Below are 72,089 nucleotides of genomic sequence, written 5' to 3'. Positions count from 1 at the left end.
TTCGTCGAGACAAAGTGAAGACGGTGAGAAAGGTACGACCTAAACCATTCAAGGACAGTGCCTTGAAGGTTGAGGTGGGAGGACAAGCGGTGGAGTAGGATAGCGTGGTCGACCGTATCGAATGCTGCCGATAGGTCGAGGAGGACGAGGAGACAGAGGGAGCCCTGGTCACAGATGGTCAGGATATCATTGGTGACCTTGACCAGGGCAGTTTCTGTGCTATGGGCAGCACGGAAACCTGACTGAAGGGGTTCGAAAAGTGAATGGGTGGAAAGGAAAGAGCGCAGTTGGGAGGCGACAACTCTTTCCAAGACCTTGGAGAGAAAGGGGAGGTTGGAGATGGGCCGGTAGCTTGATAGCTGCGACGCATCAAGGGAGGGNTTTTTCAGGGTGGGCGTGATGATGGCAGTTTTTAATGGAATGGGGACATTCTCCCATCACAGCATCCGACTGCTTTTTAAATGAGTCCAGTGTCTGGCCTCAACCATAGGCGTGGAGTCCAGTTATATAGTGATTAAGGCACTCGCCTCACAAACAAGAGGACCCGGGTTCGATTCCCGGGCCAGGTAAAACCTTTAGGCAAGTTTCCTTACTCCTTGCGCCTCTGTTTACTTAGCAGTAATTAGGAATTGTTAGTGAACTGGCAGATCACTTTCTGGGAGGGATAATGTGAAAAAAAATGTGGTCACTCAATCCACGACTGTTTGTGGGACACTGCTGTGTGTAATTGCCTGCCACATTTTGATGACAAAATATACAATTAATTCACTTTATGATATATTTTGTGTTTCGCTTTGAGACCTATCAATGATGTGATAAGGCGTTATATCAAATGCAAGCATTATTATTATAGATGGGTGTAAATCAACTTGGTAAATTGGTCAGAGGATTAAAACTATCTCTTACTTCAATAGTGTCCTCAGCGTCAGGATCTTCTGCAAGAATCCGGTAGACCAGTTCCATGGGAGCGAAGTCTTCTGGAATAGTTATTGAAACCCCTGGAGCAAACATCAAATTAGAAACATCTAGTATACATGAGCCCCTCGTCCCCCTCGCCTGTCCCCGTGGACAAAATTATTTACACTGATAAAGATTTTTCAGGGAACAATTTCAGTTCAGATGTAATAATAATAAATAATCCTTACATCGGCCACAAGATATACAGTCAATTCACTTTACAGTGTTTTCTCAAAGACCTGATAAGGCGCTATGTGAAATGCAAGGATTATTATTATTATCTAATTTCAAATCGGGGGGGGAGGGGTAACATCTCAAAACGCTTCACAGGATTTACTCTAAAGTGTAGTAGTTGTCTAATTTGTAGGCACCTCGGCAGCCTAATTGTGCACAGCAATTTCCCTCAGATAGCCAACAGGTGAATGACCAGTTGTATCTGCGGTTTGTTGGCCAGGACATTGGGGAAATCCCTTCTCTTTTTGAATAATGATACGTTGTTAATATCTACCTGCACAGGCAGGGAGGACCTCGGTTTAATGTTTTATCCAAAGGACAGCATCTCCAACACTGTAGTATTTCCCCCCCAGCACTGTACTGGAGTGTCAGCTTGTGAGATGAAAGTCTTGACATGGGCCTTGAACCCACAAACAACTGTCTCAGAGGCGAGAGTGCTACCAATAGACACCTTCATGTATACCATAATGCAATGTTGCAATTTTCTCCCATCGAGTATTCCCTCTGAATACATACTGCAACTACATTAAGTGCAGTTCGACAGTTCTAGGTGAAATTTCTGTTTCATATAAGTTATTAAGAGTCTACTTTTTCAAGCTGACTTTTGTATGGCCTTTGGGTACCCCTACCCAGTGTGTGTGCATACATGTGTGAGGAGAGATCACTGTCACATTAGTTATAATGTCATAACTAAGTTATAGTAACTGAAAAAGACACAGGACTTTTAGAAAAAAACATTTTGAAACCTAACAACTCGAGCCAACCTTTTCTGCATGGGCTGAGGCTGGAGTTGATAACGTGAATATTGGAAACAGCTATAAGGTTGCATTCAAACTGTCAATTTGAAATACGTTGTGGTCGATTAAAAGCAGCAAGTGAAACAGATCATTTGATGAAATCTGCTACTGCGGAAATGCAAACATATTAAATTAGACCCATAATAAGGAAACGCTTGGTGCATTCTGCCAATTTGCTGAAAAAACTACTGTTTCCAGTTCTGAATTTGATTCCTGATTCAAAACACACAATTGAAGAGCAACTCACCCCGTGTAAAGGCCCTGTCACAGTTTGGCGGTTCATCAATATTGTCTACAGACACAGTCAGTGTGTAAGTCGTTATGTGTGCGAGATTCTTGTCAGATGCCAGAATGGGTAGCACGTAGCTCTTCAGTTGATCAGGATCATCATAATCCAAAGATTTGGCTAGTTTTATATCACCAGAAACTGAATGTGAAACATAAATTATGTAACAAGAAGGTTATCACGCAACCATTAAAAATAATAATAATCCTTGCATTTGATATAGCGCCTTATGACTTCATCGAGACTTCTCAAAGCACTGCACAATATATACTGTACTATATGGTGTTTTGACTGTGCATTTTGTGGGTGAAAAGCAGCAGCCAGTTTGCGCACAGCAATGCCCCACAAACAGCCATGGAGTGAGTGATTGTTGGCCAGGACACCGGGAGAAACTCCTTTCTCTTTTCAAATAGTGCCATAGGACCACTTAACGTCCACCTGAACAGGGGGCAGGTGGGCCCTCAGTTTAATGTCTCATCCAAAGTAATATTATTTATATAACGTATTATTTAATGTTACATATTATAACTCAACACAGTAATCCTACATACATTCTACTTTGAAAACTCAGGCTTGGCTACCGCTTGCTAGATCCCAACCTCTCTGAATTCTTATTGAGTCTTTACGCCTGTCAGGGTCATAGACTATTGCCCTTGGCCATTCATCTGCGTTTTTCATTTTACAAAGAATGTACAAAGCTGAAATAGGCCACGCGGTCTAACCAGTCCATGACGATGTTTATACTCCACACAATTTCATTCATTCCTTACTCTTTCTATCTCTTACTCTGTCCTTCTATTCCCCTCTCTCTCAGAAGGTCTAGCTTCCTTGTGAATACATCTCCACTCTCTGATTCAACCACCACTTCAGGCAGCGAGTTCCACAATCTCACAATCCTCCTGATTTTTTGAAAACATAGCCATTCAGGATGAAAGTACAGTGTGGACTGAAATGTGTCTAACACTATTCCTTATTAGGGACCGAGTAACTGGAAGCACTATATCTGTTGTCCACCGGTAATTTACTCTGGAAATAGATTACACCAAAGCGGAGTTCCAGCAGTTCAGCAATGACGTGGTGCAGAAAAGATTTTGGGGATATTCCGGCCAGGCCTTCCTACCCCCACATCCTACGCCGAGCCCCGCTGCGCAGCCTGTCTGTACCATAGGAGAGAGCAACCTCCCTACTCACCAGCTGCAACCTTGGCAACGGCAATGTGGAACAGTGAGCGAGCAAAGGTATTCACTGAGCTGGAGTCTGACCCCTTCTCCCGTCATTCCCTTCATTCCATTTTTCCAACGGTTAGCCTCTTGTATGAAATACGAGAAATACTCCACTGGCTTCCCATCACACAGAAGAAATACAGGGCTCCCCCAGTTGATTACACGTATAAAAATTAATAATAATTTGGTCACTAAATCCACGACTATTTGTGGGACACTGTGTGCAAAATTGGTTGCCGTGTTTCACCTACAAAATATACAGTCACTACACTTTACAGTATATCCTGTGAAGCACTTTGAGACATCTCGAAGATGTGATAAGGTGCTATATCAAATGCAAGGATTATTATCATTATCATTATTATCATTATTATTATTATTAATATTATTATTATTATTATTATGTGGTGACTGGAAAGAATTCCCATCTGCGAATTGGATTCCCTATTAAGAAATCTTGCTGGAAATTGTCAGTTTAGACCTCCAATGTAGATTAATTTAGGCTTGTGGACCACAAGCAGAAAAGTACATTGTAAGGAACTCCACTCAACAGTTAGAACTGGAAACCTTTAAGCAAAGCAGGACTTTCTGCACCTCATAGCAGTTCACGGTGACTAATGTGTGCCCATTCGTGTAACTAATGTGTAACCTTGCATTTATTCTGTGCCTGTTTCTAGCTAAATCCCATTTTCTTTCCCTTGTCATCATGTTGTATCTTTGCGAAAGAGATATGGGCTGTAACAATTCTGTTTACTCCACTCTCTGTTGATTCATCATCTGTGTGCAATTATTACTCAACTCTTGTGCGTAGCAAACGTGAAACGAATGAGCCTTGCGTTTCCTGCACACTGTGCATAGGGTTTACATTGTAAACCACAAGCATTACATTAAAAACACTTTGATATGCTTAGCTGGTAACAATTGAACCTTGGCCAAAAGTTGTATAAGTGGGACTTTTCCCTTGTGGTTACTTTCCCATAAACATATATAAAGTCCTTGCCTCTGAATGGACTGGAATTGCACAATACAAAAGTATATTTTCTCAATTTGGAACAACAGCAACAACAGAATTACATTTGCATAGCTCCTTTCACGTCGGGAGGACGTCCCAAGGTGCTGGACAATCAGTGCTTCGGACCCAATCTAGGGGTCAGGATTGGGGAGGGTGGAAGGCAATTGGGGGAAGCAGGGTGAATGAAAGCATGGTCGAAGAGGAGGGTCTTGAAGTGGGTCTTGATGGAAGCAAGGGAGGGGGAGCCTGCTGACCAGAAGGAGCAGGCAGGATGGTAGGGGGTTAGGAGGTTTCAGATAGAGGGGGGAGCAAGGCCATGGAGGGCTTTGAAGGTGAGGACCAGGATCTTGAACTATATCCCCTGTGTGATTTGAAGCCAGTGGAGTCAGGCGAGGATAGAGTGATAGGGTCACAGAGCTGAGTGCGGAATAGGACATGGGCTGCAGAGTTCTGGATGATCTGTAGCCTGTGGAGGGAGGAGGTGGGGAGGCCAACAAGCAATGAGTTTGTATTGTCAAGCTTGGATGTTATGAATCGTGTATGAGGGTCTCAGCGGCTGGTGGTGTAAGACAGTGGTGGAGACGAGTGATGTTGTGGAGGTGGAGGAAGGCAGAGTGGGTCATGGCACGGATGTGGGGTAGAAAGGATAGTTGAGGGTCAAATAAGACGCCAAGGTACCGGACTGGCTTAGCAAGGTGAAGTCAAGCAACAGACAAGGTTTGGCATGGGAATTGGCAATGTTATTAGTCACTCAATTCATGCAGCGTTTCACCCACAAAATATACAGTAAATTCACTTCATAAAGTAAGTTCACCTTACAGTATATTTTGTGAAGCTCTTTCAGACATGATAAGGCACTGTATCAAATGCAAGAATTATAACTATTATTACAACAACTTGCATTTATATAGCGCCCCTCATGCAGAGTAGCGTCATTCATAATGCTGGACAGTGAAGGGTTTGCACCCAAACTGAAGACTGGATTCAAGAAGGGAGGAGGACAAGGAGGAGTGGAGGTGGGAAGATCTTGAGATGGAGCTTGAAGTGCTCCAGGATGCTACTCCACGTAAAGGGCACTATATAACTGCAAGTTGTTGCTGTTATTGTTAAAGGAGAAAAGGGAGGGGGCGAGGCATAGGGGCTCCTGGATGGAGTTCCAGAGCACAGCAATATCCCACAAACAGCCAATGAATTGAGTTTTTTTGAGGGGAGGGGATTGTTGTCCAGGACACCAGGAGAAACTCCCATCTCTTTTCCAATAGTACAATGGAATCTTTAACGTCCACTTGATCAGGCAGAAAGCATGGTTTATTGGCAAATGCCTGTGTTATGGGAGCACAGGAGAAGGAAGCCATCTGGGAGCACAGAGAGTACTCGAGCATCACAAAGGACGGGCAGGCATTGCTCTGAAGCGCAAATGTACTGTCAGCTACCTGCTTATTAGAGAAGAATGAACAGTGCTTGAGGAAGATCAAGTTTTCCAGTGATGGTGCTGTGCACTTCCAGCAACAGTGAAGTTATTACGCTCAGCTTCTTTGCCAATAGGACAACCACAGGGGAGATTGCAAGACTCAACCAGTTTGTTTTTTGATACTGCACAGAGAGGTTAGCTTTCAAAAGATACCCACGTATACAATCTGAGCAGGAGATGATATCATATAATCACACACATAGGGAATCATCGATTGCATCACTGTGGACATTTGGGTATCCACAACAAACCCAATGACATGTCTCAACAACAAGGAGCCTTACTCAATCAACGTCATGTGGCTTGCAAGAATTGAAGAAGAATTAAGTGTCTTCATATGATTCATTTACCCAAGTGGACAAGTATCACACATCTGTTCAAAACAGAGGGTAGGAAGGACATCTGACACCTGGGGAATAAAGGCTCTGACATTCCATTGCTTAATGATACAGCTGAGAAATCTCGGGACACCAAACACAATTGGTGACAACCAGCCACATGGGCACAAGAGCCTCATGGAGGAAAACTTTGGAATCAGAAACCAATAAAAAGGAAAAACAACAGTCAAAATAATATAATCCTTGCATTTGAAATAACGTGTATAGATTACTGCGTTATTGAGACGTCTCAAGGGCGTGATGTGGCGCCTAATGCAAATAGGTGGCCATACCAAATGCAAGGATTATTGTTATTATTAGCTTAAAACCCATAACACATATTGCAAAGTGTAGTGGCCCTGTATTTTCTAGATGAACACAGCAGTCAATTTGCACACAGCAATGTCCCTCAAAGAGTCATGAAGCAAATGACTCATTGTTACCTGAGGCAAGGACAGCGGGGGAATCTCCCTTATCTTTTCGAACTGGTTGAATGGAGCCAAACTTGAATGGAGTTTCGCCCACAAAATACACTGTCAATCCACTTTATAATATAGTCTGTGAAGCACGTTGAGACGTCTCAACGATGTGATAAGGTAGTATATCATATGCAAAGATCATTAACTGCTTGGTACCAATAGAGAAGCATCCGAGACTAAAATTTCAGTGGCATCAGCATCCAACTCTTACTTAATGGCCCAGCCAAGGTGACCATACACCATAGCCAATAACTGAAGATGGAAAAGGTTGCCAAGTTCCACACCCGCATCCCCCACCACCGCTCGTCTGCCAAGCCCCTCATACTGGTGCTAAATGCTTCAAATCGATCATTGTCATGTTCGAAAGATTTCAAATCATAGCTAAGTTAATGCATTTAGAAAATATATGTATGCAGGGTTTATTAACAGTTTTAATAAAAATAAGCAATAATAAGAATCCTTCCATTTGATATGGGATTTTACGGTAAGGTGTGGTGACTTTGTATTTGTAGGCGAATGCGACAGCCAATTTGTGCAGTGCTACAAACAGCAGTGAAGTAAACGATCAATTTTATCTAAGGGATTTTTGGCATTGGGAGAAATTCCCTTCTCATTTTGAATAGCATCATGGAATCTCCAATGCCCACCTTATCAGGCAGATGAAACCTCAGTCGAACGTCTCATCTGAAGAATGGCACCTCCGACAATACAGCACTCCCCCAGCACTAAATCACTAATAAATGGAGGAGGTCAAAGCAGTTGTTAATCTCTTTCTGGAGGGATCCAAATGAGAGAATGAATTAACTATAATAATAATCCTTGCATTTGATATAGCCCCTTACCATGCCATTGAGATGTCTCCAACGCTTCACAGAATATTCAGTGAAGTGAATTGCCTGTATATTTTGTGGGCAAATTCTAAAAATGTTAAAATCATTCAACGCAATCGCAGCCAAGCAGCAGTTTTAAGACCAGATGTTCCCCCAAAAAGCTGTTTCTTTTCCTTCTATCTTTATTACCTGTCACATTGTAACAAAAAACATTGTAACTCTCCACACCACAAGAAACCAGAACACAAAGTAAGTTTTTTTTGTAAGGTTATAGAACAATAAAACTTTACAGCCGGAGCAATGAGAAGCATTAACGTATAGAAACTCCTGATAACTTGACCCTGACTTAATTTGGGTCACTCAATCCACGACTGTTTATGGGACATCGGCTGCCACATTTCGCCCATAAAATATACAGTCAATTCACTTTACAGTATGTTCTGTGAAGTGCTTTGAGATGTCTCGAAGACGTGATGAGGCGCAATATCAAATGCAAGTTTTTTTTATTATTATAATCATTAAGAAATATCCCTGCTAAATTTATTTGTGTATTTATACATATGCCTAACTCACCACGTTGGATAACTCATCACTGAGCCCTTTTCACTTAGAGTGCTGGGTTATCCTGGAATTTACTGCACAACAGACTGAACCCCAAAGTTATGTATCACCAACAAACATGTAATAGATACTGTGAGCTATGAGGTCACATTGCTGCAGTTGTTCCAGTCAATAATTAACAACATTCGAGGTTAGCATTGTATTTAACAAAGCTAATCGTGAAGCACTGCATTTTAGTTCTGTTTCCTGTGGTGATACAATAATGAGTGGCATTTAGCCACTCGGCCTCCAACCTCTGGAACTCCCGGCCATTTCAATCCCTCCACCTTGTCCCCTCTTTGCCTGTCTTCAACTCACACCTGAAAGCTTTGGTCCATGCCTACAGTCATCTCCCCTTTCTCCCTCAGTTCAGCATCGCACTTTGCCACTGTTCAGCGCTCTGAGATACTACCTCATCTCACTGAGGCCGCTATATAAGTACAAGTTGTTATAGTTTATATAAATTTAAGGTTTGAGCATTTCACAGAGTTCTCTGTGGATGGCTGCGGCAGCCAGTTTGTTCACAGGATTGTCTGCAAACAGCCTTGAAGTGAAAGATGAATTGTCTTTTTACCTGTGTTTTTTTTTGCCCAGGATGTTCCGATCAGTCTTGAGAAAAGACAACTAAGAGGGGACCTTATAGAGGTGTGGAACATTTTAAACAGGATTGAAAAAGTAAACCCAGATTAATAAGTCAGCATGCACCAAAACAATAGAATAAAACAACATAGGTTTACATTTGTAAAAGGTGATTTCAGAGGAGATAATTGTCTTTATCGCCAGAGTCAGTAATGTCTGGAACTGGTTGCCAGGATGAGGCCAGAACACTGGATTCATTTAAAAAGCAGCTTGATGCTGGCGGGATAATAGGCCTGGCATTCTGGAAGGATAAGATAATATGGACAAAAGGGCATTTTCATCCGAACCAATCTTGTGATTTTGTGAACATCTGTCAGAAGTATAGGTTTATGAACTCTGCCAGTTCTGAATCAATGGAATCATTACTTACCTTGATCCAAGTTAAATGCCTCCTGTGGTTTAGCCAATGTATAATTGACAACATCATTGTTATCTCTGTCAATGGCATGCACTTTGGCAATGATATTGTTAACAAGCTCGTTTTCAGAAACATGGACAGTGTCTTTTTCCAATTTCCTATCGAAAAAGGAAAATTATTTTACTCACGTGTTGTGCTACAGGATTATGGATACAATTGATTTCCGCAATGCCCCAGATTTAAGAGAAACAACAAGAACCCCTGACATCAATGAGGTAACGCTTTTGAAAAGAAAATTGACATGATTATAAAGTAAGGCAAGAAAGTGTAATAGTGATAATACTCCTTGCATTTAATATAATGCTTTTCACGCTCTTCACAGAATTTACTGGAAATCGTAGGGATTGTGTTTTGTAGTCGAACACCACAGAGCCGTAGCAAGTAACCAATTTTATTTGAGGGATTGTTGGCCAGGACACACGAGAAAACTCCCTTCTCGTATTAACTCATTCCATGGGATCTTTAAAGTTCACCTGAACTGGCGGAGAGCACTTCAGCTTAATGTGCCATCTGGAGGATGGCACCTCCAGCAGTGCAGTGCTCCCCACTACTGCAGCTGAGTGTCTGCCTCAACTTAATTCAAATCAACAGCTGGCTAACACTTAATATAAATCAATGGCTATTTTTTACTACTTATGTGTGTAAATTTAACTATTGGGTGAAATATGTGGCTTTCCAAAGCAGATTCTTTGTGAAGAATAATATAACAATCCTTGGCATTTGATGTAATAATAATAATAATTCTTGCATTTGATATAGCGCCTTATCACATCTTCGAGACGTCTCAAAGCGCTACACAGAATATATTGTAAAGTGATTTGACTGTATATTTAGTGGACAGAACATGTAGTGCTTTATCAGAGCTTTGAAACCTCTCACAGTAAATCCTGTGAAGTGCAGTGACTATGTATTTCGTAATCACGCACAGCAAAGTCCCACAAATAATGTCCCAAATCATTCATAGGAAGCGAATGACCAGTTTTATATCTCCACCCTTTTTTGAAAATCTTTTGCTAACAGTTATGACGTTTACAGAGCCATATTTACAAGCCATCAAGGGAAGGTCCAAAGGCAAGAATCTCTGCACTATTTGTGGGTTTCACTGAATGGAGTACAGATTAAGATGGTAGAAAGGTCTCCGGCTTCTTTCTTACTCAAACACTGGAGCTTCGTCATTCAAATCTCTGATATTGACAGTCAGAACGCCTTGACAGAATAGCTTTTCTTTATCTTCAACTTTAATTGTAAGTCTGCACACCTTAATAGACAGAGAACAGATATTCGTTAGCCAGCCCAAGCAGCTTAAGGTGATCTAGGGATGAAAAATGTGATGTGTGAAATGATCACACCGCCAAAAATTCCATACAAAGCAAGTTAGTAGCAAATAACATCTCCTGCCCCCCACCCACCAGCCCACCCTCTCCCACTCCAACCCAGCTTCACTGTCATTGTCTGTCCAGAAGTTGTCACTATTGTTGTATTATTGAATGACCATCGAGCTCACACATCACAGTTTTAACCTTAAATTGACTCATTCAGCTGAGGACAATACGATCATCAGTTATTCCCCCGGTGTTGTTCCTAATCAAATATTTATAATCACATTACTTTCATCTGACACGGCTTTTGTCTGCTCTTATCATGTCAAAATGTCTCAAAGTCCTTCACGTGATTTTAAATCCCGGGCACTGACAGGTTGGGCTGAATGGCTTGTTTCGTTACTGCATAGTCTACAATCAATGGGAACTCTCTGTAATTTGTAGAGAATCTTCATCTTGCCAATTACAGCCAAATGATCTGGTCGCTCTGTTGTAAACTGAACATAAATAATTATTACCGCTTATAAATTGCAATTTAAAAACATTAAGTCAGTTCAAATGAATATGAATCACTCCCACCCTCGCTCGCCTCCACTGGCTCCCCATCCCCCAGAGGATTGATTTCAAGATCCTCATCCTCACCTACAAGGCCATTCACGGCCTTGCTCCCTCCTACCTCTCCAACCTACTATCCCCCTACCTACCTGCCCGTACCCTCCGTTCCTCTGGCTCCGGTCTGCTCCACGTCCCCCGCCCCAACCGCCCTACCATCGGTGGTCGGGCCTTCAGCCTCTCAGCCCCCAGGCTCTGGAACTCCATCCCCCAGTGCCTTCGCCTTGCTTCCTCCCTTTCCTCCTTCAAGGCCGGTCTCAAAACCTTTCTCTTTGACCGTGCCTTCAGCTCCCCTCTCGACTCTCTTCCCCTCCTCGCTCCCTCCCTTCCCTCCCCTCACCCTGACCATTTCCCCCTCCTCGCTCCCTCCCTTCCCTCCCCTCACCCTGACCATTTCCCCCCTGCTCGGGTCATGACCCAACTGTGCAGCGCCTTGGGACGTCCTCCTGACGTGAAAGGCGTTTTATAAATGGAATCTTGTTGTTGTTGTTGTTGTTGAATTATGGGTGGATGTTTACATGATATCCTGCATCAAAGTCCACTGAAGAAACAGGGTAGATATCACCATTCACAGAGTCAATGTGGAATAAATTCCCACTAGCATTTGGGGCTGTTTCCTCTTTTATGATGTTGAACTGGATGAGACAAAGAGAGTGACATTAATGTTAGAATACTGCTGTGATCCAGTAACCAAAAGGCAGAACATCAAAAGAGGAATAGCAGGAATGGAATAGAAAAAGCAAAATCAGAAGTAGTGAACAAAATAATAATAATAATCCTTGTATTTAATATAGTGCCTTATCACGTCATTGAGATATCTCAAAGCGCTTCATAGAATATATATTGTAAAGTGGATTGACTGTGTATTTTTGGGGCGAAACGTGGCAGCCAATTGCCAAGTGTCCCACAAACAGTCAGATGATCAATTATTAGTTTTATTCAATTGAAAGGAATATTACCCAAGAAAAACAATCTGTCAATCGACCAACAACTGGGTTCCTACTCACTGCTTGGTAAACAGAGGCATGTGAAGTAAAGAAATTAGCCTAAAGGTTCGCTCCCCCCGGGAATCGAACCTGGGTCCTCTCGCTTGTGAGGCGAGTGCGTAAACTACTATTCTACAGGAATTCACCAAATGTAATTACAAAATGTAATTTAAAAAAAGAATCAAAAACTAAAATTAGATGAATTTCAACATTGCCAAGGAATTACAATTTTTTTGCGAGGGTCAGCTGGGTGTCTGACACATGTGGAAACCCGTCACCGTGCTTAAGAGGATCCAAACCAAGCTGAGAATTCCATACATCCCACATGGAAATCCTAGAGATAGATTGTTGGAGTGGAATGCACGCTCTCTCCTTGGAGCAACGCATCCTGCTTACCTAATTCTGGAAAGTATTAGACGCAGGTTGGCAAAAGCCAAGGCTTGGGGACCCCAGAGTGTGCGCTGGGCACTAGTCTAACCAGCTAAAACTGCCTAGTTTGCCATTGATATTACTGTCCTGCAAGCTTTCCCGTTGCTTGTCCAGCAAGGACTACCTTACCCATTAGGGCTTTGGTTTGTAGGGTTAACAGGAGCTGAGTAGGGTGACTCCCTGACCCCAGTGATTGGTTTGCCCTTCCAGGTCTTGCCGATCAGCCAGGCTTGCCATGCTGTCCGTCAGTAGTCCTTGAAGGGGCAGGCCAGTCATTCTGGACATGAATTCTTACCACTCAGCTTCTGCTAAACCTGCTCACTGAAACCTTAACGAATAGGGTGGTCCTAAATAGGCAAGCAGAAAATATTTGTATTGTGTTGTATTGCATTGTAAATCATATAGGAGTTTAATGCCGCAAAAGCATTGGAAGAAATATGGTAATATCTGTCCGACAACCCTTTGTGCCTCCTGATGCATTTTCTGACAATTATAGAATACAGAGTATGGACAATACAATAGAATGTACATTTAGAAAGGGCCTTTCACGTTAGAAGAACATCTTAAAGCACTTCACACTACTGACTGGTCGTCTAAGCTGGGAAGTAGGAGGTGAAGAGGATGGGGAGCTGAAAGATGGGGAGGTGAGACAAAATGCTACGTAGTGAACTCCATCTATCAGGGTTGGACTAATTGTTGCAGCTGTATAGAACTGCTCGTTCCATGTATGAGGACAGAATACTGAATTCATTACTTTTTTGGCATGCTCTCCTCAGAGACCTAACTCTAGTTATAAATCTTTGATATCAGAGATAAGTCTTGAACAAGTTTTATATTGAACCAAAAAGAAAAATAATTACTGCCTCTGCTGTCTGGATCACTTGCATTAATAGTGTAGAAATCTGCTAACATGGTAATATTCTCATTAATATTTACAGGGTCTGAAAAGAAAATTAAGAATATGAATAAATAGATACGACACACACCTACAGATGCAGAATTTTCTTCTACCCAGCTAGCAAATAGATTATCTTTAAGATGACTCACTTATACCTCCATTTGCAAATGTGGATCCCTGAGTCCCTTTAGGATTTATTCAGTAAGAACATCACAAGAAAACACCAACAGTTGCATAACATGTTTGCTGTAACCTTTATATCCTTTGTAATATATCAGCCAATAATGGTACAACTAAGTGTGGTCCTGTAGCTCAGTGGTTAGAGCACTTCCTCGCAAGTGAAAGGACAGGAGTTCGAATCTCGGCAGGGCAAAATTTTGGGCAAATTTCCTTACTCGACACGCCTCTGTCTCCCTAGCAGTAAGTAGCAACACAATTGTTAGGCAATTAGCAGATCGCTTTTCCGGAGGTAATAATAAATAAAATAAAAAAAATTTGGTTACTCAATGCATGATTGTTTGTGGGACACTGCTGTGCGCAATTTTCTGCCACATTTCGCTCACAAAATATAGTCTTTACAGTAAATCGCTTGTGAAATGTCTGGACAACATGATAAGGCACTATACCAAATACAAGGATCATAAATTCAATTGATTTAGCAATGTAGCCCAGCATCTTGTTTGCATTGACTGGTTTTGTTTGATGCCTGTCCAAATGATACAGTTTGATACTTTCTGGTAATGTTGTAAAGGAATATTTGAACACGGGTAATAAATCACAGACACCTACAGTCAGAAAAGCGTCTTCACCCTCTGGATCTGTGGCAGAAACCTGGTAGATGGCTTGCAGAATATCATGATTCTCGCTGATATTCACTGAGGCTGCAATTACATTAGAAGAGACAAGCAAAGGAAATTGTTCAACTGGTAGAGAAATTCTGATGTGAAAATTGTGAAATTGTTTTTTTTCCCCCCCCTTGAGGGTATAGTGTGACCTATCTGCTGGTGGTAGGTCCACACATGGCTGCCACTTTGGCCTTATGTCATCCCATGGTAAGACATGTATGACAGGTATTGCCACACCAGAGAGTAATGTCAAAAATTATGCATGGGAAGAATGTGTAAGCACCTGAACTCCTCTGCCAGAGATTTTAAGGCCCGGTTCTCCCAGCGCAATCCATGCATTTTTGTTACGATTCAACAATTCGGTGTGATATGAATTCTTATTACAAAGCCTTAATTACGTGTTCCTGTTAAAAACACAGGGTCAGATATGGATTTTGCTTGATCCATAAAGTATACAATCAATTTGCTTTACTGTATATTCTGTGAAGTGCTTTGAGACATCTCGAAGACGTGATAAGGCATTATATTAAATGCAAGGATTATAATTTTTATTGAAGCCCACAGACATACAATGTGGGTATTTTTGAAGTAAATTGCAATATCAGATCAACTGATCTATTAATTGAGACAAAATGCTATGTAGTGAACTCCATCTATTAGGGTTGGACTAAACTATTGCAGCTGTATAGAACTGCTTGTTCCATGTATGAGGACAGAAGACTGAATTCATTACTTTTTTGGCATGCTCTCCTCAGAGACCTAACTCTAGTTATAAATCTTTGCTTCTTAAATCCTCTAAAATGAAGGGATGAAATGAAATTAGAAAAATGTATACGTCAATCAGCTTCTCAGATAGATGGGTTTGTACAATGGATGTGATGTTTCATTATTTATAATAATAATAGTTCTAATAATCATTACATTTGATATTGCTTTCCTCCTTTCAGTCCTTTCATATCCAGAAGATGTCTCATCAAGTGCTTCACAGTATATACTTTTTGTTTTGGTCAGCCAGGTGACTGACACATGTGGAAACCCATCACCATGTTTAACTGGAAAGTGTAGTGACTGTGCAATCTGTAGGCGAACTCAGCAGCCAATTTTCACACAACAATGTCCCACATTCATCCACAAGGTGAGTGACTGATTTTATTTAGAGTAAATAACAACAACAACAACAAGATTGCATTTATAGAGCGCCTTTCACGTCGGGAGGACGTCCCAAGGCACTGGACAGTTGGGTCGGGACCTGAGCAGGGGGAAATGGTCAGGGTGAGGGGAGGGAAGGGAACGAGCGAGGAGGGGGTAGAGAGTTGAGAGGGGAGCTGAAGGCACGGTTGAAGAGAAAGGTCTTAAGACCGGCCTTGAAGGAGGAAAGGGAGGAGAAACGCACTTCACTTTTTGAATAGTGCTAAGGAATCTTTGACGTCCACCTGAACAGGCAGATGGGACCTCAATTTAATATTGTGTCCGAAGGACAGAATGCTTAAGATTTACTTTGAGCTTCTCAAAGACATCTCAAAGACATGATAAAGCGCTATAACAAACATAAGGATTATTATTATTAATACCACATAGATAGGGAGACTTTCCACCTGAGTCCAGATTTACTCTGTTCATTTAACATTTTAAAGTATGGAATTTGGCAAATATAGCCTGATTTTGGAGCCAGTTTTCTGTTACTTTTAAGAATGATGGCAAGGGATCAAAATTTATGATTGAGTTGAATTACCAGTGTCTTGCAGTGCATTTTATATTCATACTCTACGGGACTTCCACTGTTTACTCTGGGCAATTGAAATTCATACCAGGTTTGTATTCATAGAAAGTCAACAGTACAGTATAAATAAGTTAGGTTTCTGTCCTGATAATGACTGAATGGTAACCAAGTATAATAATAATATTTTTTGTGTATTTTGTGGGCGAAACGCAGCAGCCAATTGCACACAGCATTGTCTCACAAACAGTCATAGATTGAGTGAATAATTTTTTTTTGAAGGGAATGATGCCCCCAGAAAAGCGACCCACCAATCGATTAACAACATGGTTCCTACTGACTGCGAGGTAAACAGAGACATGTCGAGTAAGGAAACTTGCCCAATATTTTGCCCTGCCAGGAATCAAACCCAGGTCTCTGACTTGTGAGGCGAGTGCTCTAACCACTGAGCTACAGGATTCCAGACCTCTAGTATTTGAGTCAGACAAGTCAAGCTTCAGTAGGTGACACTCCGGTGCTGTACTGGGAAAGTGCTGCATTGCCAGAATTGCCATCACAAAATCATAAGATTAGTTCAGATGAAAAAGGCCCTTCGGCCAATCTGACCTTTCCCTTCTAGAATATCCACACTACTTCCCTCTCAGCACACCATCAAGCTGCTTTTTAAACACATCCAGTGTCCTGCCATCAACTACCCTTGCCGGTAACCTGTTTTTAATCATTAATTACTCTTAAGGTAACGAAAACATGGTAACGTCTGTTCTGAAATTGCCCTTTGCCACCCTAAACTAACATCTTCTTATTCTCATCTTTGGATGGATCACCACCCTACTACAGGGTCCTCATGTCTCACTCATTCCTCGTCAGTGGATCAGCCAACACTGTGTCAGGGTTCTCTAACTCCAATCAGTTACAAAATTATCAACCAGCAATGTAGATTTCATTCACAAAATGTATGATAATGAGCTTTCCTCGTTCAAAGGAAATTTTCAGCTTAATTTTGCAATTAAAGCATTTTAATGATGAACATAATAATAATCCTTGCACTGTTTATCTTGTCAAAATGTCTCAAAGTGCTTCACAGGTAATGACTATGTATTTTGTGGGGAAACACAGCAAATAATTTGCGCACAGCAATATCCCATGAAATAAATGGCCAAGCTTATGTTGAAGATTGTGGGTAAGATTAAAATCTCTTTTCAAATAGCCTTGTTATTAACCTTTAACGTTCACTGAACAAGCAGATGGATGCTAATTGTAACATCGCATGCAAAGGGCAGCAACTCTGTGCAACAATGCAGTGTAACCCCAGTACGGCACTGGAGTGTCAGCCTAAACTCTAAATGCCTTTTTGGTGTGGGTCTTACAACCATCTGAGCTGGATATGTGAGTATTACTTGTGTATCAGAATGGCTCAGTTGGTATTACTCTCATCTCTGAGTCTAAAAATTGTGGGTTCAAGCTTCATGTTTGAACTCACTCCAATGCAGTGCCAGGGTGCGATGCATTGATGGAAGTATCATCCTTCGAAATCGAGATCCCATCTGCCTGTTCAGGTGGACTTTAAAGATCCCATGGTACTCTTTGAAAAGAGAAGGGAATTTCTCCCAATGTCTTGGCCAACATTCCCCCAAATAATATTGATCATTCACTTCACGGCTGTTTGTGGGACAATGTTAGGTGCAAAATTGTCTGCCACGTTCGCCCACAAAACAAAATCACTTCACTTTACAGTATATCCTGTGAAGTGCTTTGGGATGTCCCCTTGAAGTGAAAGGGGCTACATCAAACATAACAAATAATATTATTATTATTATCAAGACAAGCTGTTTTAAAAAATCACAACTCACTTGTTGATTCAAGGTTATTGCAGGTAGGAGGTTCATTTACGTTTTTAATGGTGACATCCAGTTGTTGGTTGCTTTCATAACTGTTTTGTGTTACCCTTACTCGAAGTTGATAAAATTTAGGATCGGCACTCTCAAAGTTAAAAACTTTTGTTGTCGTTATTACTCCATTCCCTAAAATGAAAAGACAGATATTAATAACATTTATCTGGACAAAGTATCTTGAGCAAACTGTAGGATAAGTTTCATTCCACATATACACCCACAAGTTCACCTATAAATATGCAGTTGATAATCTTTACAGTAAGTTCTGTGAAGCGCTTTGAGATGTCTTCCCAAAATTAAAGGTGCTGTATCAAATGCAAAGATTATATCAATATTCAGCAAATTGATTGGTGACTTACCAGTATTGATAGTAAATCCATTAACTTCATTAACCAAAGAGTACATGTAAAGATAGGATGTATTAATAGTATTATCCGTTGCTGTAGCTACTGTAGTCCCACTAGGTTGGTTTTCAAGCAATGTCACTTTGCTGTTATCAAACATCAACATGCCTGCGATTTCTTGTAAACCTTGAAAAGGAAAAGAGAAGTTAGCAAAGAACAAAATAGAACATAAATTCCATTGAAATATGATGTCCTCAAGTGAAACTCACCCAGGCAAACAACTAGGGCCAGGAGAAACATTATGTTAAACTGCTCTGAGAACATACTGAAATATCAGTGACAGAGAGCGAGCTTTTGGATACTGTGCCATGTAATAATCTGTGATACCATCTGCAAGACAGTAACTGTACCAAGACGTTGTTACAACAATTGGTTGTTATGGCGCCTAGTGCTGTTTTCTGTTTGTTCAAGGTGTGTTCAGGGAGCTCCTGTTAGTTATCAAAGGTTGCATGACACAGTTAGCTTTAATTTCTGTAGCTAAAGAAGCAATTAGGTCAACTTTAATGATACGTTCAATATTTATCACATTGGATGGACCCCATTGTACCAGAGGCAGATTCCTCAACACTATTCTCAATGGCGGCATGTGTGAAGCCAGGCCTATGCTAATGGACTTCCTCATAATGGCAACTGAAAGCCCTGCTTCGTCTTCGTAAACCCATGGTTTACCCTTTCCATCTCTCTGATGGCCTCTCTATAAATCAGCAATCAGAATTGCACGCATTACTTCAAATGTAACCTGACCAACATCAGATTAATTTAACATCACTTCTTTGCTTTCGGATTCAATGTACTGTTGGAATATAACAATATAAGGTATTTATAATGGAATATTATTCAGGATTATTTTCTGCGAATATGTATAAAATGTATGATTTTATGTTACATGTTGATGGTCATGGGATAGGATACATCTGATTTTCTCTGTTTCTTAAGCAATAACAGAATAGCTTTGGAAAAGGGCAGGAGGTCACCACTTATCAGTAGATAACAACAAGCCCACAGAGGTAATGGTCCAAGGTACCGGTCGACACAGAATCGCAGCTTAAGCAATAAATCTCTAGATTCTGACAGGGCAAAACAACCGAAGGCAACCCTCAAGAATAGCGAACTAAGGAGCAAGTTGTTTAAACTGAAGGACTTTGGTACCATCCTGGGATACTGATACGAAATAACCACTTACTTAAAAGAAATGTACTAAAAATCCTACATAACAAAATAACGATCCCACATAACAAAATAAAGAGCACCAGATACAGCCCTAAACCGATCAATCATTTTGGCTTAGACTGGACAAAGGGAAGAACTCGTGGAGACTCAAGTCAGAATGGCACCGAGCCAAATGATTGACTAACCTGAGTATGTGACAGTATCAGAAATGGGTAGAGCGGCCCTAGGAAAAGAACACTTGGAAAAAGGGTATAACTAGCCCACCTCCAGGTGAGAATAGTAGAAGTGAGAAGAGCAGGACGACTCAAGAGGGAGATAGTCAGCCCGGGAGCAGAGACCATGACTTTGTGAATATATCACTAAGCTGCTCGGGCTCAAGAGAGGGAAAACAAAGAACTGCTGCTGCTGACTCCTTTCAACGAGTAGTATGAGTATTTCTTAACTGCATGTAACCAATGTGTTTTTATATAATATAATCAAGTATAATCGTTCTACTTTGATATAATCATTGTATTCTCGTATTGCTTATTGGATCATTTACTTTTCTTTGTATTGTATGATTGATATTACCTGTTGGTTATCGAAATAAAGCATTCAAAGGTGTGTCACGCCATATTTGGTATTTGTCGAGTCTTTTGATCGAACCCGGGATTCTTTTTTTCTCAACAGTATCTACATGTAAAACCCAGAATCTTTAGATTACAAATACTCACTCAGTACACTTCACAGTAAAATCCTGCAAAGCCCTTTGAGACGTGAAAAGGGCCTATATCAAATATAAGGATTCTTATTATAGTCTGGAATCTACTTGCAGCAATGGTTTCCATTAGGACAACTATAAAACTATTTCATCCTGAATAATCAAGGGTATGCTCTGACCCTATAAAAACACAGTCGACTACAATTGAAAATTCCTCGATGGTATAGAATCCTGTAGCATACTGGTTAGCGCATTCACCTCACAAGCGAGAGGACTCGGGTTAGATTCCCAGGCAGGGCGAAACCTTACGCAAATTTCCTTACTTCATGCCCCTCTGTTTACCTAGCAGTAAGTAGGGACCCATTGTTAGTCAATTGGCAGATCTCTTCCCGGGGGTAATAATCCTCCAAAAAAATTATAATAGTTTGAACACTCAATCCACGACTGTTTGTGGGACACCCTGTGCCCAATTGGTTGCTGCGTTTTGCCCACAAAATACACAGTCAATTCATTTTACAATATATCCTATAAAGCGATGTGAGATGTCTCAACGATATGATAAGGTGCTATATCAAATGCAAGGATTATCATTAATATTATTATTAACTTTGTTTTACAAAAATATTCAGTCCCTTGTAAAAGTTCCACCTGCATCTAAATTTACTTTATTTTCTTAGCAATTCAGATGTCCAGATGTTCAGATTAATGGTACTTTATATCTTTGGAATTTAGAGAGAAAAGGTGGTGAGGCCAGGAGGGGTTGAATTCATATAAAAAACAGCTTGATGCTGTAGTGGAAGGACAGTAAGGGGGCATTCTGGAAGGATGATATCAAATGGACAGAAGGGCCTTTCTCACCTGATCCTCTCTTGTGATTTTGTAAACTGTTTTACCCGGAGCAATAATAATGATAATGCCTGCATTTGGTAAAATGCTTTATCACATTGTTGAGTCATCTCAAAGCGCTTCATATGATACACTGTAAAGTGGATCGACTGTGCATTTTGTGGGTGAAATGTGGCAGCCAGTTGCTCACAACAACGTCCTAGCAAACAGGCATGTAGTGAGTGACCAATATAATCCAACAATACAACACCCCCCGCAGCACTGCATTGGAGTGTCAGATTAGACTATGTCTTCGACCCACAACCTTCAGACTCAGAAGTAAGAGTGCGCCTACTGAGTCAGGATGACACTAAAAATGCTGCACTTAAGACTATTATTGGGTAGCTGTTGCACAGCTAAGGGCTCCTTGTACCTTGTCTCTTTCACATTTTCTTTAATTCTTACATAACCTTTTAGTTAGCCTTGAAAGGAAAATAGCATATTTAGTTGCTATAAACAGAACTGTTACAACTTCCTAGCTGTGTACTCTATTTGTTATTTTTAAATATGTTAGGACTTTGAGCTTATAGTCAAAGGCAGATACTGCAATGCAGTGCTGGGTTGCACAACATTGTCAAAGGTGTCATCCTTCAACAACAACAACACATTAGATTTATGCTCACTGAGTCAGATTGCCAGTCTGGTGATATATTCAGGGGAGTGTTGTGCTGTGAGACAACACCTCGCAAAACTAGCCGCACTCATTACCCAAAGAAACCTTCAAGTGAAGTCCTCTAGCTTAGTAGTTATAGTACCTGCATCACAAGTGAGAGGACCTGGGTTTGATTCACAGAAGGGCAAACACTGGGGAAGTTTCCTTACTCCACACGCCTCTGTTTACCTAGCAATAAGTAGGAACTTAGTTGTTAGTCGATTGGTGGATCAATTTTCCGAGGGTAATACTCCCTTCCAAAAATAATAATAATAATTTGGTCACTCAATCAACAACAACATCAACTTGCACTTATATAACGCTCTCCAGTGTCTCAGAGCGCTTAACAATGGTGAAGCCCACGGCCGAGCCAGGGTGAGGGGGAAGGTGACTGTAGGCGCGGTCAAAAAGGAAGGTCTTCAGGTGTGACCTGAGGATGGAGAAGGAAGGGTGAGGTGAAGGGGTTGAGGGAGGGAGGACACGGAGGTGGCCGGCCCCAGTAGAGCGGAGGCAGCAGGTACTGCTGTGGGGAGAGAGGAGGTTAGAGAGATAGGGGGGTGCCAAGATATGGAGGGATTTAAACACTAAAGTGAAGATCTTGAAGTCGATCCGCTCTGTGACAGGGAGCCAGTGGAGGTTGGCAAGGACTGGGGCAATCGGGGTATGAAATTTGGTGTGGGTGAGAATGCGGCCGTGGAGTTTTGAATGAGCTGGATTTTGTGAATAGTGGAGGAGGGGAGATCAGCGAGGAGGGCGTTAGATTAGTCCATGACTGTTTGTGAGACACTGCTGTGTGTAATTGGCTGCCGCGTTTCACCCACAAACTATACAATCAATTCACTTTACAGTATATTCTGTGAAGTGCTCTGAGACATCTTGAAGACGTGATAAGGCATTATATTAAATGCAAGGATTATCTTTTTTATTGAAGTCCACAGACATACAATGTGGGTATTTTTGAAGTAAATTGCAATATCAGATCAACTGATCTATTAATTGAGGCAAAATGCTATGTAGTGAACTCCATCTATTAGGGTTGGACTAAACTATTGCAGCTGTATAGAACTGCTTGTTCCATGTATGAGGACAGAAGACTGAATTCATTACTTTTTTGGCATGCTCTCCTCAGAGACCTAACTCTGGATTTAAATCTTTGCTTCATAAATCCTCTAAAATGAAGGATGAAATGAAATTTGAAAAATGTATACGTCAATCAGCTTCTCAGATAGATGGGTTTGTACAATGGATGTGATGTTTCATTAGTTATAATAATAATAATAATAATAGTTCTAATAATCATTACATTTGATATTGCTTTCCTCCTTTCAGTCCTTTCATATCCAGAAGATGTCACATCAAGTGCTTCACAGTATATACTTTTTGTTTTGGTCAGCCAGGTGACTGACACATGTGGAAGCCCATCACCATGTTTAACTGGAAAGTGTAGTGACTGTGTAATCTGTAGGCGAACTCAGCAGCCAATTTTCACACAACAATGTCCGACATTCATCCACAAAGTGAATGATTGATTCTATTTAAAGTAAATAACACCAGGAGAAACGCACTTCACTTTTTGAATAGTGCTAAGGAATCTTTGACGTCCACCTGAACAGGCAGACGGAAGGAACCTCAATTTAATATTGTGTCCGAAGGCCAGAATGCTTAAGATTTACTTTGAGCTTCTCATCCTTTTCTACCCAAAAGAAAGAAGAATAATCATTTGTTTAACTAATGCATGAGGCAAAGGGGAAAACAGATTGATGACTGGAGTTATGAGAAAAGGGTAAGAATGCTCATACTGATGAAGACAAAACTCAGGAGAGATCTCGTTGAAGTATTCAAGATCCTAAGGACAAAGGTTGAAATTGATTGATGTCAGGAGTTAGACATCTAAGTTAGAAAGACAGGCAAGGAATGTTTGCACTGGAGAAGAGAAAGCTCAGGAGAGATCTTATTAAAGTATTTCAAAATCTTAAGGAGTATAAATATATAGACACTGTAAATCGAACACCAGTATAATAATATGTTCAACAGAGTTACAAACTCTATAACAAGAGATTCATACTCCAGGACCATGCTGTAAATTGTCACAGGTTAAAAAAATCGGTGTATATATTGTACAGGTCTTCTTACTGAGTGGTTAACATAGCACCACACTAATTAGTGTTAATAAGTTCATGAGAGGTTCATCCTCTTCATCCTAATAAGTTAATCTTAATAAGTTCATCCTCAATCCTCTTCATCCCACTTGGTCTCATCCTTCCTCGATACCCAATCTCTATTGCCATCCTATGCCTTGTAGCATCAGGCTACTTCTTAAAGAAAATAGCTTCAACCCTTTTTTCTGGTAACTTGTTTAGTAGACAACTAAACTCTGTAAAATAAATATATCCTGGTGTGTTTTGGCCTAAACTTTCTCTTCACAAATCGAAACCTGTATCTTCTTGATCTGCTGTCTTGTAGAACTGAAAAAAGTATGTTTTGCTTTTGTTGTTCTAGTGTCTTGGTGCACCCTAAAGTATTGTTCTGGTTTACTTTTTCAATACTCCAGATGTCGCTTGACTAGAGCGATGAGGTTTAACATGATGTCTGCTTGATCTAGTATGGTAATATGACCAAGCATCTTCTGTCTTAGACTGTCTCAGAGTGTCTTAGTTGTCTTAGAGTGATGCATCCATCTGCCTTTTCCTATATTTCTCTTTGTATTGTGTCATTCAAGTGTACACTAAAATATTACAGCAACATTTTCTATTCAGAAAAAACAAAAATTGCAAAAGGTGAGTGCATTAAAGGAATTTATAGTTTTTTTTCACAAGTATTACAAAAAAGGTTAACCCCAAAACATGGAGACATTTCAAAATAATATATGAGAGTCAACGGACTCCATATTCATTGGGTCATAAGGTATCACAATTGTGATTGCTTTTTACTCGATCACACCAGCACAAAGTAGATGGAATGATTCTTACACTAGCTGGCATTTTTTCTGATAATAAAAGTTCATAGTTAATTTTATGTGTCAATATGGACCAATTTGAAAAATGGTTATTAACACATTTGTTGAATTGTTAAAAGTTGTTTTGAAGTGGTATAAGTGATATCAAACTACCAAATGAAGGACAAAGGCAGTGAACGATCGTATCTGTTTTTTCATCAGTAACACACTTATCACCTTCCATCATCCTGGCAGTTGAATACACTTGTCATGTCTCAAACTATATACGGTGTCCCAAGATATTATTTTCTATCTAATTTGCTTTTGTAAGAATCATCACTTTCTGCTTCCACCTTTTCCCCAGCGAGCCTACTCGCTGACTGAAACAGTGTGTCAAATTTATTTAGACTTACCCCCATTCAATCGCAGGCCATGCCCTCTGGTTCTTCTGTTCTGGACAAGACAAAACATCTTATCATGGTCTACATTATCAGGTCCCTTTAGAATCTTAAAAAATGCAATCATATCGCCTCTCAACCTTCCCTTTCCCGGCGTTTCTACAACAGCATAAGACACTGCCAGAAAAGAATCGTCCTCGATGTGAACTCTGTTTCAGCATTGAAGTGAATGTCTTCAGTTACCCACTTCAATAAAATCCCATTGTTCTTTCGAAGTCAAAAATCAATAAGGATTAATCATAGGTCAGAAAAGGACGACAAGTCCCAGTGGAATGTTCTAATCTTGTTTTTCAGGAACAGACAATGAGTCATGTTCTGATCTAAAGTCAGATCCCCTCATCATAAATCATAGTGTGGTGGTCCTATCACGCAACATACTTTACAGATGAAGTAGGATGAGGCATCACTAATTGCGAGATTAATTGCTGTATTTTCACTGAAGTCAATTCAAACTGCATTTTTTTTAAGCGCCGTTATCATTGAGAAAAACGTAACATCTGTGACTTTTTTAAACCATTACTGACATTGAAGTTTGATAACTATCAACAAAATTTATGACAATAACAAGTCTAGATTGGCACATTTCTACTTTGTTCTAAACTAAGAGAAAATCTAGGTGAGGGACAAAGTTCACAGTACAGGACACCACCAATGTTAAATGAAAAGCTCGAGAAAAAGATATATAAATAAGTAAATAAATAAATAAATCGTGAGTGACATTAAATTTCAGTTTTAAATGTCAGTAAAATGAAATTTAAACACTAGAGTCAGGATCTTGAAGTCTGTGACAGGGAGCGAGTGGAGTTTGGCAAGGACTGGGGCAATCATGGTATGAAGTTTGGTGCAGGTGAGAATGTGGGTGGCGGAGTTTTGAATGAGCTGAATTTTGTGAATAGTGGCGGAGGGGAGATCGGTGAAGAGGGTGTTAGAGTAGTCCAGCCGAGAGGTGCAAAGCAATGGACAAGAGTTTCAGCAGCTTTTGGGATGAGGTATTGTTGGAGATGGGCAATGTGGTGGAGGTGGAAGAAAGCGGTGCTGGTCAGAGACCGGATGTGGGGGAGGAAGGATATCTGGGGATCAAACTTAATGCCTGAGCTGCATCAGTTTTGATAATAAGTTATTGTCTCAAGAGAGCAGTAGATAATTTTGAAAAAATTGATGAAAGTCAATTAAAAAGACATATTTTGGAATCTCTTTATCTTTCCAGTAAATAGGAGTCCAGCAATTTGTAAAAACTGAAACCAGCGAAAAGATTAATTCGAATTTTTTGTTTTGAGTATTTCTGCTCCACCACATTATTAAAAACCCCCTCCTTTTTCTCCTGTTGTGTAAACAAAAATACTCTAAAGCTGAAGATTGCCTCACAACTTTACATCTGCAACTATTAAAAAAAACATGTGTTTCATTCAGTCACGCACTGAGAGAAATGTGCAGACCAGCCAACAAAGTAAATGAGAGACAGTCTTTAAAACGGAAACATGTGTCGCAGAAATCTCTACAAGGTTTTGTCATTTGTTGAGTAATTGCAGATTGGTCTTCTATAAAAAATATGATTTTCATAACCTTTAAAAATGGCCCACAACTCATTTGGAAATGCCAGCATTGCATTACTAAAGATGGGATCCTGTGAATGTAATGTTAAACCAAGGTCTTCAAATGAAATGTTAAACTGAGGGACTTCAGTTTAACATTTCGTCTGTTCAATCAGTCTATGTGGATGTTAAAGATCCCATAATGATATTCAAAAAGAGAAAGGAGCTTCTCCCCGGTGTCCTGGTCAACAACCACAGCAAAATTACATTTATATATAGCACTTTTCATGTCAGAAGGACATCCCAACGCACTGGACAGTTATGGTTTGCACCTGAGCTGGGGTTTGGAATCAGGAAGGTTGAACGATAGAAGAGAGTAAGAGTTCCGGGATGCTACCCCGCGTGAAAGGTACAATATAAATTCAAGTTGTTGTTGTTGAGGTGGAATAGTGGCCAAAAGCACAAAGCGAAAAGTCTTGAGATGGGTCTTGAAAGAGGCAAGGTGTGTGGGGGGCGTGGGATTTTGGAGCTCCAGGGGTTGGGGACAGAAAAGTTGAAGGCCTGAATGCCAATGGTGGGGCAAGCAAGGCAGGGAACATGAAGCAGGCCATTCCCTTGGATAAAATTAATCATTCACTTCATGGCTGTTTGTGGGACAACTGTGCACAAATTGCCTTCCGCATTTGCGAACAAATACACGGTCATTATACTTACTGTTTAGCGTTTTGAGGTGGACCAATGTGATACGTAAATGAAACTTAAGAATTATTATTATTTTTAATACTTTATTAATAAGGCGATGGATTTAACAGAACATTCACTGATCATTACCAAATATTACGAGAACTGCCTATGACATGTACATAACCCTATTATGAGTAACATTTCAGAGACTTGCTCACATACCAAAACTACTGGTATGGGGATTACTCTGCTCCATGTGCATTAATAATGATAATAATAATAATCTTTGCATTTGATATTGTGCTTTTCACGTCTTCTAGACGTCTTAAAGCACTTCACAGAATATGCTGTAAAGTGAATTGACCACATATTTGTGGGTGAAACACAGCAGCCAACTGCGCACAGCAGTGTCCCACAAACAGCCGTGGATAGAAAATGACCAACTTATTATTATTGTTTTGTTTTGGAGGAATTATTATTAGGCGTGTGGAGTAAGGAAACTTGGCCAAAGTTTTGCTCTACCTTGAATTGAACCCAGGTGTTTCGCTTGCAAGGCGACTGCTCTAACCACTGAGCTACAGGACTCCACGAGACAATTAATTTAGTGCCCGGTGTTAACCATTACTCTGAATTTCTGCTAATTTTCATTAAAATTTTAAAATTAAGATCTAACTTGCAATGTTTCTTAATTAAGAAATGTTATTTCACAGGTAAAATTGTCAGAAAACTTTGCAAATTTTGTTCTATGTATAGTCATTCACATGCAAATAGAACTAATTTCTGGCAGTGAGATACCAGGAACCTTATAATGATAAACCATGAATTGATATAACACCTTACCACATTAAAATGTTTCAAAGTGCTTCACAATTAGGAAATAACATTATGGAATATAGTTCCACCTTCCTGGTGATTGCATACACATACATAGTTTGGGACGTATGTGTATGTGACCGCCAGGAAGGTGGAAGGCGAACTAGATGAACCTTAGTCTTTTTTCATCCAGCATTTCTTATCTTTTTTTGTTCTTACAATAAAGTGTAGCAACTGTTTGTAGATGAATGCAGCAGTCAATTTCTACAGCACAGCAGTGTCCCGGAAACAGCTGTGAAGTAAATGATCAATTTTATCAAAAGGATTATCCAGGCCACCAGGAGAAATTCCCTTCTGTTTTTATTAGCGCCACCTGACCATGCAAATGGGACTTTGATTTAATGTCTCATTTCAAAGAACAAGAACTCAGCCGAGCATTGTATTGTTAGCTTGGATGATCAGATCAAATTCCACAAGCGGGGCTTGAACGCACAACCTTGTGGCTCAGAGGCATTACTATAAACACATGAAATTACAAACGGGCTTCTAATCTAAGCTCATCTGCACTTTATAAGTTTTAGAGTTTAATGAATGGTTTTATATAATGCTTTCTTATGTCGTAGTTATCATAGAAATCAGAAGGAGCAACTGAATCCTAGAGTCCTGAGGCATATTGGTTAGAGAACTCACCTTGGAAGAGAGAAGATTCCTGGGCAGGGCGAAGCATTATGCAAGTTTCCTTACTCCACATGCCTCTGTTTACCTAGCAGTAAGCAGCAACCCAGTTGTTAGTCAATAATCCCTTCAAAAAATGATAATAATTTGATCACTCAATCCACGACTGTTTGTGGCACACTGCTGCACGCAATTGGCTACCACATTTCACCCACAAAATATAGTCAATTCACTTCACAGTATATTCTGTGAAGCACTTTGAGACGTCTCAAAGACATGATAATGTGCTGTATCAAATGCAAGGACTATTAGAAGTAGAAGTTTTATTAGAAGAAATTATGGAATTTCAAAACAATACATTCCCTGTGGCCTCCTCATCAACAGAAAGCTATGCACAAATGAAATGGCAGAAATGCTATTACTATAAACACATGGATTTGCGAACAGACTTCTAATCTAAACTCATCTGCATTTTATAAGATTTAGAGTTTAATGAACAAATCTCTAATTTACTTCATGGTGTCTTTCTGGTGAGACATTAAACCAAGATCCCGTGCGTGCCTTTTCAAGTGGACCTTAAAGATGCCACGGCACTATTTGAAAAGAGAAGTCCTGGATGACAATCCAAGGACATGATAGAGTGACATATAACAATAATTTCATCGCTCAATCCATGACTGTCTGAGGGACATTGCTGTGCGCAATTGGCTGCCACGTTTCTCCCACAAATATACAGTCAATTCACTTTATATCTAGTGAAGCATTTTAAGATGTCTCGACAACCTGATGAGGCGAGATACGAAATGTAAGGATTATTCTATTATTATTGATCACTGAACAATAACAGCTAACATTTACATATCGCCCTGCAGTAGGATAACGTTTTGAAGTGCTTCATGGTGACACTGAGCAAGAGAGAGGCAGGAGATGAAAGTGACCATAAGATTGATCGAAGAGATTTATTTTAAAGTTGGATTTAAAGATAGAAAGAGAGGAGCTGAAATGTAGTGGAAAATGGAAGGAGTTCCAGAGGTTAGAGGTGTAGAAATTGATGGCTTGGCTGCCCACGATAACACAGGGAGGCTAGGGGGTGGGCGGGGGACAGAGAGGCTAGGGGGTGGGCGGGGGGGCAGCAAGCCTGAGTTAGCAGAGCAGAGAGGGTGAGTGGAGGAGTAGAGTAAGAGGAAGATTGAAAGGATAAGGAAGTTTCAGAGAGTAGATAGATTTGTAGGTGAAAGGGGGCTTGTAAAAGCGTTAGTGTATCATGCCATGGAAACACTTCATTATGGATACTTTTATTACAAGTTGGAAGTTCTCGTATTAAAGCCCTTGAATATCAGCCCCTTGTTTCAAAGATGGCCAGATAGTTTACTGTGGATTTGAGGTACTCATAACTCTTAGATTGTTGCACAATGTTAAACATAACCTCATCCTTTAAGCATAAAAGACTATGAATGAAACCTAATAAAAGTCCTGACAAATGTTTCTGCAAAATTCTATGAAGCTCTTGAAAGTCGCTGATGGATTATGCTTTTGGATGAGATGTTAAAGCAGGGGTCCTGTTTTAGCGGGACTTGAAAAAAGGAGAGAGGGGGCAAGGCAGAGGGATTGAGGGAGAGTGTTCCAGAGTTTTGTGGCGTAGTGGCTGAAAGCGCAATTCATTCACCTCACGGCTGTTTGCAGGAAACTTGCTTTGTCTAAAAGTAACCGGCACTCAAAAACAGTCACGTCACTTGACAGTAATTACTGAAAACCTCTTTTGAGCTGGTTTGAAGTGGCAAAGGTATGTCAGTTCTTCCTTAATTGTTTGCCAACAAATGAAACCAACTAATCTTGACTTCACCGGGAAAAAAAGAGGACATGAGAATACAGCACATGCGATTGTTGTTTTAATGCTGCAGACTTAAAAAATATTTTTTTATTAAAGTGGCATTACAGATAGTCTTGGCAATGAGATAATAAATGCTAAACCACTACAATATGAACCACTGATACAATATCTCCACAGACAATTAGTCCCAGAGCAAACACTGTAGGAAATATTTGAGAAATATTATCTTAGAAAAAAAATCAATAAGTGAATTACAACAGCCAAAAGCCAGGGTAAGGATAACAATTAACACCTAATAACTCAGTCGCTTACAAATTGTGGCAGAATCTGTATAACAAGATCTTTTTGTTCTGCTGTAGAGAACCAGTCATGCACTACGCCAGCTATCTGGCTTGTAGACATATTTTGCTTTGCTGTACAAATGCACTCAGTTGTGTTCCTTGGTAGGGATGTCTTGAGTAAGATGTCTTGATACCATTCACACAATTGAAGTGTACGTTGCAGTTCTGAATATGATTTAAATGTATTCATCTCATTTCATCCTCGACTCTCTTTCAGCTTTCACATTGGAAAGATGCCTCAGGTGCCAGAGCCAGCTGTGTAAAGTCCTTTGAGACAATCTCCCACTGTGAAAGGTACTTTATAAATGTAAACTATAAATTGTCTAAATTGTATTTTTGGAATCGCAGCTGCCGACCAGAGTTTTCAGCTTGAGTTATGCTGAATTGTAGTTTTACATAAGTGGCTGGTGGAGGGTTTTCAGAAAATAAGTACATTTCCCTTCTGGCTTTTATTCCCTGGGCTGAATATGTGCGTACCCGATTCAGCAACAACATACACAGTTATATGATGTCTTTCACTTTGGGAGTAAGTTTCAAAGTGCTTCACACAACTGGCTGGGAATCCAAGCAGGGGTGAAGAGTGGGGGAAGGGAAACGTGGCCCAAAGCACGTTCAAAGAGAATAAAAAATACTAATAATAATCCTTGAATTTCATGTAGTGCTTTTCATATCAAGAGGATGCCTCAAAATGCTTCATGGGATACACTGTAAAGTATAGTGACTGTGTATTTTGTGGGCAAATGCGGCAGCCAATTTCCACACCGCAATGTCCCACAAACAACGATGAAGTAAATGACCAATTCCATTTGAGGGGGTGTTAGCTAGGACACCTGGAGAAACTCCCTGCTCTTTTCGAATAGTGCCATGGGATCTTTAACATCCACCTGAACAGGCAGATGGAAACTCGAATTAATGTCTCATCCAAAGTACAGCGCTTCCAACATGTTGCACAACCCCCAGCACTGCACTACAGTGTCAGTCCAGACCATGAGTTCAAAGTCCTGAAGTGGGGCTTGAACCCACAACCTTCTGACTCAGAGGTGAGCGTGCTACCAACTGAGCCGCACTGACCAAAATGCCAAGCAAATAATAATGGAAAAAGCATTGCTTCGGCAATTTACAAAAAAGTTGCATGAATAATAAACATCTCAATATTTGTTTAATGGCTAACAGAAAGACTCTCAAGAGTTTTGAAGTACTCTTTAAATCTTGTCTATTATGTGGTTTGGTGCATCCAGCCCACTGTCCAGAAAGCTTACAATAATCTTAACAAGGTCTATAGATGTGCAACAGCTGTTTGATTTGGTTCCAGGTTGGCATTTGTAACTGGTCATTTGGATTTGTAACCTATGTATTAGTGCCAGCAAACTTGCTGATTTTTGTTCTGTGTTCACATGTTTTTTTATCTACTCTAATGGTAATGTCTCAGTAAACTATGTTTTGCAGAAAAATGCTAGGATCTAAACCTTTCATTGCTGTAAACAAGAACTAGAAAAAAAGAGATTCAACCTTAAAAGTAACTTCAATTATTTTCTAAATTGTCCCCACTCTGTATTGTTACATCTATAAAGTAAATCAAGATCCCAGTGGAATGTCTACCCACATGTGTAAATTTTACTAAATCTTTAGATTATCCAAGTTTGTTTGCATGAATACAACAACAACAAAATTACATTTATAGAGTGCCTTTCACGTCGTGAGGACGTCCCAAAGCGCTGTACAGTCAGATGTCGGGGCCCGAGCATAGGGGAGGGGTGGTGTAGGGGTGAGGGAAGGCAGAGAGGTGGGAGGGAGACCAAAGGCACGATTGAAGAGAAGGGTCTTGAGACCGGCCTTGAAGGAGGCAAGGGAGGCGAAGGGACCGTGGGATGGAGATCCAAAGTGTGGGGGCAGAGAGGCTGAAAGCCCGGCCACCAATGGTAGGGCAGGTCGGGCGGGAGACATGGAGCAGACCGGAGCCCACTGAACTGAGGGAGCAGGCAGGTTGGTCGGGAGTCAGCAGGTCAGAGAGGTAGGAGGGGGCAAGGCCATGGATGGCCTTAAAGGTGAGGACGAGGATCTTGAATACATAACAATTTGCACAACCAGGTCAACAACCAGGTTCCTACTTACTGCTAGGTAAACAGAGACATGTAGTGTAAGGAACTTGCCTAAGGTGTTGTCCCGCCCGGGATCAAACCTGGGTCTTCTCACTTGCAAGGCGAGTGCTCTAACCAATACTCTACAGGACTCTACAAATCAATGTAATTTCAGGGTTGGTTCAATGGTAACAAGATTCAGAATGAGCAGTCTTAAAACATCAAGCTAATAACAACTTTTTTTTAATCTCATGTATTGATCAATGTTATCAATTAAGTACACAAAAATAATCTCCAATAGTTCCACAACATTCAGGTTTAAATGACAAATACATATTAACATTGTATAAAAATCCTTCCCGTGAGGAAAGTTAAGTCTCTTCCGCTCAGCAGAAGGTACTAAATGTAAAGGAAATACTTATGGAATTTGCAACTGTCTAACGCACCACTGTCAGACTTATGTACAAAACTCTACAAAATTAAAGTTTTATATGGATATTCTATTCTCAAAAGTAAAAACAGTATTGCTAGGCATAGTTTCTTACTTGTAAATGTTAGTGCAAAGAACACTGTAAACAGCCACTTTATTTCCATAACACCCCCACACTACAGTTTTAATAAAGGAAAACTCGAGCCCATCTTGATTACATTTTAGCAGTTATCCAAACAAAATTCCACAGGCGTGGGTTGTGAACCATGTGGAGGTTAGTAACCCTTCATTCACCCCATTGTGGGTAAGTCAACTGGTATGCTTTAACCTGTGGTTTTACAACACCGCAAAAGACAGAGGCTCCAAAAGAGTTTCAAAATTATTATAAATTTATATCTGAAAGATGAAACTGGAAAATGGACCTTTAACATGTCTCCAGTGCTGCATTCATCCTACTCAGGGCAAAATTTGTTTCTACTGACTGCAACTCTACCATAAACTCTAACATAAGCACATTTGGAAAGTTTACAGACAGCATTAACTCTTTGAAGTAGTGAGCTTGAACTGTAAAGCACATCATTGGTTTCCATCAACCACCCCCACCCCCTACCGCCTTCACCAACAATATAACAATAGTGGACCATTTTGTATCTAATTCATTGACAGAATGCCATCTGAGTATGAAAGGTAATAATTTAAATGAAATAATGAATGCAGCAAAGGAAAAACATACATAGAGTTACAACAATCTGGAAAGCATCTTGTGTCTATGCAGTTTGCGCTGCTGACTGGAATATTGAAGATATAGAAAGAGGGTCTAATGCAGCTTTTTTTTTAAGGGTTTTAAATTATCAATAACTGAAGGAATTGTATTGCAATTGAGGACCCACCAGTCTCAGTTACAAACCCCTGGGGAATTCCATGTGTGCTGCAAACACTACTTTCCATCTTGTGGATAACATCCATTTTTACTTTACTTTCCATCTTGCGCACACAAGGATACAGTAACAATGACAATTCAAAGCATGTGGCTGTAATTTTTCTTGGGTCCCAATTTCTGAGAGTATAATAAAATGTTTCCATTTCAACTTGCAAATTTCATTGCACTCTTTGTATAAGTTTCTTTAGTAGAAACCAGTTTAAGGGCGAAACGTTGGGCAAGTTTCCTTACTCCACATGCCTCTGTTTAACCAACAGTAAATAGGTACCAGGTTTTTAGTCGATTGGCGGATCGCTTTTCTGGGGTTAATAATCCCTTCAAAAAATCAATAAATACAAATAATAATTTGCTCACTCAATCCACGACTGTCTGTGGGATACTGCTGTGCTCAATTGGCTGCCACGTTTCACCAACACAAAATATGCAGTCAATTCACTTTACAGTATATTCTGTGGAGCGCGTTGAGATGTCTCGAAGACGTGATAAGATGCTATATCAAATACAAGTGTTATTGTTATATAAGTATGGCAGGAATTGTAGGATGAAGGGAAATTCATAAACTCAAAATGGTTTTCTTCACATGGTAAAGCAGTTTTATTTGTTCCAGGCAAAGATGCCTCAAACTACTTCTAGCATTATCACATTAAGCTAATGTTCTGCAAATGACCATTCCTATATCATGATAGCTTGGTACTGCTCCTGTCATGAATTAGATTGTCATCCACATTGGCAACTGTGCTTTGATTAATAACACGATTACAGCTTCTACAAGCAATATTAGGTTCTTTTGAAATGCAGATTTCAGATAAACAAGTTGATAAATGATTTTTTAAAAAAGCACAAGTAAACAAGCTCATTTGATTTTTATAAAATGATAAACGCCCACAAATTGAAATGTGTGCACCTCCAGCCAAACATGCACTGAATTTGTGAAAGAATGGAGATCATTAAAAAGGATTTGCATTTCACAATGCCTGATCATACAGGGACTTCTCAAAGCAATTTACAGGTGATAACTGAATTGTAGCAGCTGATCTGTAGCAGCCATTTGTATACAGTAGGCTCCCACATCAGCCCAGAGGTGAATTGATATCAAGACTTATTCATTAGGCCACCTTCTCTTTTTAAATGGTCTCAAGAACTCTTCAATTCTACTGGAAGTGGGACAACAGGGACCTTGTTTCACCTACACATGGAAATGTCCCCATGTCTGAAATGGACTGTGTAGGTTTTCCCCAAAGGGACGTGCTCTGCTTACCTAATTCTGGAGAGTGTTAGGGGAAGGTTGGCAAGAGCTAACAAAGCACATGGTTCCCAGAGTGTATTGGGGTAATTGCCTGAGATGAAACCACGATGATTGCCAGTCATAGCTTCACAAGATCAGTTCGAATGAAGAAGGCCCTTCAACCCATTTCATCTCATCCATCCAGAATATCAATCCTACTATCTGCCCAATCACAGTTTTTAAATGAGGCCAATATCCTGGCTTCAAACACCTTTCCCGACAACCTGTTCCAGTCATTAGTTACTCTCTGGATAGCTGTGCTGAAATTGTCCTTTGCAACTTTAAACATATGTCTTCTTGTTCTACTCTGATTGGTGCAATGACTGGTCTGCCTCTCCAAGTCCTCCTGATAAGCTAGGCTAGCTAGTCTGTCATCAGCAATGTCTTCGGAGTACTGCAGACCTGCCTGGCTCAGGTATTGTGACCGAGATTGCCACAGAGCATCAACTCAATTCTGATATTGCATTGCCAGAGAAATCACCTGAAGAGTCCGTTTAGCCTCAAGAAAACCCTCTGCCACCCTTCTCCCTACACCCGAAAATGAGGATAGTTATTCGAGTTGTTAGTTGCTCAATGGACTTCTTTGAGATGGAGATCAATTCTCACATGAGTCTATTTTTTTCTAAAATGACAACAATTTCCACATTTGCTAAACCAGAAGAATGGAAGATGCATGCTGAAGTGAAGATGCAGTGCTTATTGTACCCTGAAGAGCTCCAGAAGGGTCTAAGTTTCACAAAGTAATCAGTGCTTATTGTACCCTGCATGTGAAAGAAAACAGGAACTGTGATTGGCACAAGGTCAGGCACTTGATTGGATATTTGATAACTTCTAATCTCCGTCCAGCTCAGGAGAGAACCAGGGAATGGAAACCAGGAAGAAAGCACAACACGATAAGTTCAAACTGAGCGAAGAAATGCTCATTTAAAAGAAACAGCGGCTCTCGAGTGCACCGTATTTATACAAAAATAATATATATTTTAATGTTATATAAAGTTGATAGTTATTACACACAACATAAAAGGGCTAATGACCTGAAATGCCAATCAGTCTTAGTGTTTAAGACCGTTTTGTCTTAGAATCCCCCAGATCTGGAGAAAAATCTTGAATTCAATCTCTGACGCTAAGAATTATGGAAAACTGGCTTCCAAATTAAGACTGAATTGAAGAATTTTCCATGTTTCCATGTGAACTGGGATTTTAAGACAGAATTGTCTCACAAGCTAAGACTAAATGGAATTTAAGGGCCCAAAATGGTTAGTCAGAGAGCTCCAGTAGAGTCTAAGTTTCACAAAGTAATCAGTGCTTATTCTACCCTGCAGGTGAAAGAAAACAGGAACTGTGATTGGCACAAGGTCAGGCACTTGGAAAAAAAACAGCTCTTAATGAGAAATGGTGAATTCTATCATTCTTCAGGCATTATTGATTCAGTCAGTAATAGAAAAAGCTAATAAGACAGAATGGATTGCCTGTGAACCATTCGCTGTGCAACCATCCACAGAGCACCAGTCACTGCACTGTAAAAGAGCCACACTCTGCAGTATGTGGGTTGCTAGAGAAGGTAGTGGGATGTTCACAGTCGGCATTCAGACAGCTTACGCATCAACAAAAACAAATTACATTTGTGTAGCGCCAGGTGAGGGGACATCCCTGTACAGGCAGAGCCACGGATGACTGGGGCAGCGATCTGTACAAGTGTTTTCCTGGTTTTTACCAGGTTGTAAAGAGGAGTCTTAACAGGCAAAGGCCACGCATTGCACATTGGGAGTGGCTCTTGCATATTGAACAGCAAAGGACAAGGCAGAAGCCGGGGTGAAGGTAGGGTTGTCACAGCTACTGCAATGAAACAGACTCTGAAGGTCGTGGGAACCGATGCCAGCTTCTTTTCAGTCACATTTGTTCAGCGCCCTTTCTTTGCTCGTTTTTGTTAATTTCAACCTTAGATGAACCCATTGTTGACAATTGCCCGCATCCTTTTGCCTATTTATGGCCAAAAAAAGTTACTCCCCTCACACCAACCACTTTCTTTATCCTTCCCCATTTCCGTTGGCCAGCAGGGCCCTGTGTTTCTTCAGGTTTGTCCTGTCCTCTTTCTCTCCCGTTAGCTCTGTTAATCGGCAGCCTTTATCCCAGGAAACAGTGTCTGGCTGGTATAGGTGATACCCCCTCCCTGAGCAACTCAAGACTGAACAGGGAACTTCCCTTTCAAAGTGGACCCTGCCCTTTCAGTCAATCAATCACAGCTTTTACCCACGTCAACCCATTAGAGCAAAGCAGCAAAGGATTCTAGTTGTATCTGGGGCTGTCCTGTAAATGGCTAAACTCACTTTATTGAGGTTTGTACCAATGTCAATGTAATAAAGTTGGCAAGTGGATAGAAAACTGTCCACGTGCCAACAATGTGAAAATCAATGGAATTAAGTGCTCTGAGATGCTATCCTGCACGAAGGGCCCTGTACAAATTGTTGTTGTTGTTGTTGATGAAAATCTAGTTGAGGCCTGGGTTATGATCACAGGTTTGGTATTGCATTATCGGTGAGTACACTTTAAATTCACCTAGAACTGGCTGCGGAAAAGTGTTGACAGGGTTAAAAAGAATGCTCACTGGTTCCGTTAGACAAGTGGTAGCTGAATAGAGGTGGTTTATTATGGATAATCGGTTGTGACTGCTCGAGGGTGGTTGCTTTAACAGGTTTGACTGGATTTCACTCCACAGTGTAAAGAGCATGAATTCATAGAGTTACATGGAGTGATATGGCACAGAAATAGGCCACTTAGACTAACTAGTTGGTGCTGATGTTTAAAACTCCACACAAGCTCCCACCCCTCCTATTCCCCTCCCCTACACCCATCTATTCACTACACCAGCAGCCGAAAGGCAGCATAGAGCATTGTATCTGAATCGACCCTGACAATGCAAATGCAGCTTCAGAATTTAAAGATAGTCCTTGACCACATGGAACAATTTCAAAGAGGGCACCAACAAGATTTCTGTTCATTAGAAACAAGGAGGCCACGGTTCCAGTGTTTCAATCATCGGTGATATGAAAGCTGAATATAACAGGAACCAAACTTCCAAATGGGATTGATGTACGTTTGAAGCAAGTTATGAAAGAGCTCTTCTTACATTTCTCTGCACATATTCTCTTTTCAAGTGTCTTCTGGAAAGCTCATACCCACAAAAACAAAGGTGCAATTAAAACTCAGGAAAAGAAATCGCCTGACAGATAGACAAAGTGATTTGCAATAAAATATTTACAGCAGCATATTATTTTCAACTGATAAATTATTTGCAGTGGCGATGCTGGGGTTTTCTGAAAGCACGCGTTATCTGTCTGTGCTATTGTGTCTTCTGTATGTTTTAAAGACTTTCTGTATCCACCCAATGTAGTAAGACACCCTCACAAAAATCCCAGGGTGTTTGGGCTTGGCACATCCTCGACCAGGTACGATGACTCCTTGTAATATTTCCAAGTAATGCAGATTACAGACCAGAGGACCCCCATAATCTCTCTATAAAACAAAGAGACATAGAATTACAGAGAATGATATTCAGCCTGATCAGTCTGTGCCTGTGTTTATATTACACCCCAGTCTCCACCCCCACCTATTCCCCTCTACCTGTCCTCTCACATAAGCATCAAGTTTGCTTGACAGTCCATAACTGATGCCTGGTACCAATCACAATGGCACCAATGCACTGGTTTCATCGGTTACTGAAGCAAAGCTAGGACCTCCCCAAACCAATATCCCAATACCAACATCTGCTTGCTGGGTCTGCATTGCTGGGACTTCAAGTCACCCACTATACCAAATGTAAGGACTATTATTATTGTCAACCTGCAACTAATACTTTCTGCAATTAGGTAAGCAGGATGTGTTCCTCCAGGGAGAGAGTGCGCAATCCATTCCAACAATCAATCTCTGGGATTTCCACGTGCAGGTGGGATGTATGGAAATCTCGGCTTGGTTTGGACACTCTTAGAACAAGATTTCATTTATAGAGCTCCTTTCACGTCGGGAGGACGTCCCAACGCGCTTAATAATAATAATAATCCTTGCATTTGATATAGCGCTTTTCACGTCGGGAGGACGTCCCAAAGCGCTTCACAGAACACACTGTAAAGTGAATTGACTGTATATTTATGGGCGAACGCGGCAGCCAATTGCGCACAGCAATGTCCCACAAACAGTCGTAGATTGAAAATGACCAATTTATTATTGTTTTTGGTTTTGGAGGGATTATTATTTGGCATGTGGGGTAAGGAAACTTGCCCAGGATTTCGCCCTCTGCCTGGAATTGAACTCAGGTCTCTCACTTGCAAAGCGAGTGCTCTAACCACTGAGCTACAGGACTCCACTAAGCATGGTGATGGGTTTCCACATGTGTAAGATACCCGGCTGACCCCCAAAATTGACTACTAATAATAAATATCACAATGCTGATCGTGATGTAGCGACGAGGCAATAATTAACATGGATGATAATTAACACGTCATGGGTCTTGTTCCAAACCCCACCCATCCCATTGTTTTACAACACACGCAAACATCTTGAATCTCTCCTCTCCTGAAATCCTTTCCTCTTACCTCACAGGTTCCCACAGTCCCACTGTCATCTCCGGCACAGATTTCCGAGTCACCAATTTGAATTTTTCCTTTGTGGTATTGGTTGCATTTTTTATTCCCAATGATGGGAATCTGAGCGACTTTCAGTTGCCCTTCATAGCCAGTACCTAACAGGAGTTAAAGAAAAATATCTTTTTAAAAAATTAAATAATAACAAAAACAATTAGCACTTATATAACACCCTCCATGCAGGGTAGCGTCTTAGAGCGCTTAAGAGTGGTGGAGCCTGACTCTGAGCCGGTGGGGAGCTGGTGAGGAGAGGTGGAGGTGACCGTAAGCAAGGTTTTCAGGCGGAACTTGAAAAAGGCGAAGAGTGGGGGCAAGGCGGAGGGATTGAGGGAAAGTGTTCCACAGTTTCGGGACATAGTGGCTAAAAGCACGACCTCCAATGGTGGGGAGGAGGGTGCGAGAGACGAGCAGGAGGCCGGAGCCAGTCGAGCGGAGGCACCGGGAGGTGGATTGGGGAGTGAGGAGGTCGGAGAGCTAGGAGGTGCCAGAGAGTGAAGGGATTTGAACACGAGTGTGAGGATCTTGAAGTGGATCCTTTCGATAATAATGATCCTTGCAGTTTTGAAGTACAATGCAATGACGGGAGCAATATAATTCACATGGTTTTCATAGGACACTAATTTATCAATTGAGAAGGAAAGCAAAGCAGAAGAAATGGAAAAGGGGTGGGGGGTAAATCTTATAATAGATGGACAATAAAACCACTGACTTCTCAACTAGGATTATTACCATTATAATGTCCCTTCCCCCCAAGAAGCCGGGTATCTATTCAGATAATACTCTAACCTCCCCTGAAAAGCCAATCAATTTGGTCACTCAATCCATAACTGTTAGTGGGACACTGCTGTGCACAATTGGCTGCTGCATTTCACCCACAAAATATCAAAAGCAGATCTTCGCTATGTTAACTGGATAATAGTAATCATCCTTGCCTTTGATATAGCAGCTTATTATGTCTTTGAGATGTCTCAAAGCGCTTCACAGAATTGACTGCATATTTTGTGGGTGAAATGCAGCAGCCAATAGCGCACAGCAGTGTCCCACAAACAGTTATGGATTGAGTGACCAAGTTCATTGGATTTTCAGGGTAGGTCAGAGTATTATCTGAATAGATACCCGGCTTCTTCCTATTAAATAGCCAGTTTTGCACACTGCAAAAAAGGCCAACTTCTAGATTTATAGCAAAAATCAAGAAATATTCAATCAAGAAAAAATGAAAACACACTTCCGATTGAACATGTTTGTCTAGACTAGTACAAATGTTCAGATGGGTGGTGGTGAGCTGGGCGATTCTTGATGGTGAGGAGGGGTGGAGGCCCGTGGGCCACAGCTTGGTCACCATTGCTTTAAGTAGTAATGCTGATAGAAATATACAGTATCTTTATCTGAAAGTCATTAGTTACCCTTAGTCTCGCCCCATCCAGAAATATTGCAGTGGACACCTTCATGAACTATACATTCAGACCGAGGCAATGTGATTAGGTTGACATATTCAGTTATCTTTACTGATCTGGGAGAAAAAACAATGTGTTGAAATTCAAGCTAGGAATTGTCAGGAAAGACCATTTTCATTTCCATTAAATACCTTCACGCTCCCCCACCCCCCCATCTTCCTTCACTAACGCACACATCAGTACATTCAGTTGCCAAATCAAAGGCATGAAATTAATATAAGATCAATAATTATCCTGTGTGCAAAATGGCTGCACAGTTAATTACAAGGTCACTATACTTAATTCAATTCAATTAAATCCAGTGAAACGTTTTGAAACATCTCAACGACATGAAAAGGTGACATATCACACGCAAGGATTATTATAATATCCAAATATGAGATATTCTTTATGTTACATCTTCTATTTTCTTCTCCCTCATGTATGCGTTAAGTTTCCTTTTAAATAAGTTGAGCCTTTGCGCTTCAACCACAGCTTCCAGCAGTGAGTTCCCTACTCTCACTACCCTCTGTGTGAAGAAGTTCCTCTTAATCTCCCTATTATATTTTATTATTACCACCGGCTACCCTATATTTATGCCCTCTAATTTTGGACTCAACAGCAAATGGAAATATCCTGCTAACATTCACGTTATCAAATCCTTTCAGAATTTTAAAACCTCTGTCAGGTCCCCATAACATTGTCTCAATTTTAGAGAGAATGGTTGCAACTTGTGCAATCTTTCTTGATAACTGAATCCACTCATCCCTGGTAACATCCTTGGCTGCCACGTTTCAACCAACAAAATACACAGTCAAACCATTTTACAGTATATTCCGTGAAGCGCTTTGAGACGTCTCGATGACGTGATAAGGCGCTATATCAAACGCAAGGATTATTAATATTATTATTATTATAACAACAAACCTGGACAACTTGAGCAGCACCAGGTTGGATCCTTCTGGTCCACAAATGAGCTGAGAGATCGTGGCTATTTGTTTGTGGGCTTCTTCGCTCTTGTCTTCTTTGTAAATGCCCATCACAGCTTCATAGCCCCTCAGGTCTGGTGTACTAAACATAAGAACACATGTGCATCACTCAGACTGACTCTCCCAATAGTTGAACATTATGACAAAGAGCATTCACAGAACACCATCGGCCTGTCCTTTCTCCCTACCTTCTGGTACTCTTACTAGACCAGTATTTACCTACTTCTCACTTAAACAGTCCCACCAAGGCTCAACACTGTGAGTTGTTGCGAGGCTAATGGTAGCTGTTTGCCAGAGTGAGAAGCAGCATCTCCAGGTTTATTCACGGGATACTGGCAATCTATTTAAGTGGAAACTTGATGCATACATAAGGGAGGAGGGAATAGAAGGCTATTTGAGGTGGGAGTAGGAGGGGTGGTGTTCACATGGAGTATAAACACTGGCAAGTATCAGTGGGCCGAATAGCATGTTTCCAGGCTGTATCATTCCATGTAAATGAAACTTCATTTTTTTTTCAAAATAACCTGCTGGTTTCAAAGATTTATTTCTGTTGAAACTGAAAGTTCTACCTTCTTCCACCAATAGTTCTGTTTCCAAATCACCACCAGTGCCCTCAGACACAACCTCCAGGGGGCGACATGCACCATCTCTGAAATTTCCCTGCAGCACAGCTTCTGCTCCATACTCGGACACAACTTACTTTGGGGAAGGCGTAGAGCGGCATTTAAGCCTTTGTGTGAGCCCACTTTAAGGCCCTGGCTGTCCGTGCTCTACCAACTACAACCACTGCATCCCAACTGGACCTTCCACTTCCAGTGATTCAATGCAATTCAACAAATAATAATAATCTGGTTACCTAATCCACGACTGTTTGTGGGACACTGCTGTTTGTAATTGGCTGCCACGTTTTGCCAACAAAATATACAGTCAATTCACTTTACAGTATATTCTGTGAAGCGCATTGAGATTTCTAGAAGATGTGATAAGGCGCTGTATCAAATGCAAGGATTATTATTATTATATCGAGTCTGGAAATCAAGTCACTCTGCAGTCAAGAGGAGAGACAATATACCATGTAGAAAAGCAGTGCTTGGCTGTGAGAACCCATTCCGCTTTGATCAATGATCCTCCACAGAAATGAATATCCCTAAGAGGAAGAGGAAAGGGTTTCTGATTAAGTGCTCGTCGATGGATGATCGCATCACATGCCCAACACAATTATAAAATACATATTAAAAAATACGGATTCACACACCCATTCATTCTACATTCATCTTCTCCAGAATCCTGTCAAATTGAGAGTTTAGAAGGTATAATGCTGAGATCTCCAGCTACTCTGAATCCGCAATCTTCCGACGTAGAGGTTGATAATGCTACCAACTGAACGCACTTAACTTACATACCTAATGGGATTCCTTATCATTAACTTGTATTTATTAAGAATCTCACTAAGAAAAATTGTAAATTAGCCGGACTTTGAATTGTGTAGGAATTAGAACAGCTTACTTGTGTCGCAAACTGACCATCCAACTGAACGTTTTGACTTTTGCTGGTAATCCGCCTATTATTCTGGTCAATGGGGTAATTGAACACGGTTTGGCATTATCTAAGGAGGAAGAAGAAATAGCTTGATTTGAAATGTATTCTTTACTCAGTGGTGATAGTTCTCCCCCCACCCTCCCCTTCCACCTATCCTGGTGGAAAAGCTTGCCAATAGTCACTCTCTCGCACACAATCTCACAATGTGATAGCTGCAGACCAGAACTTATGATTAACAACTCAACAACAACTTGTCTTTACGATGTGCCTTTCAAATATGTTCAGTGACATGAAGCGATCTAGTTTATAACTATTGCAATTTCAATCCCAGTGTGGAGTTTGAAGAATTGAAGCTTCAAGTTAACGAAAATTGTAAGCTCCAATGTTGTAGTGTCGATAGAGCTGCTGCTTATAATCCAGGGGCTCACTGATTCAAATCCCGCTCTGTGCTGAGTTTGCCAGGGCTGCATGGGGAGGTTCTTCTACTAGTGTGTGGCAGCCGGGTGAGGAGAGGTGTTTGAAATCTGGGGGTTGCTTTTTGTCAGTAAGTTTACCTACCTCTGCAGTGCATGTAAATAATAGAATTTCTCACTTACAATACTGCTGAGGTCTTTAACTTTACCACTTGGGGTGGGTAATTCCACCCAGGTCTAGACTGGAGCTATTATCTTAGCATTTCAGAGCGTGCAGAAACTGATCAATCCTTAAACGCAGTCTTGATTGTGAAGCTGCTTTATCGGCAGCTTCTCTGGAGAACTACACAAAAACAGCTCCAATATAAGAGTTGAATTTAAGAATTTGACAAATTGTAAGGTTTGACTCGGAATTTCCCCTCCTCTGTCCCTCATTCCCTGGATTGGTTTCCCTACGATTGAGAATTCCGACTACAATGTAGGGTTGTAGGATAGAGGATAAGCAGGCCTTAGAAGGAGTCTAAACCCCAACATGGACTAGCTGGACCAAATGGTCTGTTTTTGTGCTGTAAAATTTTATGCAAATAGGTGTAATATTTCACAAAAGCTTAACACAATATCACAATGAGGACAAGCATACCTGATGAATTCTGAGGTCCGTTGGAACCTGAATAAAAAGAACATTAGATTAGAACATAACACAGAAAAATATTACTTGAAAGATTCGACTGCAAGATTTATGGTTTACATTTTCAAAGGATTTTGAGGAACCAAATTAAGCTAACGGGGTTCAATTTACAGCAATTTATAACTGAAGAGTTGTGAGCAGGAATCTAGCTATTAGCCAGAAATGCTTTCTTTGCATTGGATATACAGTGATATCCTGCAAACAGCCATGAAGTGAATGACCAATTTTATTTGGGGGCGAATGGTGACCAGGACACCAGGAGAAACTCCTTTCTCTTTTCGAATAGTGCCATAGCATCTTTAACGTCCACCAGACGGAACCTCGGTTTAACGGTACCTCCAATGACACAGTGCTCCCCAAGCAGCGTATTGGAGTATTAACCTAGATTGTGAGTTCAAAGTTCTGACATTGGTCTTGAACCCACAACCTTCTCACTCAGAGGAGAGAGTGGTGTTAGCTTGTCTCAGTTGGTACCAAACAGTTGGAATTCCTGAGTCTAGTTCTGGCGCATCAAAACAGGGTTCCTACTAGTCAGTGTGAGGCAATCCTAGTTTCTGCCAGGAATCCACTGTCTCATAGTGCTTCACAGAATATACTGCACAGAAGTGTCCCACAGACAGCAGTGGATTGAGTAACCAAATTATTTTTTTGAAAAGGGATTATTACCCCAGGAAAAGCGATCCGCCAATCAACTAACAACCAAGTTGCTACTTACTGCAAGGTGAATATGTGGAATAAGGAAACTTGTCTCAAGTTTCTCCCTGCCTGGGAATCAAAACAGATCCTCTTGCTTGCGAACCGAGTGCTCTAACCAACACGCTACAGGACTCCTAATATAAAGGATTCTTGCTATGAATCACCTCAAATTAGAACCCAATGCCCTGTCACACGCACTCGACTCCTGACAAGATTCAATGTATTCTTCATCTTGTGAGCCACTTTATAGAAACTTTCATTCTGACGACAAAGGGCTGTGTAAATCCAACTGTCCGCATGTGCACACACTCTCAACGCTCCGTTGTAAACAAACCAGGTTGCATCTCACCAGTTGAATTGAAATAAAATTATTGAAACGCCGGATCAAATTCAAAAGGGCTTTTACAGTGCCAAAAGTTCTAAGCTCAATCCTTGGTACTCAGATTTACAGTATTAGTTTGATGTCCACAGGAAAGTGTCTAGATCTACAGTACTCAGACAAAGAGCCAGGAGGCTTTAGAAATAAAATCCATGGATAAGCAGCATTTAAGACACCAATGATGATTGATGGGTCCTTAGTCGTTTCTTCAATGAAGGGACCGAATGTGAATTTCCTGGTTATGTCTGGAAACACAACGTTATAACTGACCCTCATGAAAACATTAGTGGAGTTCCATTTCATTCCTTTGAGGCATTCACAACTATTCAAATCGAATGCTTCAATTCACCCCAATTGACACAATAGCAACAATCAGGATGAAAAGCTTAACATTCTTCCTGGGTTTCCTCTAATAATGTTTTATTTCAGGACGTCCATAATTTGTCAAATTCTTAAATGCAGTTTTTCATTTTGAAGTTGGTTTTCTTTTTAGTATGGAAAACTGGCTTCGATGTACCAACTGAATTGAACAATTCACCAAATTGTTGAACCTCTGAAACTTCCTCCTCTTTTCAAGTATTGCCATGGTATGTTCAACATTTTCCTGAATCAGACAGATGGGTCTCAGTTTAATGCCTCATCCAAAGGACGGCACCTCTGACAATGCAGGAAACCCTTATGAGGCATTGGAGTGTCAACGGAGAGTTGGTGGGATGTGGAATGCCAGGCCAAGCAAGGTGGTACATGCAGAGTCCATTGTGGGTTTCAACAACAACAACTTGCCCTTCAAGCACAAAAGTGTCTCGGGCGCTATTAAGAGGGAAGTAGACAGTTGTATGAAAGTCAGAGGTTTGAAGAGACATGCTCTGAGAGCAGATGCAAACTTGATGAGCCGAACGACTTTCTTCTGCACTGTAAATTTCTATGACTCGGAATATTGGCAATATTAAACTATTGACCTTCATCCTGTCCCCTTATCTCTCTCCCCAACCTTGCTTTTCTGAATTGGTTTGGAAAACTGTTACAACCCTACTTTGCTTTGATTGATGTCACAGCATCAGAGATGTTCCATTTCAGAACTGGGGAGAGGATCAGGCATACTGGGGAGAGGATCAGGCATACCATTAAGAGTCTGAATAGCCTAGTCAGGATTTCAGTGGGAGTGGAACTGCGGACCTAAGTTTTAAGTCTGTGAATATATATATATATTTCAAAACACTCGTAGGGACATTTTTTGATTGCATTTATCTGAAGCATTTACATTGCACCGGTGCCTTGGGACGTCCTCCCTACGTGAAAGGCAGTATACAAATGTAAATTTGTTGGTGTTATCTTCAGATACTTACAAGAATCTATTGCACAATAGTCCCACGGGGTGTTAGGATCGGCAGTGTAACACCAGGGTCCATGCTTATCCCTATCTGGATTGCGGCAGTAGTTCTTTAGTAGACTTCCACTGTGGACAGATAAAATATAAGAGCATGAACAAATATTTTCCTTTGGATGAGATGTCAAATCGATATCCTGTCTGCCTGTTCAGATGCTGTTAAAGAACCAGCAATAAGACTGACAAAGAAATTTCTACCACCCTTTGTACTGAGATGTCATCTCTCTTGTGTATTTCAGGTAAAAATGCATCCTACGCCCATCACTCCATAGTACCGCTTGTTACAGCAGCAGCCAGTTACATATGTATAGATTAGAATGCAATCATGCTTTTTTGTGTTTGATTTGCAACAGTTCATTGTGGGAAGACAGATTTTGACGTGAAGGCAACTCCCACCAGCAAGATTCAAATGGCCACATTTTTTGCTCCATTGTTTCTTCCGTAAAATATTATGGACAGATGTTACAAGCAGAAATACATGATTGAGATTTATTCCATATCTCCACTTAGCCTTCAAATACTCTTAACTATATTTCAACACATTTTGGCAAATCTCATTGTTGCCAGTTAATTTAGAACATGTTTATTCTTTGAAAAATAATGCAATCCATACTTTCATGACAGAATAATAATCCTTGCTATTTGATATATTACTTTTCACATTGGGAGAATGTCTCAAAGTACTTCACAGGATTTACTGTGAAGTGTAGTGACTGTATTTGCAGACAAAAGGAGCAGCCAATTTGCACAACAACAACAACAAGATTCCATTTATAGAGCGCCTTTCATGTCGGGAGGACGTCCCAAGGCGCTGTACAGTTGGGTCAGGACCCGAGCAGGGAGGAAATGGTCAGGGTGAGGGGAGGGAAGGGAGGGAGCGAGGAAGGGGTAGAGAGTCGAGAGGGGAGCTGAAGGCTCGGTCAAAGAGAAAGGTCTTGAGACCGGCCTTGAAGGAGGAAAGGGAGGAGGCGGCGAAGGCACTGGGGGATGGAGTTCCAGAGCCTCGGGGCTGAGAGGCTGAAGGCTCGGCCACTGCGGTTGGGGCGGGGGATGTGGAGCAGACCGGAGCCAGAGGAACGGAGGGTACGGGCAGGAAGGTAGGAGGATAGTAGATCGGAGAGGTAGGAGGGAGCGAGGCCGTGAATGGCCTTGTAGGTGAGGATGAGGATCTTGAATTCGATCCTCTGGTGGATGGGGAGCCAGTGGAGGTGAGCGAGGGCGAGGGTGGGAGTGATGTGATCGCGAAGCCTGGTGCGGGACAGTACACGAGCTGCAGAGTTCTGAATGACCTGCAGTGTGGAGGGAGGTGCCGGGAAGGCCGGCGAGGAGAGAGTTCCCATAGTCCAGCCTTGAGGTGATAAAGGCGTGGACCAGAGTTTCAGCAGCGTGAGGGGTGAGGTAGTGCCGTAGTCTGGCGATATTCCGGAGGTGATGGAAGGCGCTGCCAGTTGTGGCGCGGATATGAGGGAGAAAGGACAACTCAGGGTCGAACAGAACCCCGAGGTTTCTGACTGGCTTTGAGAGGTTGAGAGTGCAGCCTTGGATGCTGATGCTGTCAGCGCCTGAAGCAATGTCTCACAATGAGACATGAAACGAATGACTAATTTTATCTGGAGGATTGTTGATCAGATCACTCAGGAGAAACTCTGTTTCAAGTGGTGTCATGGGATCTTTCATGTCCACCTGAATAGGGAGGGAGGAGTTGGTTTAATATCTCACTACACAACAGTAGAGGGAGAGAAGGAAGAAGGCAAGTGGGATAGAAGACTTTGTTTTCACCTGTGGAAGCTATATTTAAGCCCAGCACAGGAAAAAGGTGCAAATATGCCCTGTAAGAATCCAAAGAAAGCACAAATCTACAAGACAACTTTTAATTGGTCAACCTGGTAAGACGATCTCAGTTGCTGTGGGCAAATGGAAACATTTCAAGGTACAGCAGAGGTTGAGACATATTTTGGGGGCAAAGAGGAAGATTTATCCAACACCTCTCTGTGCCGCAGTCTTGCTGAGTCAATAGGAGAAATTATTTCTACTGGTCGGTTAGTCAGTGACTAAAGGGCATCAATTTATTACAGCTAGCAAATGGGAAAGTTAGGAGATTTTATTTTCATGCACAGCTTAGTTAGGATATGGAATGCCCTGGCACAAGCTGTGGTTGAGGCAGAATCCATATTAGCTTTCAAAAGGGAACTCTACAGACATCTACAAAGGAAGTAAACCACAGGGGAATGCAGAAAAGGGCAGGAAAATGGGACTGAAAGAATTGGTCTTCGAAAGAGTCAGCACAGACATAATGGGCCAAATGGCCTTCTTCTAAACCAGAAAACACTAATGATTCTCTGGATGCTAAGATTGAGTGAAAAAGTTTCTGTTTTCCCCAGCAATGGCAACCCCAACTCTTAGGCACCCAAAACAATGCAATACCTTTCAGAAATCAAGCTGTATTTCTCCCATGGCGCACAGATTATCCCACCTCTGGTTTTAGATACAGTCCCTCTGTAGGTCGTTCCATTTCCTTCGTAACACTCTAGACAAAGCACAAGGCTGGCTCAGCAAGAAAATATTCAAATCACAACAATAGGATAAGTTTCCAACTTTTTTCACTTTCTGCCAATGAGTTCACTTACTCTGATACCTGCTCGCTATCAACAACAACAACAACAACAAGATTCCATTTATAGAGCGCCTTTCACGTCAGGAGGACGTCCCAAGGCGCTGCACAGTTGGGTCATGACCCGAGCAGGGGGGAAATGGTCAGGGTGAGGGGAGGGAAGGGAGGGAGAGAGGAGGGGGAAATGGTCAGGGTGAGGGGAGGGAAGGGAGGGAGCGAGGAGGAGGAAGAGAGTCGAGAGGGGAGCTGAAGGCACGGTCAAAGAGAAAGGTTTTGAGACCGGCCTTGAAGGAGGAAAGGGAGGAAGCAAGGCGAAGGCACTGGGGGATGGAGTTCCAGAGCCTCGGGGCTGAGAGGCTGAAGGCCCGACCACCGATAGTAGGGCGGTTGGGGCGGGGGACGTGGAGCAGACCGGAGCCAGAGGAACGGAGGGTACGGGCAGGTAGGTAGGGGGATAGTAGGTTGGAGAGGTAGGAGGGAGCAAGGCCGTGAATGGCCTTGTAGGTGAGGATGAGGATCTTGAAATCAATCCTCTGGGGGATGGGGAGCCAGTGGAGGCGAGCGAGGGTGGGAGTGATGTGGTCCCGAAGCCTGGTGCGGGACAGTACACGAGCTGCAGAGTTCTGAATGACCTGCAGCTTGTGGAGGGAGGTGGCGGGAAGGCCGGCGAGGAGAGAGTTCCCATAGTCCAGCCTTGAGGTGACAAAGGCGTGAACCAGGGTTTCAGCAGCGTGAGGGGTGAGGTAGTGCCGTAATCTGGCGATATTCCGGAGGTGATGGAAGGCGGTGCCAGTTGTGGTGCGGATGTGAGGGAGAAAGGACAGCTCAGGGTCGAACAAAACGCCGAGGTTCCTGACTGGCTTTGAGAGGTGGAGAGTGCAGCCTTGGATGCTGATGGTGTCAGCGCCTGAGGTGCGGAGGCGCTGACGTGAGCCAATCAGGAGGGCCTCGGTTTTTCGCACGTTGAGCTGAAGAAAGTTGTCTCTCGTCCAGGACTCGATGTCGGACAGGCAGGCTGTCAGGACATCGGTGGTCGTGGAGTTGAGAGTAGAGGAGGAAAGGTAGAGTTGGGTGTCATCCGCATACATGTGGAAGTTAACCCCATGTTTGCGGATGATGTCACCAAGGGGGAGCATATAGAGGGTGAAGAGGAGGGGACCGAGGACAGAGCCCTGAGGGACACCACATGAGACAGTACGGGGGGTGGAGGAGAAGCCATTCGTTGAGACGAAGTGAAGACGGTGAGAAAGGTACGACCTAAACCATTCAAGGACAGTGCCTTGAAGGTTGAGGTGGGAGGACAAGCGGTGGAGTAGGATAGTGTGGTCGACCGTATCGAATGCTGCCGATAGGTCGAGGAGGACGAGGAGACAGAGGGAGCCCTGGTCACAGATGGTCAGGATATCATTGGTGACCTTGACCAGGGCAGTTTCTGTGCTATGAGCAGCACGGAAACCTGACTGAAGGGGTTCAAAAAGAGAATGGGTGGAGAGGAAAGAGCGCAGTTGGGAGGCGACAACTCTTTCCAAGACCTTGGAGAGAAAGGGGAGGTTGGAGATGGGCCGGTAGCTTGATAGCTGCGACGCATCAAGGGAGGGTTTTTTCAGGGTGGGCGTGATGATGGCAGTTTTTAATGGAATGGGGACAGAGCCAGAGGAGAGGGACAGGTTTATGATGTCAGTGATGTGTGGGACAAGAAAATGGAGCTGGGAGATAAGGAGTGGAGTGGGGATGGGGTCAAGGGAGCAGGTGGTTGGTTTTAGGGATAGGATGAGTTCAGTGACAGAGGGTGGGGAAACGGGTACGAAGGTGTGTAGGGGAGGATGGGTAGGAGTCGGAGTGTGGGAGGGAAGGGGTGGGTGGTGGGTGGAAGTTGGAGGGGAAGTGACCGCGGAGCGGATTCCCTTGATCTTGGATTCAAGGAAATCCAGCATCTCTGAGGCCTGAAATGCTACAGTCTCAGCCTGTTTGACTATTCTGTGCAGAATTGTGCCAAATTCTTAAATGCAATCTTATTTTGGCGAACTTTATTTTAAGCTTCGCTCTTTTAAAAAAAAATTCCAAATTAAGATTTAATTGAGAAATTTCCCGTAATTTTGCACGATGTTAAAATTTCAAGGTGAAATGATATTACACACTTGATCAGTGATCAGTATTCATGTTGGAGCCAAAAGAGCAAGTCTCTTAAATGGAAGGTTGTCATAACAAAGCATATGTCATCACCACACTTTGCATTCCCACTAGGGTTCACCCTGTAGTGATAGAAATGCAAATTTGCTTTCACCATCTTAAACTTGACAAAGGTCACCCTGTTATCCCAATTAACTCAACTGAGCCAAAACCCCAATTTCTCTGACCCAGTTGGTCTAGCAGTTCAAAGTTATAGATTGACTATAACTTGGAAGGGTTTATAAAGGGTGACCAAAATGTCATGATATCTACCCTATTGTTTAACAAAAAAATCATTATTTCTCTAAGACTTATTAGACATTGTAATGATATCACAATGTTTTGGTCACACTGTATAAAGAATACAGGAGAGTATTTTTCAATAAATTACTGCCTTGCCTATAACAAACGTCCACTGTGGACCCATGCTAACTGGAAGTGGATTATACCCAATGTTTCAAGCTGATTAACTGGCTTCCACTCTGAAAAGTGACTCACTTCCAGGTTGTCAGGTCATCAGGACATTGTGGAGGACAAGTTTGCGGGGCTATGGGGAGAGAGCGGGATTGAATTGGATAGCTCTTTTCAAAGAGCCAGCACAGACACGATGAGCCGAATAGCCTCCTTCTGTGCTGTATAATTCTATGTTTGCTTGATCATTTCATGTGTGAAGCTACAGAATGTAGCAGGAAGCACCACTAATGCCACTTCCTGTGTTCCGCGTGCCTGCTATTTACAGGAAGTGCTGCTGGTCATCAACTTCAGGAGGAAGACAATTTAAGATGGTGTTGAATTGGGAAAATTCTTTACTCTGGAACCTCAAAGAAAAAAAAAGCAGCACAATCTTAAATCTTGAGAGGAATTTCAGGGATCTGAAGTTGAAAGGATAATAAACTGATGCCTTTTTCTTCAACACCTTCAGATTTTCTTCCCCCTTTTTTAAGTTGAATACAGTAGTTCATTGATACTGTGCTTAGCTCTTCCAATTGATTTGGACAAGTATTCCTGTACATGGATTGTTCTGGAAAATGCATGATTTGTTGCCCTCTTGTGCTCCAATAGATTTCTAAGAGAGACCGTAAAGAGTTGGATTTGTTGCATGGTTTTAATGGATGCAGCAGTGAAAGAGAAAACAGTCTTTCAATTGGCTACCAGTGATTATTTGTCTGCATGTATTTGTGAACATTCACAAGGTGAAATACAATAGCAGGCTCGCTCTATTTTTAGATACACTGAAAAAGCATTTATCCATTGCACTTTACCTTCTGAAGGCTGATGCCTACTTTCGCATCTTGGGATGTGAAAGCAATAAGCTGTTCGAATTTCTGGATCTGTGGTGAAGCACCAGGGGACTGCTGTTCCATCAGGATTTCTGCAGTAATTTTCCTTTAGATCTCTGTCAAAATCAGAAGCCCACATTGTATATTTTCAGTTAGAATCTTACAAGTACAGAGACCAAGTAATAACACCATATATACACCTCCCACAGTCAACTCCTCGACCAGTGCAATTATCTGAACTAATTATATAGATGCGAATGACATCGACGAGCTATCTTTCATGGAATTAAACAAATTATGCAATCATTCAATATGCATTTGAGCAGAGTGCAATACTGTGCGAACAAATAGTGAATCTTCAGTACCTAGAATTACTAAGCAATTAAATGCAGTATGCAATTCAGCCACAAAATATACTGTCAATTCACTTAACAGTACATTCTGTGATTTGCTTTGAGACATCTCAAAGGCATAATAACAACAACAACAACAAGATTACATTTGTAAAGCGCCTTTCACATCGGGAGGACGTCCCAAGGCGCTGATAAGGCACTATATCAAATGCAAGGATTATTAAATGCAAAGATTATTGTAAGCAATTATGTGGAGTGCACTGTAATTCTTTCATTTGATATAGCACCTTATAGCATCATCATGGCATTTCAAAGTGTTTCAAACGTTTTTACTGTGAAGTGTAAGGACTGTACATTTGCAGGCAAACCCAGCAGCCAATTTGCACAAAACAAGGTCCCACAAATTAACACATAGTGAATGGCCAATTTTTATCTCAGGCGTTGAAGATTGTTGGCCAGGACACTGGGGAAAAACTAATTTCTCTTTTTAAATAGGCCAAGGGTTCTTTAATATCCACCTGAACAGGCAGAACGGGACCTTGGTTTAACATCTCATCCGAAGGATGGGACCTCTGACAATGCAGCACTATCCCAGCACTGCACTGGAGTATCAGCCTAGTTAGACTATGAGTTCAAAGTTCCGATGTGGGGCTTGAACCCACAACCTTTTGACTCAGGAGAAAGAGTACTACCATCTGAGCCCAAACTAACAATTTGTGTTCCCCAAGTGCAAGCCAAGGCTTTCCTGATCAATTGATTAGGCTAGGGAGGCGGAAATCAGCCAGGGTTCCTGCTCCTGATTAATACTCAACAATTATGGGCATGTACTGTCAGAGAATAACCAGTGTCCTTAAAACTGTACCCCAGTACAGAGAGAACGTAAAGTCAAACACTTCTGGAAGAGGAAGAGTGGAGAGAAAATAGAGGGAGAAAATTGGAAAAGAAAAAATGTTGTTTCACCTCATATAAATTCCAGCTTGTTTCAATAAGAACATAAACTTTGGAGTCAGAAAAGGGCATTCAGTACATCAAAGCTGCTCCTACCACAGTCATGTACAATCTATAGAACATGATTTGGCCCCATCCCCATATCCTATTCAATTTTCTAAAGCGAGGTTTGCAACAGTTGCCGTTGGATATTAAAAGTAATCCAGTAATCTATTGAACAACAGTCATCAGCAGTTGTCCTCTTTACTCGTTTCTTCCCTCTAACCAGGACATGTTCCTCCCACTAGGAATTTGGTTTCAATTAAATCATTGCGGTCACAACAGCGAAACCCCCAAGCAAACAGCCGGCCACAATATGTACTACTCTGCTCAAAGCAATATCCAAACAAACATTTTTATAACAAAACAAAGAGGAGAGTGGGGAGAGAAAGAGAGGAAGAGAGGGAACACCACATCTGGAAGAATTCAGAGCTTTAATATAAAGATTTGGGGCACAAAATTTGGTGGTTCATAACCTTAACAGTGAGCTAATTTACTCACTTGCACTTGTAGTTCTCCGGAGTGAAGTTGTGATGGTGAGGGTACTGGGAGCTCCAGTGTTGGCAGCGAATTCCTGAAGGTGTGGTGTTTATTGTCCCTCTGTAATTCTCTCCTTTCTCCTTAAAACATTCCGTTGTTGTCTCTAAATCGTGATCGCAATTATGGACTGAAAAATTAACAATAATGCCAATCAATTGAAGTGTAGTTGAGATCCCCAAAGTCCACCAAGTCTTAGCCCTGAGACCATTTGGCTTCATATATAGCCTAGGAGGAAGGGAGGGGGGAAGAGGGGTAGGAGGTTAAGCAGGATCTCTATGATGCTGGGCTGGTTCCAAGGGTTCCAAGGGTGACAGGCTTGGCAACAGTCAATCCTCTGTGAAGGTCTCGGTAGTTCGATTCGTGAACCAGGTCGGTCCATAGTATTCCAGGGCACTACTGATGACCATCTAGCTGTCCTGGCTCATCGGCAGGACATGGAGGGGAGATTGGTCACTGAAAGCAGGGATTCCTGCCACCCAGCTCCTGCATAGCCTGCAAGCCAAAACCCTAATCAGTGGGACAGTCTTAGCTGGACTAACAGCAGTACTCTTGATAGCCAGTGGCAAGCTATGCAGTGTTAGGTAATTAAACTCAGCAGTAATCCAACCCTGGGATCCCCAAGTCTTAGGCTCATGCCAACTGTGCCTAACACTCTCCAGAATTAGGTAACCAGGATACGTCCTTCCAGGGGGAGAGAGCACTATACAAATACAAGTTGTTGATGTTGTTAAGATAAAATGATCTCACAAGTCAAAAGCAAAGTGGTATTTTAGGAGTATAGAGTCCACAAAAGGAGGATATTCAGCTCATTGTGAGCAACTCCAATAGAACTATCAATTTTAATCCCATTCCTCTGCTCTTTAATGTTATTGTTCCTCAAGTATTTATCCAGTTCCCTTTTAAAGATTGTAATAGCCTCAGCTTTTGAAGTGGGACAGGAATCAACAGTCTGACATTAGACTGACAGAGCAGATGCCTGTGGCTGTGATCTCACTGATCTCCATCTGATCTATCCAGAACATTGGTGCTCACAATACAGCCTGGGACCATTGAACTGTGGTCCTCAACAGACTTGCCGTTGTCTGTCCCTTGGGCCTCTGTTCATGACCTGCTACATATGGGATGTCGATGGAGTTGGAAATCAATGCTGTTTCCTCTCTTTTTTTCTTGCTCGCCAGAAAAGGTCGATCCAATTTTAGCAACACTGTCTTAGCATGAGGACCACTGGACACAAGGTCAGTTCTGAACCAAAAACAACAACATCTACAAATTACATTTGTATAATGCCTTTCATGTCGGTGATTTGGAACCAAGCAGGGTGTTGGTATCAGGGGTGGTGGAGGGCAGGGAGGATAAAAGGTAAGAGGATGGCACCACAGCCAATAACTCACCCACGACAAGTAGCAAGTTGCATTCATATAGTTAACAAACTCTGTAAGTACAGATTCTGTTCACTTTGTATTGCTCATATAAAGGGAACAGAAGCAATATCTCCATCTTTGCATATGATACCAGCAAGGAGACAGACCAAATCATGAAGAGGATGACAATGAATAATCAAACAAGAGAAGGATAGTTCAATGAAATCAGTCCTACATGTTTTTTTCTTTTTGTGGAGCACGTTTCTAACCCCTACTCTGCAACAACCCACAGTGGCATGATTATATGTGAAGCAATACAGGAAGAGATCCAGGACCTATTACTACACAGGGTAGAATGTGGTAGTATTCCCAAGAGTTGTCCTCAAACACATTGGATAATAATATGCCGGTTCTTAGCAAATATTTAGCAAATAACACTGATCTGGACAATAAGTAAGGAAACAATGCTTGTATCTAGTTATCATCTGAAACCTAACACTGTGTTTATATTGCTAGCAGTAAATCTGCTTTTCTTGCTCCCAGCTTTACAGTGTTATGGTAGTGTCAGCCTGGCTCAGTTAGCAGCACTCTCACTGCCGAGGCAAAAGGTTATGGGTTCAAGCCCCATCTCGACACTTTAACAATAATCTTTATATTTGGTATAGAGACTTTCTCATTGGGGACGGCCAGCATTAATGCCATCCTTCGAATGAGATGTTAAACTGAGGTCCTGTCTGCCTGTTTCAGGTGAACGTTAAAGACTCCATAGCACATTTCGAAATGACAAGTGAGTTTCTCAGTGTCCTGGTCAACAATCCCCCAAATAAAACTGGTCAAACAATTCATGGCTGTTTATGGGACACTGCCGTGCGCAAATTGGCTACCGTGTTCACGTACAAAATACACAGTCCCTTCACAGGAACCCTGCAAAGTGCTCTAGAGATGTCCTCTTGATATGAAGGGCAACAACAACAACTTGACTTATATAGTGCCCTCCATGCAGGGCAGCGTCTCAGAGCGCTTAACAATGGCGGAGCCTGACTCCGAGCCGGGGTGGAAGGTGACCGTAAGCACAGTCGAAAAGGAAGGTTCTAAGGCGGAACCTGAAAAAGGGGAGGGGGCAGAGGGATTGAGGGAGAGTGTTCCAAAGTTTCAGAGCGTAGTGGCTGAAAGCGCGACCTCCAATGGTGGAGTGGAGGGTGCGAGGGACAAGCAGGAGGCTGGTGCCAGTCGAACAGAGGCGCCGGGTGGTGGATTTGGGCACTATATCAAATGGAAGGATTATTAATATTAAGAATGATACATTTTCACAAATGTTATTATACTGCATGAGTGTGAATCTCACTGTTCCTGAAACTCTTGAACTTAGAGACTTGTAAACAATGATCGGCTGGGCTAATGTCCCAAGCGTTCGACCCACGAACTCCATGTGGTTATGGAGCAAGGCTCCAGCAAGATGCTTGCTATATCTACCCCTATTTATACACTACATCTCACTGCCAAATGAGTGTACACAGCATTTGGGGATGATATGCCTCATGGAGTAAACATCCTGAAACGATTAAGCGCATGAATTAGGGGAGGAGGAAAAAAACACAACGTTTTCTCGTTCAAAGCTATTTACTTCATTTGAAAACTCTTGAACTTAGTCTTGGAAACAACGATCGGCTGGGCTAATGTCCCAACCGTTCGACCCAGCTTCAAAGCCCAATTTCTGGGTCATTTTTCTGCAAGTCGCAGAAAAATTGCAACCAAACCGTAATGGAGAACAGCGATTCATTCTTATGCGCCACGGTACAAATCACTGAAAGATCAACTGTTATTGCGATTAATAGATAGCAGTCAGCTGCCAGTTTTTTTTAATAAAAAGAGTTTTTTCAGATGTTTTTCTTGTGTCTTAAGGAAAATGTGAATCATGATTCTCGGTTCTGTGAGATTGGCAAGGTTGGCTTACTAACCAGTGCTTCTGAAGACCACAGTTTGCAATGGATCTGGCATCTGGAAAGGTTCTCACTGTTTCTAGCTGAGCACATNAAAAAGAATATCTATAATACAAAGGAATATTTACTCACCGCATTCCTTAATTGCACAGAACTCCCATGGGGTGTAGGGGTCAAGGGTGTAACACCAAGGTCTTGTTTTACCATCAGGATTGCGGCAATAGTTATCATCGAGACCCTCATCTGGAAATCTGCAAAAACAACCACAGCTTTTCAGGGGAGTCCTCCCATGGCGCGTCCTGCTCAAATATAAAGCTGACTCCGTGCCAGATTTGAAACTAACACAATTACTTTCATAGAGAAATATGTAAGCTGTGCAAAAAGGTTTCCATAGCTCGCTGATAAAAGGATGGGGAAAAAAATGCACAATGTTGACAGTTTTTTTTCTATAAAGGAAACGTAAAGGATTGCAGCTAAATGCAAGGGTCATTATAAGAAAAGGACGCACGTGCAAAATGAAATGCTCCAATTTACTAACATGTTAGATACGGGCTGATTTTTGTATTCTTTCAGGAGGAGAATGTTAGCGCTGGAGAATGGAACACTTTCCCATTCCAGCATCAACCTCAAACTCCCAGTGCAGTTCACTGTACCACAGCCAGCTGCAGATTAAAGCTCTCTCCATGTGTCTCGATCTCTTAACTGGAACCTCTCACTGTATCATTTCCATTTGCCACACTAGCCATCTGCGTGACTGACAATTTAGTATCATTAAATATCAAACTTGGTCTAGCGTTGTTCCTTGCGCTCTCACCCATTCGTTTAACATGGATCATATTCTTGAGCGTTAATAATATTTGAGGTTAAAACAATGAGCTTTCCCGATTCATTTAATGTTCAATTCAGGTCAGCAACTCAAGGGGCAAGGTGGAGGGATAGAGGAATAGTTTTCCAGAGTTTCGGGGCGGAGTGGCTGAAAGCACGGCGGAATGGAGGGTACAAGGGACATGCAGAAGGTGGGAGTCAGTCAAGCGGAGGTAGCAGATTGTGTGTTGGGGGGTAAGCAGGTTGGAGAGGGAGGGAGGTTCTTTCAACTGTTAATACACTTTCAGATCCTACTTCAACTAGAACGGATGTTCTCACCGTTCAGGATGGAATCTGTGCTTATGTGGTTTCTGATGGTCCCATCGCTGACATTCCTTCCCAGACTGAGTGTGATCCATGGGCCCTCTGTAACTCTCTCCATTGCACGTCACACATTCAACTAAAAATGAAACCAAAACTGTTTGATCCATTTGTGCTTACTTAAAATCCATGAAACACATTTTTTTGTGTGTGTGTATGTTGTGGTGGGGGAAGAAAGAGAAACATTTAAATAGAATGATACAGCATGGAAACAGGCCATTTGATTGTGCTTGTCATCCCGACACGGGGCTTGAACCCACAACCATCTGACTCAGAGGCAAGAGTGTAACCAACTGAGGCAGGCCGACAACCAATTTGCCAATGAGTTCATAACCGAGTCTCACAGTATAAATTGAGTCTGCATTTACAGAAGTACATTCAGATTGGTATCTAACAAATTCATTCTCCCTGTATCTCAAACAAAATGGTTACCTTCTGAACACTGTGGAATACTGCAGCTCTCAAACCGAACCTTGGGGTCTGTTGTGAAGCACCATGGACCTGCTTCCTCTTTATGTGGGTTCCTGCAGAAGTTCTCCCGTGAATTCCCATACTTCAAATTTAGAAAGCTAGTCAAAAAGAAAACAAAGTTACATTGTAAGAATGCGTAACAATAATAATAATACTTACATTCGACATAGTGCCTTATCCCCCCCTTTGAGACGTCTCAAAGCACTTTGCAGAATATATTGCGAAGTGAAATGACTCTATATTTTGCGGGCCAACTCGACAGCCAATTGCACATAAGAGTGTCCCACAAACAGCCGTGGATTAAGTGACCAAATTGATATTATGCTCCAAAATTTAAAACAAAAAAGCAGCTGGTACTCATGGCTTTTTTAAAACTAAATGGAAGCAGAGCTAAGACTGTGAGGAATCGAATTTAGCAGGAACTTTTGCAGTGATAATTGAGTTTCCAAAATACAGCCTGACCTAAAATATGAACCATATGAATTGCATCCACCTTCCAGAAAACAGTCCTTTTACCTCTGGGATTTGTGTTTGAATCTTGCCCAGACTGATGAGATGACATTCTCTGCTGGCTGTTGGAAACTAGGAGCACGGACTCCCACTAGTCAGTAAAAGTCATTGACCTTGGTGATCTGCACTTACCCTGGGATTTCCTTTTGCCGACCAGCAGAATTTCACATCCCCCAGATCAATCAAATCCAAATCAGTCTGGATATTTTGAATTCCGTTCAACGATCACACAACCCCACACCCCCATTCTCCTCTCGTCGACAATGAAATTGTCTTTTCGCTCAAAATGGGCATTTCTACTCAAAAAATGACTGGTATGGTAATTGAAGGTGTTGAACTGATGTATTGCATGTTTTCCCTCTGATTCTAAAGTGAAGCCATTTGGCCCACATCATACACATGCAAGAGTAGCCTGTGCTGAGTGAAAACGTACTTCCCAGCACAGACAACCATCACTCTGATAAACAAAAAACATTACATAAAACATAACTCAGGGGGAGAAAAGTTTGTTGATTCACAGATTTCTCGAGTTGTGAATGAACTGTGGTAGAAATTCATAGACAGATTTAGTTTCCCGCTAACACACTCCCTTGCTTGGCATCTGACTCCATCCTTGCAAAGTGCTCTGAGACATTACCCTATGTGAAAGGCACTATATAAATGGAAATTGCTGTTTTTGTTACTTCATGTCCTGAGATGTTTAAACATTGTTGGTGCTATATGGAATGTAAGTACTATTATGACTATTTTATACCTACAAAATACACAATCAGTACACTTTACAGTAAATCCTATTAAGCATTTTGAGTGTCCTCCCGACATGAAAGGCACTATATCAAATAAAGGAACTATTATTATTATAGAGAAGGGAGTTTGTTTTGGTTTCCTGACCAACAGTCCACCAAATAAAATTGGTCACTCACTTGATGGCTGTTTGTGGGACACTGCTGTGCACAAATTGGCTGTGTTCGCCGACACACAGTCCCACTACTTTACAGTAAAATCCTGTGAACTCGAGGTCGTGATAAGGAACTATATCAAATGCAAGGATTATCACATATTATTATATTCTTGCGTCCTTCTCGGAAAGCTGCAGGGGAATGTTTACAATCAAGTGTGTTAAGAGGAAGTTGAAACTCATCCCTTCTCAGCAACTGGAACAGAAATGTTCCAGCCCAGCTGTTTTTCACATTGACCCCAAGGTCAAAATGATAATCCATTTGATTCACTTTATATTTATTCAACATTGAATCTATTAGGATTGCATAAAATCCATCATGAGACTGTCCAAGGATTTATTGGGTAATGTCAGCATTGGTTTTTGTAGGATTCCCTCTTACATGACCTTGACATTTTGGATCACCAATCAAGACGTAAACCTACAAAATGTCGCAAAATACATTAAAGAGAAAAATGCCAGGCAGGCACTCAACTATAAAAAAAACAAATTGGACCACAGTATCCTTCATCTCAAATCCTCACAACCAATATTGGGCCTTGAAGTCATGAAAACGTTTCCTAATTTTGTGAACAAGTTCTGTGGGTGAAGGAGCTAGTGGGTTGTTTAATGCAACAATTAGTGCAGTAAATCCATTCATGACTAACACCACCAGCAAATGCTTATTCTAGACTTGGGAACGGCATTTGTTCAAACCAAAGCAGAAGTGCATCACTATCTCACATAGGAAAGCCAGTAAGAAATACAGCCTGACCATTCTGTTTATTAGATCATAATAAATAATAAATTAACCTTGCATTTGATTTAGTAACTTACCACATCATCAAAACATCTCAAAGGGCTTCACAGGATTTACTATGTAGTGTAATAACCGTGTATTTGTAGGCGAATGTGGCAGCCAATTTGTGCAAGGCACTGCCTCATAAACAGTCAATGAAGTGAATGACCAATATCATTTGGAGGATTGTTGGGGAGAAGCTCTCATCTCTTTTCAAATAATGCTACGGCATCTGAACAAGCAAACAGGATCTCATTTCAATGTCTCATCCAAACGACAGCACCTCCAACAAACCAGCGCTTCTCCAGGACAGCATCGGCGTATCAGTCTAGATTGTAAGTTCGTAGCCCCAACACGGGGTTTGCCTCGCTTATTTAATTGTTGCTCAAAGCCTGGGACACTAGAAAAGTTTGGCTGCACTTTTTCTGTGGAATGAGCTACAAACACCCCACTCCACTGCAAACCTGTACCCACAGTGCGCTAGGGACCGGACCTATGTGTGCTGTTTGCTCTACACTGCTGCCGTGGGTGGACGGTTGGGTTGGTGGGGGGGGGGTGGGTGCTCTGGTCGCACATGCGCTGTGCACGTTGGGGTCATGGATGTGGCGCAAGTGGGTAATCCACTTAGCCCAGCGCCAGGCCTAACCTGAGCTCCTGCGACGAATTGCGCTGTACTGTCCAAATTAACATTTTCAGTATTTTAAGCATAACTACATGTTCAGGAAATATATGGCCATAGTTTTAATCTGGATTGTTACACAAACTTTATCTCTCAATAGCAACAACTGGCTTCCGCAAAATTTGTCAAACCCCCACAATGAAAAACAATTGTCAAAAACAATTGTTTTTTCGGTAAATATGTCCACACTTTTCCATTGGCTCAGCTCACAGCTCACGCCTCTGACACCGGGGATCATTCTCATTGCTTTCCTCTGCACTGACTGATCAGAGGCCTAACCAGAGCACATTCAAGTTGAAAATGAATGGAAAGATTATAATTTAGTTTTATTATTACTGACATTACCTGTGCTCGTGTGGGCTCATTGAATTCCATTGCTGACAGGTCCGACCAGATCTAGTCACTGACTTAGTGCCCATGTAGTTTTGTCCATTCCCAATAATGCATTCCCGAATAAAGTCTGCGGAAAATAGATGGTTGGTTAACAATATTAGATAATAATAATAATAATATCTGCATTTGATATAGCGCCTTATCAGGTCTTCAAGACGTCTCAAAGCGCTTCACAGGATATACTGTAAAGTGAATGTACTGTATAGTTTGTGGATGAAATGCGGCAACCAATTGCACACAGCAGCGTCTCCCAAACAGTAGTGGATTGAGTGACCACATTTTTTTGTTTTAAATTTTTTTGTTGAAGGAATTATTACATCCAGAAAAGCGATCCACCAATTGACTAACAACCGGGTTCTTACTTACTGCTTGATAAACAGAGGCGTGTGGAATAAGGAAACTTGCCCAACATTTTGCCTTGCCCAGGAATCAAACCTAGGTCTCTTGCTTACGAGGTGAGTGCTCTAACCACTGAGCTACAGAAATCCACAGGATTTTGATGCAGGGAAAGTAAAAGCTTAAATGGCTCAGCACGTGTTAAAGAGGAATAATTAACTTAGGGCAGTGGTTCTCATCCTTATTGATGTTAACATTCAATTACAATGTTCATTCCATTGTTTAGAATTTACAATATGATGGATGCTGACAGGACACAGATATGTAGTGGAATGTACAACAACAATGATTTGCATCTATATAGCGTCCTTCACACAGCATAAAGTCTTGGAGTGCTTCGCATTGGCAGGTTGGACACCAAGCAAGTGAGAGAGAGAAAAGGGAGGTGCCTGTAAGTGTAGTCGAAGAGGTAAGTTTTAAGGTGGGATTCAAAAACAGGTAGAGAGGAGGTGAAGCACAGGGATAGGTTCAGGGAGTTCAATGACCATTAGTAGCCCAGGCTTGTGTTAAAGTTGGAACAGCAAAACTACCTTTTCTTTCGTAAAGATCAAATCCTTTGTCTTGTTTCCTCTTCACCCCTTTTGTTTTGCTGTTAAACGACAGACAATAGCAGCGTTTTTCATTCTTCCGAAAATAAAAGGCCCTGGAAACAAAAGCCGCAGGTTAGGGATCCCAGAGATCCCATACTCCACTCTAGGACACAACTAGAAATTGTCATTTCACAAGATCACAACAGAGCTTTGGATGAAGAAGGCCTTTCAACTCATTTCATCTCCACTTTGAGGAATTCCAATCTTATCATCTTTCCAGTATGGAATTAAGCTGTTTCTTAAAGGAATCCTGTGTCCTAGCCTAAGTCATTCTTCCTCTTAACCTGTTAATTACCACTGCTCATTGGCACGACTTGGAAGGGGAGACCAATCGCTTGGGATACGGATTATTCCGACTCAGCTCCTGTTATGGCTAGGGTGGTCTTAACTGGACAAACAACAGAAAGCTTGCTAGATAGTGCTTTCAATGATAAGTTATGCATTTTTAGCTGGTACCCCAAAACACACTCTGGGATCCCCAAGCCTTGGCCCTTGCCAACATGCACTTAATACTTTCTGAGTAGGGTGCATCCCTCGAGGGAGAGAGTGCAAATTCCATTCCAGACATGGGAATTTTCATGTGTAAGTGGCATACATGGCTAGTTTGGATACTCAGTCTGGTATGGTTACTCTTATGCAAATTGATTGGTTTCCACAAGTTTCAGACACCTAGCTGAGCAAAGGAAATGAGCTTCTGTGTAAAAGCTAATATGTGAGGAGCGCTTCAATAAACCAAGTTTCTCCCTCCCCTGATTTGCTGGTGCGTGTTTATTGTTTTCACGTGACTCATTATGCTCAAAGTGAACACACCAGTGAATGTAACATCTGCAATAAAAAATTAATTACTTCAAACATAAGACAGGACCAAGAAAGCATCTCATTCATTTGATCATTAAAGTCTACATCCGCAGATTGCTCAGATCATGTAGTCTCTCCCTCACAATTCACTGCAAAACCTCATTCCTTTTTTCCTTGGTTAATAAGTGTTTTTCATCCATTTCCATAAATCAAGCACTGAGCTTGATTTATAGAAATTAAGCAATTACTTGTTGAGGTATATTTAACTAACCAGAGTTCACTAATTGCTCTTCACTAATGCTGTCAAATATTTTGTTCCAGATTTTGCTAGGTTTAATAAACCACTCCTGCTAAATCCCGTTGTACCTTGAATTGTATTCGGACTCGTGATTCAGGATTAAGCACTATAACAAATAACTTTTGTACAATGACTTGGACCTTACACATATGCTGATCCCATAGTAAATTGATTCGACTGTTTGATTGGCACTTCCTGAATCCTCCTTGTTTTTGTAGATTCCAAAATATAATAATAATCGTTGCATTTGATATAGCACTTATTATGTTGGGAAGATACCTCAAAGCGCTTCACATGATTTACTACAAAGTTGAGTGACTATTCCATGACACTGGGAGAAGTTTCATTCTCTTTTCAAATAGTGCCGTGAAATCTTTAACATCCACCTAATTGGCAAATGGTTGAACATTTCATCCGCAGGACAGCACTCCCACAATGAGGTGCTCTCCCAGGAATGCATTGCAGAGGGGAGAGTGCTGTCACCTGAGCCAGGCTGACACTTGGATGAAAGAATTGTGAGATTGGGACTCATTCTCTCATGCATTTGAACAATTCCAATGACAGCCATAGAGAGAGACATTACTTTATTCTGATCCTTTCAACATTTCCGTACTTACTTGCAAACAAAACGTTTGAGTTTCATGCACTGCTTGGCACATTTTTCAGTGGTGTTAATTTCTTTCGATTTGGTCATCAGGGACTTTTCAACCAAGATAAGTCCAGGAGATTTCAGGAATTTATGAAGAAAACTTCTTCCTTTGCTGTCAGCTGGTGAGAAGAGTTGAGAGTAAGTTACAACAACAACAATTTACATCTATATCGTGCCTCTCACATCAGGAGAATGTGTCAAGCATTTAACACAACTGACTGGGAGCTTACAATATAATACAAAATAATTTACATTTATACAGTGCCTTTCATGTTTTGAGGACTTCTCAAAGCACTTCACCCACTAGCGAGGTATCTGAACTGGTTGTCAAAAAGGGTGGGAGGATAAAAGCCAGGTCAAAGTGGTAAGTCATGAGGCGGGCTTTGAATGTGAGTAGGGAGGGAAGGAGGTCAGATGGAGTTCTAGAAAATGGGGCAGAATGACTGAAAGGTTGCATTCTTGAGCTGTGAGGGGAGTGAGGGGCGCTCGAGAGATGGGTGGGGATGGGGGAAAGAAGGTGGTTGAAAGTGCAGTTGAAATAATGATAATATTCCTTGATATAGCATCTTATCACGTCATTGAGATATCTCAAAGCGTTTCACAGAACATACTGTAAAGTGAATTGACACTATATTTTGTGGGTGAAGTTGAGCGGAGGTCCCACAGACAGTAAGATAGGTTTTCAAGGTCAATCTCAAGGTTTAATCTTAAAGATCTTAAAGATCCTGTTCCCTAAAACAATATTGTGACAATGGACATGTAAAAGCTAAGGAAATCTACTCATAGTAGCAAGTAATCAGTTTCATTACCTATCTTATTATCTTCCATATTAATAATATTAATCCTTGCACTTGATATATCATGTCGATGAGGCATATATCATAACGTTTCACAGAATAAACTGCAAAGTGAATTGACTGTATATTTTCTGGGCGAATCGCAACAGCCAATTGCGCACTGCGCACAGCAGTGTCCCACAAATAGTTGTGCGTTGAGTGACCAAATTATTAATATTATATAGCTTGGAAACGTAATCTCGGAATTGAATCAATTCCTTGTGGAGTTACTGAGCCAGGTAGGTCTGCAGTACTCCAGAACAGTGCCAACCCAGCTCACTGGCATGACTTGGTGCGGCAGACTGGTTCTTGGGAGTAAGCATTCTTCCCGCATAGCGCTCATTTAGACTGTAAGCTAAAGCCCTAAAGGGTAGTAGAGTGAACCTGGGGTGAACAACAGGAAGCTTACCAGACAGGACTTTCAAAGGCAAGCTATGTAGTTTTCACTGGTTAAAATCCAGCAGTATCTCCATAAACACTCTTGACAACCTGAACCAAACACTCTATGGAATTAGGTAAGCAGAGTGAATCCCTTCAGGAAGAGAGTGCACGTTCAATTCCAGGAAAAGGAAACAATTTCCATGTGTAGGTGGAGTCCGTACATGTGAGGAACTCTCAGTCTGCACGGTGATGGGTTTCTGCATGTATCAGACACCTGGCTGACCAGAAAAAAAACTGTCCTGACAGATGCTGGTGGTAATCAGATACAGGGATGCATTTCACAGTAATGAACTGCAGGTTTTGCTTAAACCTACAAATAATTATGTCACAAGTATTAATCCCCTTCACTCCTAAAGGACACAGAGAGTACCTCCCCTCAGTAACCACACAAGCAGCTGTTTCCGACACAACCACTGACACTATAATCCCCCCGCCCCACCAATATAATTTAAATAATATATCTCAATGAGGGATTCCAAAAGTGTCATGTAATCTTATGGATTCACATGCATCTTAAAATTCACATCACAGTTCTCACTATTAATCATGTCATCTCAATCCCACCTGCTGCCTTGCTAGAACTCTCAGGTATCCGTTCTGGAACACAGGAGAGCGTGGAACGGAAAAAGAGTCTTTGGCCCATCAAGCCTGCTCTTCCACCTATCTCATGGACACTACCCAACCACTCTCCAAGGGAAAAGTCCAGATGCACACTGTCCGATCCCTAAAGGTCATCCAGAAAACTGTCAAAATATTCATTCATCTCACATCTCCGTTATTAAATCCCATTCCCTTCCCCTCCCCCGTCTCCTCCCTCCCTGATCGAAACAATACAATAAAAAATTACATTTGTAAAGCACCTTTCACGTTGGAGGACGTCCCAAGGCGCGGTTGGGGGGTGGATGGGGGAGGGGGGTTGAGATTAGGGAGGGTTGAGGGTAGAGACAGTGGGAGGGTGGCTGAAGGCATGGTCAAAGAGGAGATTCTTCAGGAAACAGCACCAAGAGCAACATGTCCTTGGGAGTATTTGTTTATCTTTAATAATCCTTGCATTTGAAACACAAGCTCATCATCACAAAGCGTCTCACATGATTTCACTGTAAAGTGTACTGACTATTTGTAGCCATACACCATATTTATAAGCATATCCAGTAATGTATTCATTGTCATCTCAAATAATGTTCCCAAGCAGATATTTATTTGCTCATATTTTGAAAGAGATAATGACACCTACTTTGAAAAGTCTGCTCCATATAATCACTATTATGTGTGGGAAAACATTCTTTTAAAATTCTACGAACAACTTTGCAAATGCAAACTTTAAAGACCTGCATCATGCACGCTACCCTCTCCACTAAATCTTCTTTATAATGATAATAATCCTTGCATTCGATATAACGCCTTATCACATCTTCGAGACGTCTCAAAACGCTTCACAGAATATACTGTAAAGTGAATTGACTGTATATTTTGTGGGCGAAACACCACAGCCAATTGCACACAGCAGTGTCCCACAAACAGTCGTGGATTGAGTGACCAATTTATTATAATTTCTTTGTACCAGTGCAGATGAATTAATTTCTGTGAATTTCTCTTCAGAAATTTGCCTACTAATACACAGTCATTACACTTAGCAATAGATCCTGTGAAGTTTTCTGAAAGATTTTGACAACATGTTAAGGCACCATTAATAATAATAATAATAATAATCCTTGCACTTGATATTGTGCATTTGTCTATCAAGATTGTTATTTGGTTTCGTCATTCATTTCATGGCTGTTTGTGGGACATTGCTGTTGTGAAAATTGGCTGCTGCATTTTGCCTAGAAAATAACAGTCACTACACTTTACGGTAAAATGCTTTACCTACGAAGTGCTTTAAGACGTCCTCTTGGAGTGAAATTTGCTATATCAAATGCAAGACTTATTATAAAAAATTATTATTATAATCAGAGACCCTATTTTTTTAAAAAGTTGCCCATACCACTCTTCTTTAAACCCTGTCTAATGTATAAAATTCCTTTGCTGTTAATTGTCAAAACTGCACTAAACATCCCAATGAGGCTCCGCGGGTGATGTACGCAGGTGCGAATAATAATAATAATCCTTGCATTTGATGTAGTGCCTTATCACGTCTTCGAGACATCTCAAAGCACTTCACAGAATATACTGTAAATAAGTTGATTTGCAGTCAAGTACTCTTGAGATCCATCTCAAGAACGGGATTTGTTTTGCTGATGGCAGCTTGTACTGACTGAACATCTTCAGGAAATGATCCATGATCAAATCTTTCTCGATCATTTTTCTTCTCACTGTGTACACAAAATGTTTTAGTCCAAAATTCTTCACCTTTGTCTGCATCCAAATACCTTCTACCACCCCCTTGGAGCATCCATTTTTATTTGGACAGAACATTATGGAAACTACTGATCCTCCTAAGATCTGTCACCTGCCCTTAGGATATAAATGTAAAACAAAACATTTAAAACTGCAGCACTCAAAGTTACAACATTTCTTAACTTTATTTTTCTGCAGAGTGATAGTGGGAGCTGAAGCTGACTTGATGTAAATATGCCCTGGCACTTTCTTGTCAACAGCATCTATTATGAATTTCCTTTCCAAGGTCATAATAAGAGAAACGTGGTCTTTGTACTCTCTCAACTGACCTCCACTTTGCACCCTGCGTTTTTGACCTGGGTTGTTACGAACCCTGAGGCGAGGTTTCACAGCATGCAACACAACTGCAAAAACTGTGCTTTCCGAAAATCAAACACCTGCAAAAATCTCTGCAGCAGATGAGGCTCGAAGCTATTTTATTTTCATTAAAAAAACAGTTTTTTTTCTGCACATACCTCTTTCACCACAAAGTTGAAAACACAATTGTAACAGCTGTGGCCCTTGGTATCTTAAAACATGAAGTACAGAATCAACACAGAAAGTTCACAACGCGTGTCTTCAAATTCATGCAGACTGCAACTACTGCCAGATCCTCAAAAAAACATGTTAACTAACTGAGAGGGTGTTACAATTGTGTGATTTACATGGACTAATAGAATGGCATAAACTATCTTAGTAGTAGCTTTAACTATCATTCATCCAAATTTCCTGACTTAAAGAAGAAACTTCAAATCCTGATAGCGGTCATCGGGTTTATTCTAGTGTTGTGCACTGGTATGCTGTGGGCACCTCTTGTTGTGAGGGAACATAGTCATGCTGAGAACTGATAACTTTGCTATATCCACAAGCCTGCAGTAATTGTATCACAATATATATATACGTGCATTTGATATGGCAACTTTAACACCAGCAGGTCGTCTCAATGAACTTCACAAGATGTTTTGTAGATGAAAAACTGAAAAATGTTGCATTAAATATTTACCACAAGCTTGTGCTGTAATAATAATAGTGATCTTAATGCACTTAATGGCAGCCAGCTAGCACACAGCAATGTCCCACAAACAGCCAGAAATGATGGCCATTTATCTTCTCCTGTTAAGCACTGCCAAATTAATCGAATCGGGGTCTAATGTGTGTTACCTATTCAGATTTTTTTAAAAATAACAAAGTGTATTAATCAAATTCCTAAAGCATGAAATATGCTTGAGAAACACAGTAGGTGAACATTAAGAAATCTGTCAAAAAAGAATCTGACATTAGACCTCAATATGAATACTTCCACTTTATCAAATCAAAATGTCTCAAACATAATACATCGAGTTACTTTGCACTGTGGTGACAGTCGTGTGGACAAATACAGAAGCTACAGTTATAGCAAATGTTGTGAGAGAACATAGCTGAGCTGAGCAAATAGAATTTGCTTTTTTTTGGTCAACCGTGTGTGTGATATATGCAGAAACCCATCACCATGCTT

The 72,089-nt window shown here is 41.4% G+C and overlaps 1 protein-coding gene across 1 annotated transcript; it reads right to left on the bottom strand.

Annotated features, from left to right (window-relative positions):
* Positions 1-38,986: 38,986 nt before the first annotated feature.
* LOC103177006 (hepatocyte growth factor) lies at positions 38,987-70,610 on the bottom strand. Its single transcript, XM_042335453.1, has 18 exons — positions 70,418-70,610; positions 66,910-67,060; positions 65,137-65,249; positions 64,163-64,277; positions 60,854-60,990; positions 60,380-60,500; positions 59,369-59,487; positions 55,897-56,062; positions 54,038-54,171; positions 50,420-50,522; positions 47,955-48,064; positions 45,486-45,512; positions 44,400-44,499; positions 43,966-44,040; positions 42,832-42,975; positions 41,875-41,981; positions 40,424-40,569; positions 38,987-39,347 (listed from the first exon to the last, which is right to left on the bottom strand). The coding sequence occupies exons 1-18, from the start codon at positions 70,608-70,610 to the stop codon at positions 39,162-39,164; spliced, it is 2,247 nt and encodes a 748-aa protein (XP_042191387.1). The 3' UTR covers positions 38,987-39,161.
* Positions 70,611-72,089: the final 1,479 nt, after the last annotated feature.

This window comes from Callorhinchus milii, unplaced genomic scaffold, assembly GCF_018977255.1.
Source record: "Callorhinchus milii isolate IMCB2004 unplaced genomic scaffold, IMCB_Cmil_1.0 Scaffold5, whole genome shotgun sequence".
NCBI lineage: Eukaryota > Metazoa > Chordata > Chondrichthyes > Chimaeriformes > Callorhinchidae > Callorhinchus > Callorhinchus milii.
Note: the sequence above shows the minus strand (reverse complement) of the source record. Positions and strands in the feature narration are given on the sequence as shown.

Coding starts and splice junctions, on each gene's coding strand:
- LOC103177006 (XM_042335453.1), bottom strand. CDS start 70,610: ATGCTCCAAGGGGGTGGTAGAAGGTATTTGGATGCAGACAAAGGTGAA. Junction 65,250..66,909: donor CTCAAACGTTTTGTTTGCAA/GTAAGTACGGAA, acceptor TTTTGTTTCCAG/GGCCTTTTATTTTCGGAAGA. Junction 44,041..44,399: donor ATGGTCAGTTTGCGACACAA/GTAAGCTGTTCT, acceptor TCTTCCTCTTAG/GGATATTCATTTCTGTGGAG.